This window comes from Micropterus salmoides, unplaced genomic scaffold (assembly GCF_014851395.1).
Source record: "Micropterus salmoides isolate LMB-PRFRI ecotype aquatic unplaced genomic scaffold, ASM1485139v1 Ms_hic_scaffold_5, whole genome shotgun sequence".
Classification (NCBI taxonomy): domain Eukaryota; kingdom Metazoa; phylum Chordata; class Actinopteri; order Centrarchiformes; family Centrarchidae; genus Micropterus; species Micropterus salmoides.
In genome coordinates, this window is record NW_024044237.1 from 16,647,130 (window position 1) to 16,719,218 (window position 72,089).

At 41.4% G+C, this 72,089-nt stretch overlaps 3 protein-coding genes across 4 annotated transcripts; 1 reads left to right on the forward strand and 2 right to left on the reverse strand.

Moving 5' to 3' along the window:
• Window positions 1-9,616: 9,616 nt before the first annotated feature.
• cnot6a (CCR4-NOT transcription complex, subunit 6a) lies at window positions 9,617-27,883 on the reverse strand. The gene is made up of 12 exons (XM_038699231.1): window positions 27,760-27,883; window positions 26,550-26,671; window positions 25,622-25,808; window positions 25,165-25,250; window positions 24,964-25,068; window positions 24,260-24,328; window positions 22,527-22,684; window positions 20,299-20,453; window positions 16,987-17,141; window positions 16,532-16,765; window positions 14,698-14,900; window positions 9,617-14,518 (listed from the first exon to the last, which is right to left on the reverse strand). The coding sequence occupies exons 2-12, from the start codon at window positions 26,659-26,661 to the stop codon at window positions 14,303-14,305; spliced, it is 1,680 nt and encodes a 559-aa protein (XP_038555159.1). The 5' UTR covers window positions 26,662-26,671; window positions 27,760-27,883; the 3' UTR covers window positions 9,617-14,302.
• A 314-nt stretch (window positions 27,884-28,197) lies between these two features.
• simc1 (SUMO interacting motifs containing 1) lies at window positions 28,198-39,707 on the reverse strand. 2 transcript variants are annotated; one of them, XM_038699232.1, is made up of 10 exons: window positions 39,191-39,706; window positions 36,399-37,745; window positions 36,037-36,284; window positions 35,822-35,891; window positions 35,286-35,446; window positions 34,683-34,775; window positions 34,451-34,582; window positions 30,311-30,467; window positions 29,156-29,240; window positions 28,198-28,536 (listed from the first exon to the last, which is right to left on the reverse strand). In XM_038699232.1, the coding sequence occupies exons 1-10, from the start codon at window positions 39,344-39,346 to the stop codon at window positions 28,325-28,327; spliced, it is 2,661 nt and encodes an 886-aa protein (XP_038555160.1). In that variant the 5' UTR covers window positions 39,347-39,706; the 3' UTR covers window positions 28,198-28,324. The 2 variants fall into 2 exon arrangements, 1 of the variants encoding a protein (XP_038555160.1); XR_005441905.1 differs by lacking the exon at window positions 30,311-30,467 and having other exon boundaries at window positions 28,400-28,536; window positions 39,191-39,707.
• Window positions 39,708-54,934: 15,227 nt separating this feature from the next.
• On the forward strand, window positions 54,935-56,891 carry adra2db (adrenergic, alpha-2D-, receptor b). The gene has a single exon (XM_038699234.1). The coding sequence runs from the start codon at window positions 55,365-55,367 to the stop codon at window positions 56,634-56,636; it is 1,272 nt and encodes a 423-aa protein (XP_038555162.1). The 5' UTR covers window positions 54,935-55,364; the 3' UTR covers window positions 56,637-56,891.
• Window positions 56,892-72,089: the final 15,198 nt, after the last annotated feature.

Genomic DNA, 72,089 nt, shown 5'->3' on the forward strand with positions numbered 1-72,089 from the left:
TGACATTCTGCCTACCATAGAATACGGAGGCATGGAGGGGGACCTGGTCGACTTCACCGTCACCATGGATAATGTACCGCTAGGTGTTCTGTCTGATGACGAGCTGTCTCTGGCCACTTTGCGGGGTTTCTCAGACGGAGACGCCAAAGCCGGTGGAGAAGAGGAAGTGGAGGAGAGCCAGGCCCTCTGAGTTGGGGACCTCCCAACCGAGGCCGATGGCTCTACCCCGGCCTTTATCGACCTGTGCCGCCGTGCAGCCGAGCGTCTTGGAGTGCCGTGGCCAGCCCCACCCCCTCGCCAGCAACAGACACGACTCGCTGGTAACTATTTTCTTCCCCAGCAGCCGGCAACGGTGAGACACAAATTGCCGGTCTTCCCGGACTTTACGCTGGAGCTGTCACGGTCCTGGGCAGCCCCTAAAGCCCCGCTCTCCCTGCCCTTTGCTCAGTTCCTAGATCTGGAGGGTATGGAGTCAGCCGGACTCACCAACATTCCACCGATGGATGAGACGCTGGGTCCAAGATCCAAGTGGTAAGCCAACACTCCCGAGTAAGCAGTGTAGGTTCTCCACCTCGCAGCTAGAAAAGGTATATTGCTCACAGGGCCTGGCTGCACGTGCTCTCAACACGGCATCCATGCTGCAGGCTTACCAGGCAGAGAAACGGCGTGACCTGCACGAGGCGCTAAGGAGGAACGAGAATGTGGTCGGGTTACTGGATGAAGTTCGCAGGACGGCTGATTTCAACCTCCGACTCTCCAGCACAACGGCTGTTGCGCTGGGCAAGGGCATGGCAGATGCAGTGGTTGCTCAGCGTCATCTGTGGCTAACGCTGACGGAGCTCCCTGAGACGCAGCGATCTGAATTCCTTCACCAGGCTGTCGAACCCTCCGGGCTGTTCGGACAGGCTCTGGAAAGGATTCAGACCCGCTGCGACCAGAGAAAGAAGCAGGAAGAGGCTCTACGGATGAGTATGCCGAGACGCGCTTATTCCCAGGTGAAGCCTCCCAGCGAACAGAGGCGCTTCCATCCCCAGCTGCACTCCCTTCCCCGACGCGCAGCCCAGAAGAGACCCTCCCGGCTGAGGCCGCGGCTCCACCCGAGCCCCGGTCCCAGCCGAAGCAGTCTACGTGGGCTAGACATCGTTTTGTCCCTAAACAGGCGGTGGCCCCGAAAGTGGCACAAGCGGTGAGAGGGAGAAGGCAGTCGTCCGCCTAGCTCTCCCGGCCATAGTGGGGGAGGCAGAGCCGGGGGCGCTCACTGTCTCCCCGCGTTTCACGGACTCTCGACCCACAGGGCTAAACCGAGAGATTCCTCAGTTCCAGTGTGCTCCAAGGTTAAAAAAGCCTCGACTAGGCACACAGTTGCACTCAAGCACTATAACTCAAGCCCCCAAACTCACACGAAGTTCTCATTCTGTTACTTGTGTCAAAGGTAAATGTGGTCCTTGTGCAGGTTCCCACAGAATAGTAACATGTTGTTTTGTACACAATGTTCAGAATACCTGTGTGTTAATAAAGGCGATAACCCCTCGCCCGCAGAAATGTATGGCCCTTCAGACAGGTCCTGGCAGTTGCCCCAGTTCCCCAGCAGGGGGCGTAGTCGTACCGCAAATGGTAATGCTGAACAAGCACACGACGCTCTAAGGGGGTTTTACAGCCGTTATTTCGTCATTCCAAAAAGGGATGGGGGCCTCCGTCCCATTCTGGACCTGAGGGTACTGAAAAAACACCTGAGGAAATTCAAGTTCAGAATGCTGACCTTGCGCCAGGTAATGCAATCAGTTCGACCTGGCGATTGGTGCACTACAGTGGATCTGAAAGATGCGTACTTTCACGTGGCCATGCTGCCGAAGCACAGACGGTTTCTACGCTTCGCTTACGAGGGGCACAGCTTACGAATACCAGGTGCTGCCGTTCGGGTTATCCCTCGCTCCCCGCACTTTCACCAAGTGTTTGGAGGCAGCTTTGGTTCCTCTCAGGGGTCAGGGGATCCGAATCCTCGACTACCCGGACGATCTGCTGATCCTGTCAGATTCAGCTCAGCAAGCCAGCATCCACACGTCCAGGCTGCTTTCTCACCTGGAGTCTCTAGGCTTCATAATAAATCGAGAAAAGAGCTCCCTAACCCCCAGTCTGAAAATCGGCTTCTTAGGACTGGAGCTAGATTCTGTGGAGAATCAAGCGCGGTTGTCGCCTTGGAGAATAGCAGTTTTCAATCGTTGTCTGGCGCACTTTCAGCTGCATCACATCGTCCGCCTCCGCCAGTGCCAGCAGTTGCTGGGTTTTATGGCATCCATGATTCCAGCGGTGCCCCTGGGCCTGCAGCTGATGAGGAGGTTTCAGTGGTGGGTGCATGCCAAGCAGGCACCCCTCCACCACCGGAAGGACAAGAGAGTGAGAGTCATGCAATCGTGCATGAGCGCTCTTCTCCCGTGGAGGGACTCCGCCAGGTTGAGCAGGGGAGCCCCTCTGGGCCGGATCCTTTCTCGCGTACAGGTAACCACGGACGCCTCCAGGTGGGGCTGGGGTGGCATTTGCAGGAACCTTCACATGAACGGGACCTGGACGGACAGGGAGAGGGCATGGCACATCAATGTGCTGGAACTGTTGGCGGTGTTTCTGTCATTGAGACACTTTTACTACATGGGTCGGCTGGCGGGACACCACGTTCTGGTACGCAGCGACAATACGTGCGTCGTCGCACACATCAACAGGCAAGGGGGGACACGCTCCCTTCCCCTGCTCTCTCTCTCCCACAGCCTGCTCTCGTGGAGCAGCACGCGTCTACTGTCTCTCAGAGCGACGCACATCCTCTCCAGGGGGTTTCCCCTGTCAAGAGAGTGGAGACTCCACCCGGATGTGGTGGAGCAGATCTGGGATCGGTTCAGCAGGGCCACCATAGATCTCTTCGCCTCCGAGGCAAACGCGCACTGTCCTATGTTCTTCTCGCTACGGGACGACAGCGTGCCCCTCGGGTTAGATGCACTAGCCCATCCGTGGCCGCGGTCCCTCCTTTACGTGTTTCCCCCAGTGGCCCTGATACAAACCACGCTGGAGCGCGTGCGTCTGGAGGGCTTGTCGATGATTCTGATCGCTCCCCGCTGGCCCAGGAAAGCGTGGTTCGCGGAAGTAGTGGCACTTTTGCGGGGGACACCCTGGTGCCTCCCTGTGCGCAGAGACCTGCTATCACAGGCTCAAGGGCAGTTATGGCACCCACACCCGGAAATCTGGGACCTATGGGCTTGGCCCCTGAAAGGGAGAGTCTGAGGGCCACGGGGCTACCCGAGAGTGTGATTGACACAATATAGAGTGCCAGAGCGGCATCCACGCAGGGTCTGTATGCCTTGAAGTGGCAGGTGTTTGAGGCTTGGTGCGAAGGTAAGAATGTCTCTCCAGTTCAGAGCTCTGTAGTGGATATTCTATCATTCCTTCAGGAATTGCTGGAAAGAGGCCTCTCCTTCTCTACTATAAAGGTCTACTTATCGGCTATCTCAGCATGCCATATGGGAATTCAGGAGAAATCCCCTGGTTCTCATCCTCTGGTGGTACGCTTCATGAAGGGAGTGTTTAGAAAGGGACCGATACGTAAAACCATGATCCCGCAGTGGGACCTCGCTCTGGTCTTAGACGCTCTATGCGAGGAGCCATTTGAGCCACTACAGTCTGTGGGCATCGATGTGCTCTTCTATAAGACTGCTTTCCTATTAGCACTCTGCTCAGCAAAGCGTATAGGAGATATTCATGCGCTTTCTGTCCATCCATCGTGTTTGCAGTTTGCTTTGGATGACTCTAAGGTGATATTGCATTCTAATCCCGCATACATTCCTAAGGTACCCGCCCTGTCATATAGGACGTAAAGTTGTGAACTGTCTTCCTTTTCGCCACCCCCGTTTGCTTCTGCCGAGCAACAGCGCTTGCACGGTTTGTGCCCGGTGCCCAACGAACCAGCTCTTTGTCTGCTTTGCCAACCCAGCTAAGGGAAAACCATTGTCTAAGCAGCGTCTTTCTCACTGGGTTGTGGAGGCAATCTCTCAGGCTTATGCACAGAAGGGTGCACAGATGCCCGGAGGGGTGCACGTGCATTCCACCAGGGGCATGGCTGCGTCTTGGGCCCTCTTCAAAGGGGTTCCAGTCGAGGATGTCTGCTCCGCCGCGAGTTGGGCTTCTCCACACTTTCATGAAGTTTTATTGTCTGGACGTGACAGCGCGGGATGTCACCCAGTCAGTGCTCTCAGCAGGGAAGTGATGTAATGACATCACAAGTCCGGCTGCCCCAGAGCCGGATCTACTTAATAAAGCTGCAGAGGGTGCCTCAGGGCGTGATGATATATCCCCATACTAATGTGTTATGTGCGACCGAAAGGGAACTGGAGGTTATGAATATAACCAATGTTCCCTGAGGGAGGGAAACGAGGTACAACACAGGTCAGCCCCTCGCCACCGGCTAACTCGGTGAAGTGCAGTTTAGATTGAGGAGATGACACTGTGCAGGGGCTTTTATAGCCCCAGGGGAAGGCGGGACTCCCCCTGCCTGCAACAGTCTCATTGGCCCTGACGGGCGTTTTGTTAAGGTTTCTTCAGGTTGGTCTCGCGAGGACGCAGTCCCCATACTAATGTGTTGTACCTCATTTCCCTCCCTCAGGGAACATTGGTTATATTCATAACCTCCAGTTTTAGGTCTTCGTTTTCATCGTTGTAGTCTGGACGGTAGGTGCAAACGTAGCAAAAATTCTCCGTTTTAATTCGAAAACGCAGTAGTGTGGATGGGCCTAAGTCAGCTATAAGAAAAGGATTGTTCCTTAGGCTACATACTGTACAGTATTTGTGGACAGTTACATCCTGAAGTTCATTATCAATGTCTACAATGAATGATCAATCAATAGTGATCAACTACAGATGGCTTGCCATTTTTCAGTTCACCCACAAAGACCTTTGGATGTAAAGGCAACTACTTTAGCATTAGTGAAGAAAAAAGACTCTCAATCATCTGATTTAACTGTGAAAAACCTTTTATTTAGGTACAACAAACTCAGAATAAAGCGAGCTGGGGCTGATAATGTGCAATCAAGTAATATAGATAATGTCACATATATGAAGGTGGATCAAACATAGCTAATCTTAAATGTTTATTGGGTACAGATTAATCTAGTATTTATTTCCATTCTTTACATACATTACACAAGACTAATAAGCATAGAGTAAAGAAATATTACATGTTCTCCACTTGTTATTCTGTAGTTACACAGTAATATTAGGGGTGTGGGCTGTATTAAAAGTATCCACTGTTCTCCCGTATGTGCTGTTCTCTTATTCTCATTTTGTATTTACACATAAACAAGAAGGCATGTAAGGAGAAATATAAAAAGGTATTTATATTGTTTTGGGTTATTTTCTGTGTTGTCTCCTTCTTCTTCCTTTTATCCTCCTCTGACAAATATGCAAGTGATGGCCACTTCATACTAGCACCTCTTTCTTCTGTGGTTTTTGATAATAAAAGAAAAAAAACAACAACACATAAAATAATTGTTACTGGTTAAATGCAGCAAAGTTAACTTTATATTGACTCCACTACTACACATAAAACATGCCTTAATAACGATCACATTTAACATAAGCATAAGATTCAGCTGTCAACATTTTCTTTATGTTCACAATTATTAGCTTAAGCCTATGACATTTGCATATGCATTTACAACTGCATAAATTAGCCTAGTGGCTAGCAGACTTTTCCTCTTCTAATAGCTTAACAAATAACATATTTATACTATGTCTTACTCGCCGCTGGTTAAGTCACTGCATCTCCCGGCACAACACCACGGTTGAATTTTCAGCCTGAGCGTATGTTTAATTGAAACAGCAGCTGATCGTAGTGAGTGCAACAAGCTGGTGGACTGCCCGAGTCGTTTTCAGGGGGCAGAAGCGTAGCTCTGCTGCTGGGCGCATGACGTAAACAAGTAAGTGCAAGCCCCACCAGAAGCCATTGAGATTGCATTGCAGTGCCTGCAGCTCGAAAAAAAAAACGCCTTTACATGAAAGTCTATGAGAGCAATCTGGGAAATTTTCTACCAGACTGAAATTGCCTCAAAAGGGCGGGACTTCATGCTACATGATTTGACACTGATTGGACAACAATATTCGGCAAACTGTCTGTCAAAAACAGTCACAGCTAACTAACAGTGTAGTAGAAAGTGTGAGAAAAATCCCCTGCTTTTCCCGGCTTGGTGGTGCGGTGCCCAATCACTCTAATGAACAAACCGCCCCTGGTCACTATCAATAAGCAGTTGTTGATTTATTTTACTTAATATTTGTTTTCTCCAGGCTGAGTGAACTTACATCAGTTAGTTTTAAATAAATCAGAAGAACAATTTGAACAAATTATTTAAGTTGAATGCAGTTGACTCACATTTTTAAGGCAGCAGGGAATATCATCTTTTTAAAGTTAAACTAGCTTACAATGTTTTACAGTGCACATCCTTCATCCAAAGCTGCTGGCCAGAGCACATAACTCTCAGGTCTCACCTTCCTCTCTCATGGGACAAAGCCACACCCTATGGTTTAACAAGAGTAATAAAACACACACACACACGCACTGACACAAGCATGTGCTGTTTTACAGGCAGACAAATGCTCAGGTGTCATTCGCTCCACAATAAAAGATATTGCCAAGCAATATTCAGTTTGGTTAAAGTTGCTCCAAATTGTTTCACTGTTTTCTGTCACTGTCATAGTTCACTGTTAAGGTCTGGACTTTTCTGAGGTGAAAAATTCTCAGGAAAGTTTAGGTTCAAGTGGAGGCCCGGCCTGCTGTGTTGGCTGTGTGTCTAGTCTGGCAGGTTCAGCACACACACAGCTCTATATTTCATGTGCTCATTTCTGGAGCTTAACAACTTGAATACATGACCATGGAACCCAAAGAAATATTCTGTGAGTGTCTTAGAGTTGGCTGAACATCACAGAGGCAACTGGCCTAGTAGTAATGCACAGACACACACACTCAGACCCACTAGTGGGAATTCCAGAGGAAAAGGATAAAAAAAGGATGATTGAGTTGGGGAGGAGGAATAAAGCAGGATATAGAGAAGGAAGAAAACAAGCAGGAGCAAGCGATGAGAGATAGAAGGAGTCCACATCTGCAAAGGACTTTACAGGCTTTGCTATCATGCTGCCACGTCAACACAAGAAAGATAGTCCACAAACAGCAAGGTGAAGTCAAGAGGAATCTGTCCCCCCCCCCTTTCTTTATCTCTGTACTGAACAACAAACTCCCTCATTCTCTCCAATGTCTGCTCACGCAGAAACACGCATATGGACAGACGTTCCTGGAAGAAGATTCTATTTAAAAACAAAAAATACTTCATGCCCATAAGAGGGAAAATTTGCACCTTGGACAGCCTTTGATATTCTCTTCCAACTTCCTAACTCTCATTTTAAACACATTAACTCTGCTGAATTATGGCAGCATGTTAAAAAGCCCCTGGTTGCCTTATGTGCACAATCAGGTAATTATATTTACTGTCACGGTCCATTTCAGGGTAATAATAGGAAGCCTTGTAGCTCTTTGCACGGAACGTCTGCTGTGTTATTCACTATGTATAGAGGTGTGTGTGTGCTAAAAACCGAATACAGATATATTGAAAATTATTTTGCTCTGCAGAACTTCGCATCACTTCATCATTATTTGTTGCCACCTCTCCTGTGGGCATCTGTTAAAGTTTGCCTCCACTTGTGCAGGAGTCTCTCAGGTTTTCTTCTGTGACCACTACATCATGTGCTGGTCCTTTATGGAGGAGAGGTGGTGGCTCACATCCCTGCAGGTCTGTTGACTGGTACTAATTTCCATGGACACAGCTGCAGCACTTCAGTGTGGAAGTGCACTATGTTCTGCAAAATGTACCGGCCCCAACAGTTTAAAGGAAATTTTAATTAGTTTGCACAGTCAACAACCAATAGGCCTCAGTGAATACCGTATTGATTAAAGACTAGTTGTGCAGCATTCCTACCAGAACTAACTGTTGTTTCATGGCAGGCCAAGCATGAGGAAGACAGACAAGTGTGAACTGATAAGGAAATCTTTCTACTTCTACTCAGATCTAGGGCTGCAAGTAATAATTGTCATTACTGATAAACCCTCATCATCCTACGGGTAAAATTTGATCTGTTGTCAGTGTTTTCTTGATGCTGTACAACAGCAGGATACAAACATTGAATAAACCTGTCGAATGGCAGGAGTATTTTAATCTACAAATTGTTTTGCCTATAAAAAAACGCACATCACAATTTCCCAGATCTCAACGGGACATTTTGAAATAGCTTATTTTGATCTGATCAACCATACAAAACTGACAGGTATTAGGCTACACAGGCCTATTACAATGAGATAACACAGAGAACAGTAGCACCTCCTTACATCCGAGAAGATGGAAATAAATAATAATTTTATGTTGGTCTGCGAAGTGAAGAATAGACTAATCACGACAGTTAAGAAGAAGCTCTGGAAAAGTGTCAACACTGCTCAGTCGGCACACAAACAACATACTGTTTATACACACATTAACTCCCCTGTAATCATTAACATCTCTAATTGCTATGTCAACAATATTTATTTCAACCACTCAAATGTTATATAGCGTGATTTCCTATACACTATACTGGCATTTGATAAAACCTTGGAGTATAATTATTGTGCTCCTGTTGTGTTTGAACTGAACTTTCCCACTCAACTTCCTATCTCACGCTGTTCCTGCTCTCTCCAAATTCCCTCTTATGAGCCATCGGTGACCCCTTCAGACCTGGCATTGTAACTCCTCCAGGAGATGATATTGACGGATCAGTTTTCAGAGCCTGTTCCGAGGTGATCCTCTGGCTCCACCATGTGTCCACAGATGATGATACACAAACTGTCGACCCCAGGCTATTTTAGGAATTAAATGTTAATGTTAAACTTTATTGATCCCCAATGGGAAATTCTCTTTTTATTTGCAGTCATGGAGGAAAATCAAAGGTCAAGCTCGGCTACAAAACAGCACCCATGGTGCTGATAATGCCTCAGTGTCTTACTGAAGGACACTTCAGGGGGTGCTGACAGAGGCTTCAACTAGGACAGCATCTCTAACCCACTTGTCTGTGTCTCAGAGTTGTGAGGGTGCAGGTTTTTATTTCAACCAAACACCCACTGAAATTCACACCATTTAATTAAACTGGTGCAGAATTTAGTTGAATGTAAGCCTGTATACTCCTGGGCCTCATAATCCAGCCTCCACCAGCTGTTTGACACACTTGCATCTCCAGCATCAAACACCACACAGTGCTCACATAGTTTGGAACGTTTGCCACTGTGTAAATGTGAGACGGAGGTCACTAATGGGTATGAGCTAGTTTTGTACATTTGAGATGGCTGATAAGGTCACCGGACTGAGCAAGAGGTGAAAATGAACACTAGAAATACAAACTACAGTCACTTAATGGATGGGTCTAACATGAAACAAGTCTGAGAGAGACTGGAAAGAATCTGAAAAAAAATGGGAGAAAAAACATGAAACAAAAGGAGGCAATTCAAGGAGAACAGATATAGAATTTATTTTCAATATCCATTGCAAAGAATAAGAGGTGACACAGCTTGAAACAGATAATATAGAATTTATTTTCAACCAGAAGTAGGAAAATACATAGGTAGGTGTAAAGGAAAAAAGCAGAACCTGTAGTCAAACGGAAAAAATAAAACAAAACTAGTCCAAAGAGAATCGAGAGGACGGCTAAGGGGTACAACAGAAAGCATTGTTTACCATTCAGTTTCTTTTTAAAACAGTATGTGTTGATTTGAAAACAGCTGCCTTGATTTCTCATCTGGGTTAATGGACATTCTACAACATTGTGCAAGTGTTTTGTCATTCTTTTTTTTGCTGGTATTTCATGAATGGTAAACAATAGTTGGTCCAGTGCATATACACAGTGACACAGATCAATATATGTACTTAGCTGACTACAGATAGACAATCCTGATCATTGAACAACTACCACTAGATCAGCAGGGAAAAGGAGATGAGCAAATATACAAGATGGATGAGAAAGGGGGGGCATCAAAAAAGGTGCTCAGGTAACAAAACAGTCTAGGAGGTTGACGATGGGTGTTCAAAAAGCAAAACAACAACCAGTTTGAAAGGCGAAATAGCTACATTTTCCAGGTAAAATATTTAAAAACCCATTCTGACCGTGTGTTGAACGTTTCTGGTTATTATTGCCAAGTTGGTTTTTTTTGGAAAAGGATGCATTTAAAATGAGATGATGGGTCGCAAAACCAAACTCCAACATGGGTGATAAGTACAAATATGGATGCAAGATGTTCATGTGATTCAAGGAAAAGGACAAAAAGTACCTTGCTTTCCTGAACAGCCCTACATTTCGTGAACACTATGATCTCAGAAAAAAATGTGACTGGTTGGTAAAAAAAACAAACAAAAAAAAAACGCGCTCTACAACACAGAACTGAACTACAAGCAGCTTTGGTGTGCACCATTACCATTAGATGTGCAGCCTGGGGAAAAAAAATAATCACTGTACGCCTAAAAAAGTCAACTATGAAACACAATGCAACAGTGGAAAGTACAAAGCCAACAATGTGATCACTCTCCGAAACTTATAGGGTGACATAACTCAGCTCAACGGTTCACCAGATATTCAGTCAGAAGCAGTAGTCTGTGGTTTTAAAAAGAGGGTGATGTAGAGGGCAGGGCAGGGGGAAGTCAACAACCAAAAAAGATTTAAGAGTCAAATCAGTGACTCAATGGTAGCTAACTAGTGTAACAGATTTACCCACTGTGACACACAAGAACAGAGTGAGATGGACTAGTTGTACTTAAAGTCATCACAGGACCAGTCTAGCGACCAGCGGCAGTTCATTAGCTTAGTCTTACAAACACGTTTTACACCAGTCAGAACGGTGTTCTCTAGTACTGAACTGCAGCCACTAGTAAGACAGCTCTGCTGCCCTAACCCTACAGGCACTAGCACTCTCCAGCTAGTGCCATGCAACATCCAAAATAAAGCTCAAAAGTAAAGAGAACAAATAAACTGAATATCCCTGTGGTGATTTTTTTGTTTTTACCGATACCAACAATACAGATACTTTTCTTCCGATATGCATGAAATCTGTCATTCTACGAGGCATCATCAGGAACATTCAACTCCTCTAATCAACTCAATCCAAACTATGTCTCGTCATGATTTCTACAAAGGATTTGGTTTGTGATTTGGGGGGGGGGGGGGGGGGGGGGGTTATCGAGTAAAAACAATGCAGCAAACATACCATCATAGAATTCATGATTTACACAACAACAACACAATTCAATATCTTTTTAGAAAGGAAACATGAGATACATCTTTTATTCACACTTTACAAAAAAGCTAGCCTTTAAATCTACTACAATACTAATGCCATTCAGGAAAAAAAATTTATCATACTGGACACAAACAAAAAGGTTAAAAAGCATGGGGAGGGAATCAATGGGACAAGAGACCTTGATCTGAGGAATATACTTCCTTTTTACTTGCTTCCCTCTTGCTTTAAAAATGTAATTTTAACATATACATTAAAATAATGGAGATCTTTATGTGCTAATATGATGAACAGGGTGTGAGGGGAGCTACGCCTGAATCTACTAAGTGCTCATCGTCCATTTTATCAGTGTAAAAGTGTGGCTGTTGAAATAAATCGTCTCACCACTGACAGATTTCACTTGTGTTTGTTTGGGATGCAACAAATTTGATTCATAGCAACGCGCTTGCCTTGCTTTCAGAGAAATAGCTGAGATCACAGCGCCTCAATCCCTTGTTCACCCAAAAGCAGAGCAAAGTGGGCCTTCCACCTTTTCCAAAACAGAGGTAGGGGGTCCACAGATGGCACTATAGCTGCAGTGACGAGGGTAAGAGAACTATACAAAGTGGTTGAGCAAAGGGGTTTAAAAGACACAGCTTGAGCAATATAGTGGGTTTGAGAGTGGGTTTGAGATTGGGTGGTTGAGGGTGGGGTATAAGATTATGGACAAGTTGAAGGAGATTTAAAATTCACGGCCGAGGATGGAACTATGGGCCAACTATTTTGGGGGTCTGGGCATGGAGCTGTGCTAAGGTACGAAGAGGGAGCAAAACAATCAGAAGTGAATTTCACAAAGAGAAGACATCCTACTCAAGTTCCTTAAGGAGAGGAAAGAGGGTCAGAGGAGAAAGCATACCTGATTACTAGAGAGCTCAATGATAAGGAAGAATATACACATCATCATAACATTGTCACAGCTCATAAAAAGGAAACATTAACAAAAAAAAAAAAACAATAAAAAGGACATAAAATCTTCACAAATGTCTCAAACAGTATTTAAAAATAAAAGGAGAAAAGGTTGTTCAGGCGTTCGTCAAATGTAAATAGTGCAAGACAACGACAACTGCTACAGTGAGGCACGATGTTTTGTTGAACATGTGGGATTTATAGAGGTTGTATCAGTCACACATCACTAGTGGGAGTGTGTGCGAAATATATAGATGAACAGATGTGTAGCCACAGGTGGGCTGTGACTCATCCTTGCGTGTCCTTTTGTCTGAACTGATGGCAGCAGAGTGGATAGATGGCTTTCTTAATGGGCAAGAAGCAACAGGCAGAGTTTCCTCAGTGTCTATTTACAAATTGCAGCAATATGCCGGCAAATCAGAGGGGGGTGGTGGGGAGAAAAAAAAATACTGATAGATTAATTAGTTAATCTCTAGGGAGTGCAATAGTGACAGCGAACACCTTGAACAACCTCTTCTTACGTCTTTTGTACAAGCTGGTAATATCAATTCATCTTAACATTAACTGGATAAAAATTTAGCCATAGTTTACAATACAATCTTTTTTTTCAAATCTGATCATAATTTACTCTTAGTACAAAAAACGCCAGAAAACAGGTCTTTTGTGGTTCATATACAATCATGTAAAGACTGAGTCTAGATTTCTATTCTGTACAAACACTTGTGAAAAAACCCCACTGCTTTTGTGTATGGAATTTATGGCTGGGGAAAGTCACTACTGGCCTCGGAGACGGTGCTACAGATCTGCCTGTATATTACCTGTGTTGTGTGTGTATGCGTGAGTGTGTGTAAGCTTGCATGTGTGGAGTCAGATAGCAACTCCAGACAGTGAGAGGACTGCTGGTTTTACTCCTGCGTATTAGCCATTGCTCGCTCTCTCTGCCTAAAAGCAATCAAGACAAATAAAAAAAGATTTGTGAACGCCCCTCACCGTTTTGCCCATCAGCCTAAATCCCTTGCCCCTGGACCAAAAATTGTGGTACATGGGCCACATGAGCTCCTAAGCACAGGACTAGCCTAACAACTATATAAGCTGGGGTGAACAGTCTGCAAACACGATGGTAGCTGCTCTCAGTTTCTCACCTTATCCTTTCTTCACAAATTAACACTACGTACATTGCCCATGTGACATCAGGCAAATGTTGTTTGCGGACGTCTGGTTCTTGAGGCATCTGTGGGTTTTGGTAGCTAATGCGCCAGGGCCAGAGGTGTAGACTACCTTGTAGCACCACGGGAGGCCGTGACCACATAAAAGGCCTGAGCACCACAGAAGGACAGCAGGAAATCCTGTCTCATACCAGCTGCACTACATCCCATTCCAGAGACGCTTAACTACCAGCTAAAAGCTGCACTAACTCCACAAACGTGTGTATCCAAGAAAGACTGAGAAAGTACGCTGGCTGCCCAGAGTACAGGGGAAAACGAGCACAAGCCAATGATGGAGGTCTGAGACTGACAAGTCTGCTGTCTTTGCTGGTTTCAAATTTATACAGGACAGACAGACAGGCAGACCATCAGCTATGGAGCTTTTCTGGTGAATGTCACCCCCTCAGCCACTTTGGCGTTTTCCCTTGCTCTTAAACCAAACAGTGCCCCAGGTGACGAATCTGAATGAGCTACCATCCCTTCTAGTTTCAGAGACAGAAGCAAAGTGGGTGGGTGGGTGGATTTGAGGAGGAAAGGGAGTCCAAAACACAAAATATGATACACCAACAGGACTGAATCGAGCAGTTAAAAAAAGAACAAAAAATAAAAACGGAGAAAGAAAAAAGAAAAATATAGAATATCTATAACATTATACGAAATCCCTGTCGGCCAGACCTCACTGTACGAATATTTTACAGGTTGTGTTTTTTTGTCTTCCTCCTCCGGGGTGGTGGAGGGAAGAGCTGGTAGTGGGAGGGAGGAGGGTTGGAAAGGGAGCGGCTGTGGTTGCAGCTCTCTCTGGTGGTGTGGCAAGGACTCACTACCTGCGTGTAGGCAGATGGAGCCCATTGACCTGGGGGGGCATGTTGGGCAGGAGCAGCTCCAGCTGGGCAAAGAGGGAGAAGTGGTCGGAGGGGATGTGGGGATGTGGGCAGCCGCTGACATTGTTCTCTACGAGCCAGTGTGGGTCCAGTGGGCCCAAGATACCCAACACGTTCAGGTGAGGCTTGGAGTAGAAAATATAGTCAATGACACCCTGAGGAGAGAAGGGGGGGGGGGTGCCGTCAACAAAAATATATTAACATTAATTCCACTTTGGACATGTTTATGAGTAAGTTTGTAAGTCTGGACAAGTCAAAAGGTGAATCTCTGTACTTGTACAAGCATCATCATCAACTACAAACATAAATATACATGTGTGCCATCAGTAATCACCTTGAAGTCGTAGGTGTAGTTGGTGTAAGGCATCAGGCCGTTCTCGTAGGCGCTCTTCAGCTTGAAGCCGTGGGTGATCCTGCCATTGGACGTGCTGTTCTTGCCATTGCAGTTGAATTTGGTCAGGCTGTCGCTATAACGAAGCTCTTTGAAGTCCTTGTGGGTGCAGTCAACTCCACCAGAACTAAGATACTCCACCACGCCTGAACAGAAGGGAGAGATGAGAAGTTGTCTACATCAGAATCAAGAAAAGTCAAGTGGCACTTTAACGTCCCAACAGGCCGAGCCCAATCTGTTCCTACAGTTACCATCCATACCGCCAAATGGAATTTCTAAAAGGCACAAATTTTGAATGTTGTAGGTTACCAGTAATATTAGCTGTAAAACTAGTTTTTCAAATCATATCTACATCTAGTTCCATGCAGGTGAGGTATTTCTATTCAACTACAGATTGATTTCACTACCAGGTCATGTTTGATTACTGCTGAATTTATATTTTGATATAGATTTTAATGTATGCACGAAGGTCTAGATACAGTATTTCAGGAATGGCTTCATCCCATGCTGAAAGTTGCAAAAACATTACAACTGCAACTAATGATTGCTTACATTATCAATTCTCTGCAGATAATTCTCTCCATTACCTGATTTGGTAAAATGTGAGAAAATTGTGCAAGTTGTCCACCACAATTGCTCTTTTTATTCGACCAACACACAATTTAATTTACTATCATAGAAGACTTTTCTAATATTCACATTGGAAACACATTTCACCTTTTGTTGCATAAAGAAAAAGACTTAAAATTAAATCAATTTAAAATGGTTGCCCGTTAACAAATTAGGAAGTAATTTGGATTTGTTTATTCCTTTTTTTAATGTAATTGCAGCTATGAAAGACATACACCTGCTTGTTCAGCATCCAAAGTTTAGTTTTGCTAAAAGAGCAGCATGACACATTGTTATGGTGCTTTCAGACCAAAAGCGAAGTGAATGTGCGGTGAGTTTACATACAAAGTCAATGCAAAGTCGCGTAGAGCTGCGATTTCCTGTCGGGCAGCACGAAGGGGGCGGGGCTGGCGAAGCGAAGCGTGTGAGTTGAATATTTTCAACTCAAGGGAGTAATTCGCATGACGCTGAGTCGCGATAGCCTATCAATGTTGAGATTGTCCGTACGTTGCCGACAGCTTCAGAGCGTTGTGTGAAGAGGGCTAGGCAGAGCGGGCAATTGAAAATCTGCTGGCCGGCTGAGCACTGCTAAACTTGGGCTAGAGGAGCAGGGAGCAGCGCTCCAGCTTTCGGACAAATAAACACCTGTGGTCGTACTGGACTTTGCTTGCAACTACGCCGTTTGCTTGCAGGAGGAGCTTGGAGTAAAGTAATTTTATTAAATTAGATTTTTACTTTAGTTTTTATGATTACAACATTGATTTACGTTCACTCAAGCTTCTCAGCAGATAGATTCCATGCACATCTGGTTCCAGTGCTCTCTCTCTCTCTCTGAATTCATATGTATGTTATTTCGGCATCAGTTTGATCCGTTTATTGCTATTTAATCACAGCAAAATGTTTACTTTGGGTTCATACAGCTGTAGTAATGGCAAGTTGTGTTTATTAACGATATCGCGTTAAAATCGCTTTCTCGCGTTGTGTTGCGAGGCGAAAATTTGCGTTTGGTCTGAATGCCGCATTAGGAGATACTGGGAACCAAACCAACAAAAATTTTCAACAACTACCTGTCGCTGCAGTTGTACTATTGTTGTATCAATACATGTACACTTTTTATACCAACTCTGTGGTAATACACAGCACAGCTCTATCTGCCTTGCTTACATACCAGAGTCAGGCAAGGAGTTGAGGTCAGCGCACAGCACCAGCGGAATGGCATTGGTCTCACCAGAGACAGAGGACAACTTGAGGCTGCGTGTGGCTTTATCCACTATGTTCTTCACCTCTGACAGGAACATCATGGTCTGGACCAGCTTCACATCAGAGTACTCTGGGTCCCAGTGCATATGAGCATTTGCTACCAGGAGCAGCTGCTTCTCCATGCCATGGAGTGACTTCCCAGCTGAAAGGAGGGGAAAAGGTAAGCAGGCAAAAGTGATACAGATAGTTACTTATGCATCACCGACAACTACTGTAACTAAAGCTTTTCAGTGAGTTTCAGACATAAGTCAACACAGGATAAGCAGGACTAGCTCTGGTCTTAAAGAAAAACACATGCAGTAAGTCTAGCGAAGCCAAGTACCCAAATAAGAAGTCCTAAAGCTCAATAGGGCGTCTACTCACAGGAGACCTCCATCATCTCTTTGCGGACCTCAAGCAGTACAGCTACCCCGATGTTGTCCTTGGTCATCACCCTGTTCAGCATTGCCTCTGAGCCCTCGGAGTTAGCCATGGCCAGCTGGTTAAACTCCACTGTGTGCTTCTGCACTGCGCTGAACCTGGAGATAAACAGGATACCACTCAATGCCTCTAAATATCAGAGCAAAGGGGACACTGAACAACATAATTGAATTGCCAATACAGGGAACAAATTACACTTCTTCCTCCTTGCCCCTAATTTGGGCAACTCTTTCATAATATTAATGACATAGCTGTAAATAAGTGTATAGATTCAAATTCAGTTATGAATTCTTATTGAAAGTCTTACATTTACTGTTTTTATGGACTGAGTAGAAATTTGGCTTGTAGTCAAAATAATGGTCTGCTTCAGCAAAACAGAGCTCAGTACTGCCAGCTGCTGTATGTATGAAGCTTTAGCCTTCCATGATTTTTCAATTAAAAGTCAAAAACATGCTCTTGTATTAACACAGGACAGAAACAGTCCCATGAATGCCATGAGATTGCATTTGCTTTAATTTCATCAATACTTAAAGCTTCGGCCTCAGGCAAATACTATGTTACCCAACACTCCAGACAGTTTGTCATAATTAAATGATATCATTTACTGTCTCATATAAAGACCCCCCCCCCAGGACTCTTGAGGAAATTCATGCCAACATCACACAGCTCCCTGTGGAGCCATAAAAGGCTTTGTATAACTTATTTCAGATATCCAATAGTCCTCGCCGAGTTTGGTTGGTTTCCGGTTTTGCCAGTCAGCTCAGGTGTATTAGCTTAAACCAGTTTGATTATATGCAAACTACATCTGTCATTATGAGATGTTCTGGCCAAAAAATTAAAATAAAAAAAAATAGGCAAGCAGCAGCTCTCAGGAACATCAACCCTTTAATTACATTCTACAGCTGGGCTCAAGACATGTAACAGCCACCTCACTAATGGTTCAAACTATAAATCTGCACAGAAATGACAATTACTAACACAAGCCACCATGTTCTGAACAGACTACAAACAAAAAGTAATGTTTGCATTTTGAAACAAAACGGCAAACTTAAACAACTCAGTCCAGCACAAGTACCCATCACAGCTGAACAGATGATGGTTCGGAGTAAAGCGGTGTCCTTATGGTAAGCTAACTAGTGAAATGAAAAGTTGATAAGCAATGTCCCTATCATTTTTCCCTTTTCAACATAACTCTAATATAACCCTGTCCCTGACAGCTGCCACGTCACTCATGCTTATCACATCTGTTCGCTATGTTAGCAGGGTAGCCAGCCAACTATACTTTGTCAGTACAGTCAGTAACAGAGTGAATATGCCACTTTTGCGGGTCTAAGCTCAACCCAGCTAAATGTGTTAAGATTCTTCATTACAGCAGCTATTTTTCTGCTATACATTTAATCTTACAGTAGTTTTGATCAAGCACTCCAGTTAAGCAACTCTCACTAAATCTCAGTTGTTTACACACTGTTCAGTTTTGATAGCTACTGTTAATTAGCTTAGCAGCTAGCGATGGCTTCTCATTCTCCCTCTCCTGATCTCTTGCTCTGTGTGTCAAATGTTTAGCCACTCCTCTGCTTTCTTTAGTGAGAATAGTACGTATGTAGTAAGTGTAGTTTGTCACACTGCTGACGAGGCTTTGAGAATTGGAAACTCTGCTCTGCACCATGGAAACAATCATTAGCTGCTGTAGTTAGCCATCCCGTAATAGCTGGACCGACCAGAGGTAGCTCCTGTTAGCCGTCCCAATGCAGCGCCTAAGCATTTGGGAAGCCAGGGAGGCTGGGTGATTGTCCGAAGGAAGCATAGCCCTTGGCCCATGGTTCATCACCAACCTGTTCACATTTCTAACATGTTATTGTGACCACATTCAAATGTATTTCTGGGCCAGAGTGGGCGACCCTGAACCCTATCGTACAGTATGTGCTATGGTATAAACAGTACCCGAATTTAGACTGGATGGTAAGCATTGATAGCAATCTTCAAAACATACCACTGGTCTATATTTTGTTTTCAGCTACAAATGAACTAGGAACAGTTTCTAAAACCGTATTCAAGCATGAAAGCAGGGGAAACATTTAGATAATGGGGAGCTTGACACAAATGCTTTAGAAATATGAGTACAATCAATGTTATCACTGTCAGATGGCTACAGTAAAAACCTTACATTGGGTTGGGCCGATAAGACAATGCAATCGTCCATCGGCGATGGCTGACATACATCACAATGTTGAGCTGGCATCGTGACTGTAAAAACCCGCCCAGCACTTTTTTTTTGTATGTTTTATAAAGTCGACTAAAATACTAAGAACTCGTCTTTTCCTGTATATTTCCACCTGTGATCAGTCATCATGGCAGCAACTAAACAACTAAAACAAACATCAGCATCCTGTGAGTTCACTGTTGCTTTACCTGGTCCGTGCCTAAAATATCCACCGCGACTTGTAATGTAAGTTAATAGTCTACCATTTTTTTTTTTTTTTTTTTTTTTTAAACTTAGTGAAGTCTGTGCGAGAACACATGCACATAAGACGACTGCTGCCCCCAGCGCGCCCGTGCACCCGATGACATCGTCCATCCCAATATTTCATTGTAGACATCATCCGATGGAAATTTTGTAGACATTGCCCAACCCTACCTTACATGGCTTCTTATTTGCAGGGTTATCAAACTGGTTAGGTGGGTGAGCAGTGGTAGCTCCACCCAGCCGATACTCCACACAAACACAAAACAACCATCAACATACCGCAATACATAAAAATATCATAGGTTACAGTATTACAGAATTGACCTGGAGTGAAAGGCTTACAAAGGAATCATTTCTTTGTCACAATTATTGCACCTGTTTAATGGGGGAAATGGCTTAGTGATTAACTGTAATTGAACACCATAAAAGCTGTTTTAAACCACTCAAGCATCAATATTGCCTGAGGTGCTATCCTACAGAGAAAAGGGTATTGAAGTTATTAACTGGATACCCAGTGGAATGAAAACCCCTCCGTCTCTATCCATCCATCTCTGATGAAATGAAAATTCACCAGTTCATAACTTATTTTAGAAAACATTGTTCATTTATTTAGAAACTATTGTGGTTCAGACTGTCTTAGAGCTACAAGCCAGTGATTCTAGCTTTTATACAAAATATCTTAAAATGCATGTTTAACTCCAACAAAGATAAAACAAATAACAGTCCTACTAAGGCTTGTCAACAAGAGATACAGGCTACAGGACGATAACTACAAAATTGTAGGTACATACTTTTCCGTCTTGTAGAAAATTGCACATCCATCCACGTGTTTACGGTCCGACTCCGACATGGTCCTGGCTCGTGATTTTGGACTGAAGAACCCCTCGTAACCCTGCTCTTTCAGCTCAGGCAAGAAGAAACTGTAGTACTGCTCTGTCTCAACTTCCTGTAATCAAAAAAAACAAACAAAAAACAAACAAAAAAAACCCACGTCAGGGTGGACAACAGGAAAGGCCGACAGTCACGCAAGTATAACAAACACTCCTTCCAAAAAGAACAAAAACTGTCATTCTAGATATTAACATTTTAATACAATTAAAACTAAAGGCAACTAAACACAATTTTAAGAAATTAAAAATCATCACAGCTGAAAAATAGTGCAGGAAGGAAAAGCAGATCTAGTGTCAGCAAACACAGCAAATGTTGTCAAATATTTCTTAATTTATAAATTCAAAGAAGCATCTGAGTGCAAAATAGAGGTGGTATCCTGCTCATTTTCAGGTTCAAAATCTTATTTAGGGGTTGTACCAGAACAGGTTTACATGGCTTAATTTTCAAAAACCACCATATTTTTCCTCATACTGCACATTGCTGCAGCTCCTCTTTTCACCCTGTATGTTGTACGCTCCGCTCTTGCGCTACAGAGTGATACATCTTACTTGTACAAAATCTTTGTTGGGAGTTGCACATGCGCAGTTCCCAGATAAGGACTACTAGCCAATCAGAAGCAGAGAAGGGCGGGTCGTAAGAAACAAGGTAGTGTGATCCAAATCAAAGCCGCTTCAGACTGCGACCGTAACCTAGCAGATGGTATAAGTTACTCACAAGTCCACAACATCATTGTTCCACATCTTACCATCAGGACTAAACGTTGAACTGTTGCCGGTGTTCTGACGATCTATGCTGCCTTGTCGAAAAATGCTACCAAAGCGCAAATCGATAGACTCGACTCTACTCAGCCCTGCTCCGTTTTCCATTGCAGATAGTACCCAGAGATAGTACGTAGCTTCTCATCATAGCGACGCCACACACAACTGCTGCGACGTAATGTTCCATGCGACACACACGCGATCCACACAGCTTTCTGTTTTTTAAGTTAAAACGTTTCAACATTCCTCAGAATGTAAAGACAGATAAGCGGAATGAAAACCTTCCAGCCGTGTTTTCCTCTGCCGTTGTTGTTGCAGCGGTCTGTGCGACGGCGGGAGCAGAGGGCTCTGTGAGCGGGAGGCTGGCCGGCCTCACACGCTTCTTCCGCGGGTTGGCACAGGCTTCCCCCGCAGCCACTTGCGGAGCTCCTCAACTCCAAAAATATTCAAGCACATTTTTGTTCCTCCATCACTTCTTGTAAAACACACCTCAAAACTATTCAGAAGTGGATTTAGTGATGAAATTACATACGGAAACTGTAAAATATAAAGCTTTCTGTTGCTGGCCTCTTTCTGGCACACGCAATGACGATGCAGTGAATAGTGAATATTCTCTCTGACCAATCAGCAGTCTGACGTGTTTTCACGTTACATTTTAGTATCCCTCAGCTCGCTTGGAACCTCGACGGAGGTGAGGTAAGATAAGAAAAAAAGTACCTGGAAGCAGGTACAACATTTCCACAATGGAAACCCAAACAAAGACGAGTCGAGCCAAAGGGCCTCCGCTCAGACTAGCTTGGTTTGAGGGCGTGCCTGACCCTGCAAGCTGCTTGGCAAGCTTTATGACGCGTTTTCATTGTGACGTCACAAGTAAAGGAAGTGAAGGGCTGGACTACAAACGAGCTGTTTTCAAGCGGTTCAGAGCAGAGCTTTCTGTGGGAGATGGGAACTCCCTTTGGGCTGGACTTTGGGCTTTTTCACTTTGCAAACCTGTTACATGCACAAAAAAGATATACAGCTCAATAAAGGAGGGGGGAAAAAGGCCAAAAAGCATAATACCAACTCTAAGATTTTCTAAGAGCAAGACATTAATTCTGCTATTTGTGATATGGACACATGTAACAAGAAAGTAAGATTTAACACTGTGTCGACACTCAAAATAGCGCATCACAAAGGGAGCATTTATTGTAGGGGTTTTGGATTGCATTTTACAGGTGTTGCTTTTATTGTGTCGACTTTAAAGGACGTCCCGCTACCACCACCCTGCCTAAGTTTTTAAAAAAGAAATCTTGTTGGGTCTTTGCTGATGTACAAAATAAATGTTAATGTCTGTAAAAACCTTAATGCATGCTTTGACATCCATCTCTCACCTGCAAACTGATGATGTCTGCATTGCAGCCCAGGATCTCCTGAATGATGGATTTCTTCCTATACTCCCAGTTTAGAGCCCAAGATGGGCAGTAGCCATATAGCTGTCGTGTGGCGTACTTATCACACAGCACATTGTAGCACATCACAGAGAACAGTGCTGAGGGGAGACAGACAAAAGGCCATATTTTAGAAATGCTACGGAAGCTTATGATTTTTATTCCCTAAAAAGGTGGGGTAGGGACATTGCCACATTTGTTATACAACAAGCCCGATTACCAAAAAACATCTGTACCATTTTTCCTGTCTATACATGGAAGAAAAAAATAAAAAAAAATTAAAATGCAGTATTCTGTAAACAGGGAAAACTCTATCCCACTTCGTATTGCGTTTCCTAAAAGCAGAATTTGGCATACACATTAGAGCTGCAATGACTATTTGATTAGTTGTCAACTATTAAATGAATTGCCAACTATTTTGAAATTTGTTTGAGTTCTACAAAAATTCCTTATAGAAGCACAATGTGACTTACACAGCAGTGGTGTAATCATCTACAATTGTTAACAGCACTGAACATTGAGTCAGTCAAAACAACAGTCACGGACGCCCTGAACAGAGTCAACCAACACAAGTAAAAGCTCAACCCAAAGGACACACTGGAATACTGTATCAACTGCAAAAGTGTGAATATACTATATTGCAAGTGTCACAAGCATTGCTTTTAGGTTAAAGGGTAATTTTGGCATTGTTAAACCTGGGCCCTATTCCTATTTTCTCATATTTTGGGGTGAAATGACTAGTAGGTAGGGCTGGACGATTTGTCCAAAAATGTTATCACGATAAAAAGTTTCAGATCTTTCAATATCAATAATTATCACGATAAGTATCAAATCGTTAATTCTTTTGAGTTTAAAGGCTGTTTTTTACTCTTGAGTGAAAGTGCAAGAAACCTGATGGTTAACTGTGGTTTAAACTCTTCTGTGATTCTCTATGATCAACACTTGAGGCCAAACAGTGGATCACTTCACAATTCTGAGGCAGAACATTCAAAACAATTATGATAAAATCTTTGTCAACAAATATGCATGACTAAAAGCTTTTTCATTCAACAAAATGAACATTGTAAAAAAATTAAGTCCCAATTAATGTATGATTCAGTTGAATAAAATCAAACATTTATTGAACATTGTTATTGAAATAAATTATATCACGATAATTGTTACTGTTTTATTGTCCAGCCCTACTAGTAAGTACAAACAGTTTTGTAATCCGTGCAGTAGATGGCAGCCGTGAATGTATTCCTTTGGGTCAATTGCACCTGTCCACAAAAAGTGGCCGGTCAGTGGCAAAAACAGGTACTATTTGTGGATGTGAGTTTGACCAGCACCAAAGAAACAGGTTGCAGTCACTGCAGCAACTTTGTGACTGTCGGCTGAAGCCATCTGCTACATGGATTTCAAAACTTTTTGTACACAATAGTCATTTCAGTTCAAAAATGTGAAAATAGGGTCCAGGTTTAAAAACACCGAAAAAATCCTTTAAGCCCAGCAGTACTTTTCATACAAAACCGAATTTGGATCCTTTTCTATTAATTTTTCAACAGATTAATGTGACTTATTTTTTTTTTATGGATACAAGCTACATCCATATTTATGGAACAGCTGTGTATTACAGAGAAAACTGATAAGAGTATGTATATCTGTTCAAAGTTATGTTTCGTGTATGTTGTACTTGCCAGAGGGTCGCGTTCTGTCTAGTTCCTGGAGAGAGATCCATGACCGAGCTGGGGGTTGCTCTGTTGGCACTGAGCACAGGGAAAACATCGTTCAATATAGGAGACGACATGAACACAGATGTCGCACAATGTCTTCAACAAAGTTAAGGGCACATAACCTGTTGGCCTCACATCCTACATCTTTATATACTGATGAACAGAGGTCTTCACAGATTCATAAATGCAAAACCGATTCCATTTGTCATCCATCACTGTCACAGCAAGTGGTCTTGTAAGCTGAAGTAATGAGTTTTTTAGCCATGTGGAAAAACAGAAAACCTGGGTGTATTTTACCAACTTTCTTGGTAAGGAGGATGGATGATATGCATCACAGCCAGGCACAGGAGAGAAGGCTATGAATATTAAAATTAGGTAAGACACAAAGTTTTGTTTTAAAAACTTGTATAATAGGTTAACTTGTTAATAGCAATCAAAGCTGGGAAATAGGTGCAAATTAGGTCTGTGTCTCCCAGCCGGTTTCGGGTCTGACGTTTCTTAGCTCTGCAGGTCCCAGCTTTCAAACAATAGATGGGTCCAGTTTAGTTCTGGGTAATACAGGACCCATGAAGACCTCTACTCATGAACCTATCTGTTGGGGACAAAGAAACAGCTGGCAATATGCAATTCCTCTTCCAGTCTCAAGACTGCCAGAGGGTGGGACTCACTGCGCTTGATAGCCCCGGCCAGATTGTCTAACAAGTAGTTGAGCAGTCTCCGCGTGCCGTCGGGTTCCTGGTAGAGGCTCATAATTTCTTGTGCAAGTGGGTTTCCTGGTGAAGGAAAAGCAACACGGGCTGAATCATCGCTAAAAGATCAATGGGATTTCAAGGCTACAATGGCTACAAAACCACTGACAAGCCACTCACCTTTCAACCCCAGTGTTTGTAACTGAAACAGTTTCCCCAATTCAAATGGCAGAACCCGCAACTGGTTGTTATTTAAAAGCAGTTCCCTGTGGAGGACATGGGGGAATTTGATTATTAGAAACCAGCCCTCCTGAGAAACAACCATCTGTATTAACTTTTAAAAACATTTACTACATTTCTGCCATCAAGACTTACAACATACCTAACTTTAGACTGATTGTTAATGTGGACTTTTTACATGAAATTTTAAACATTCCAATATATTGAAACAATAGAAACCCAGATAAAACTGGCAGACATCTATTGAATCAACAATTAACAGAAAAACTCACATTGCCATTATGAGTGTGGGGCACTGTGTGGGTGCCAAAATTAATTTTAAGACCAACCCTGTGACAGCTACTACTTTCCATAGTTGGCAAACAAAGGGGTAAATATGTAGCCTGAAATCACTTACCTGAGAGACACCATGTTGCCGAGCTCTGCCGGCAGGCTCCTGATCTTATTGGATGAGAGATCCAGATACACCAGGTTGTGTAGTTTGGCAATGTCTGGCGGGATGCGTGACAATGAGTTGTCACTGACGTGCAGGGCAGTGAGGTGGGTGAGAGACCACAGGGCTGTGCTGAGACTCCTTACTCGGCCTGAAGTGAAGGTAGGAAAAGGTCACACACATGAGAATTAAGTCCCAGTATCCCACTATTATGCCCCTCGCACTATAGGGGAAAAACCTTGGAACAACTTTCCCCATTTGTGTGTGAATAGGTCAACGTCTGTTAAGTGTTTTCACACTGAGAAGATGTTGCTTAATCATAATTGTAGGGCTGCACTGTTTTCCCAGAACACCAAATAAAATCATGTTAAGGCTGGAGATACACCATGGTGGGTGTAATCAACTGTGACCCATTTTAAACCTTGCAAAACCCAGTTTGGGACTAGAGCTGAATTGATTAATCAAACCACAGAAAATTAACTTGCAAAACATTTGATAATGAATGTCAATAAATTTTGAAGAAAAATTTGGACAAGAATTACTGGTCCAAGCTTCTCCTCTGGCTGACTGTCTTAGTTTTCTATGAGACCATCATCATCTTGGGCTCTGTGAAACTGATGGACATTTAACACTATTTTCTGACATTTTAATAGGCCAATAGGTTAATTGAGAAAATAATTGGTAGATTAATTGATGATGAAAATAATCTTTAGCTGCCGCCCTTCATGGGACTGACATGTGCAGAGCTAGGGGTGGAACCTGGTCTATTTTATCAGTGAAGATCCAATATTCACCTGCGTCCAACAGTGTGACATGAAAGGTAGATATACAAAGAAAGATTTCACATTATATACGAAATCTACTAAACTAGGAACTCACTGAAAACACTCACCACTGATTTCCAGCTCAGCCCAGTATGACTTCTTCCCGTTGGCTGCTTCCTCGCTAGACATAATTGTGTACATCCGCCTGGGATCCGGCGGGTCATATTTTTCCTTGGGCATTCCTATAACACTACAAAAGATCATTTTAAACGTCATTTATAAACAGAGTAAAAGAGCTCACAATGTAAATCAATTCGGTATTTTGGCCCAAATCTAAAGATGGAATACTATAAATTAGGATAGACCCAATGTATCTAGCTTAGCAGGTGACTTTGTATTTGCATTTATTGCTACCACATGTTGGCCCATGCTGGAAAAAGATATTGAATGCAACCCTTACCAAACATAAAGAGCACGTTTTTGATCAATATATAGTTCAATTAACACGTTGCTATCCGACGTCTATCTTGAAATAACGTGAAGTATCATTTAAACAGCTTCATATGAAGTCTGATTTAATTTGAGTTAAATAATCAACACTTTAAATCGGTAACGTAGGGTACTGTCTGTCATGCTAAACTTAGCAAACTAGCCTGTTAACTGTGTAAAGCTCTAATTAGTAAATTAGTTAGAAATTGCATTTTAAAATTTAGTTAAATTAGCTAACGCCGGGTAAAGATTAGCAGATTATTCTTCTCGTTTTCGCTAGCTGATTAGCCTAGCTTAACCTAAATAGGTAGCTATAAAACTATACATAACAAACGCTAAATCGCTAACGTTAGCTCGCTTGCTAACTATCAATTCGAAAACGGACACGAGAAGTTTGCGAAATTTAGCAACTGACAGATTTTAACGCCCTGCCCAAGTGGGCTAGAAAAAAGATGCAAAATGCCATTAAATGGTACTGTATAATTGTTGTTTACATAATAGCAGAGCACTGACTTGCGCATTAACACTAGGCCACGGAACACTGCATTAGTTAGCTGCCGCTAGCTAGCCCCCAGTAGCAAGAATCACTATCACTAAGATAAACAGTGAGCAAACGAGCTCACAGAGCTACACAATGCTGGATTTGCAAGCAATTGCGAGCTATTTAGCTTAGCCTGGGTTAGCTTGCTAGCTCAAAGCTAACATCCCAATTATTCGAAGCTGACCGACTTCCTATTCATATTAGTCCTACGTCGGGAAAAATGGCCACAGCGTTTTTAACATCTAAATAAGATCACGGTGAAACATGTCAAAATAGTTCAGGTCTAAAAGAAAGGATAAAATTTTTACCTGCAAGACCATACCAAATCGCGAGGACGACTGCGTGTTCTCTTTTGTTTTCTAGCCACTTCTCACCAGTTTCCGCTGCTGTATCATGGCGACTGTAAGGATTTTTTTTCCTCTGCCGATAACAGCGCTTCATCCTATTGGTCAGCGTGCAGACGGTCCAACCAGCTGTTGAGCCAGAGTAAATAAAGCCTTTAAGTGATGAGTGATGGGCCATGAGATGGATGGATATTGGATAGGACGCCACATTCAATTTACTGTGGCTTATTTAGAAACTATGCATAGTTAGCATAATTTCCAATCTCATCATTAGCGGTGTAGTCAAAGTAATGATGTAATGGTTGCATCTGTATGGATATCCAAGGAAGATTATGCTTAATGACAAATTGATATGCCTTTACTGGCTAAAAGACAATATAATTAAGAGAAACCAGATGTAAATACATTTTTACTTCACAAGACCCAGCCTTTATTTAAAATACAAAAAGTCAACTCAAGCTGAAATATAAATATTAACATTAAATTAATACAATGCATTATAAGAAAAAAGTTTGGCTATTTTTTTTATTCAACACTGACAGACATCTAGCAGGTGATCCTGTAGATAAGTGAGGGACTCTTCCACATGGAGAGGCAAGGCTTGGCCAAGGTCAGCCTGCGCTCTGGACAGGAAGGCCTCCACAGCTTCGCGAACGGAGGCCTTGGATAACATATCATCCGGCTTGTAGACCAAGGTGCCAACTCTACCTCTTTGTTCAGTGACTGAGCTGCACAGATAACCTGGGTTTAACAGATGACAGATGTTAGGGGTAAATCAAAGTGGGCTTGGGTGAGTCAAGTAAATTAATTTTATTTATTGATGAAATGTTTTAATATTCAGGGATATGGTACATTGGGTATGAAAGGATTCATATCTCATATATGTCTTAGAGGCAGGAGATATACTATCTATTAAAATTTTAATACAGGTGTTTGAGTAAAAAAAAAAAAAAATCAACACATAAAAAGAAAGTACAGGAATGTAAAAAATGCATTACGTTCACAGCACACACAGTGTGAACATCCACAATAGTTCCCAGATATGAACCAAAGACAGAAATGTGGAAGAATTAATGATGGAAGATGGAGAATAATGGTACAAGTCACTTCTACTTTTGCCCTCTTTTCTGTCTCTGCTGCACAAAAAAATATTCCATCACCTCACTAACCATATTTTTGGTTTGTTGAATATCAAGAAAGCTAATAATGTTGTGTATAATGAGCATTTGGTTCATCATTCTGAGACAAACTCCCATTGTGACAACCGAAATTGATGTTCTGTTAATTTCTACAGCCTTTATAGTCAGCCATTTTATGATTATGGCTGGAAATACTGTACTGGTGTTTACCACTGTCTCACCTTTCATTGCTTTGTTGTAGCTGAGCAGCAACATCCAGAGGAGATGGACCAACTCTTCCCATCTCAGCCATCTTTCAGTACCATCCTGGAGAAAAAAAGTCATGGATTAGTCGCATTGAACTGTTGCTTGTTGTGGCTAACTTTGATGTGTTAGATTCCCAAAAAGAAATCAATCCTGTCAAGTCAAGGCAATTTTACTCATATAGCCAACATCACAAATCACAATTTGGTGTACCTTAAATGATTAAAAAAATAAATATATAAAAAATGAGGTAGTCACTGTCTGTACACTTTAATTCCACACTCTTTTTCTGAAAAATCTATCAACACAAATATGTCATACACTGATTAGCCATAACATTTTCACCACTGACAGGTGAAATGAACACTGATTATGTCTTTACCATGGCACCAGTCAGTGGTTGAGATATATTAGGCAGCAAGTGAACATTTTGTTTGCATAGTTGATGTGCTAGAAGCAGGAAAAATGGGCAAGTGTAAGGATTTGAGTGACTCTGACAAGGGCCAAATCGTGATGGCTACATTACTGGGTCAGAGCATCTCCTAATCTGCAGCTCTTAGTAGTTAAAGGAAGGTGTGGTGAACAGGCGACAGGGTCACGGGTAGCAAAGGCTCCTTGATGCACATGATGTACAAAGGCTGGTCCATGTGGTCCAATCCATTGCTGAAAAAGTTTATGCTGGTTCTGATAGAAAGGTGTCAGGAACCACTGTGCATAACAGTTTACTGCATATGGGGCTGCGCTGCCATACACAAGTCAGGGTGCCCATGCTGACCCCTGTCCACTGCCAAAAGATGATGCGCCCTGCCACAAAGCAAAATGGTTCTGGAATAGTTTGAGGAACACAACGAGTTCAAGGTGTTGACTTGGCCTCCAAAGTCCTCAGATCTCAATCCAAGCGAGCATCTGTGGGATGTGCTAGACAGCACACCTTCAGAGGTCTAGCGGTGTCCATGCCTCGACGGGTCAGGGCTCTTTTGGAGGCAAAAGGGGGAACTACACAATGCTAGGCAGGTGGTCATAATGTTATGGCTGATCGGTGTACATGCCATTACAGATTTGTCAGTACCACTACATCTGTAAAGAGGAAAGGTTGGCCGATAAGGAAAACAAGATACAAGAGTGATATTCACCGTAGGGTCTAGTGCCAGAGTGCAGTTCTTCAGAAAGTGAAGCAGAAGACGGAGCGACATGGGCAGAGAGATTTTCAGTGGGCATGCGTAGTCTAACAGATGTTCTAACAGCTTACATCTCAGCAGCTTGCTCTGTAGGCTCTCCAGCAACAACATCCTGGTTTTCAGAGACAGATTAGTCAACAATAGCTTGAAAAACTGAGTGATGCATTTGAAAACTATAAAATAAAGAAATACTTTTACATATAAACAGTGCAAATTAAAAATCCATTTCAAAAATCCTCTGTTTAAGAAATTAATACAACTCTAAAATTTTAAATAACTTAAATAACTAAAATTCATTTGTCTGCCTGATTTAATGTGTTCAATTTCTGTTTCTTCCACATTTTAATTTTAAGACACTTGGACATTTACATTTAGTCACTCGGCAAATGCTTTTATCCAAAGCGTCTTCCATATGATTTAAAGATAAAATTTCAAGAGGTTCACATAAAAACAGGAGAAACTAATTTCTCATTAGTGAATGCAATTTAAAAAAGTGTATTAAAGAGGTCATATTATGCTTTTTGGCTTTTTCCCCTCTATTTATATATCTTTCTTGTGCATGAAATAGGTTGCAAAGTGAAAAAGTCCTCCCCAAAGGAAGTTCCCATCTCCCACAGAAAGCTCTGCTCTGACCTGCCCGAAAACAGCTCGTTTGTAGTCCAGTCTTTTCCCTTTGATCCCTGTGACGACACAGCAAAATGCATGTCATAACGTTCGCCAAGCGGCTAGGTCCAACACGTCCAAAAACACGGGTGGAAAAACACACTGAGCTGCAGCACACAGTGACAAGACGTCCACCTGCTGCCTCTCCTCTCCTGGAGAACTATCTTACTTATGTTTGCTGTCTCACAGAGCTATGGCTAAGTTGGTTTTTAAATGTCCACCCTGATAGGGTGGAACATAACAGGGTGGGCATTTTAAAAATCTATTACAAAATGTCAGGAAATGCATATAAATGCTGATTAAATTGTCATTTAAACTGTTTATGTAATTTACCAATATATATAAAAGGTAACACTTTTAATATATATATTTCTCTCTCTCTCTCTCTATATCTCATGTATATATCTATAACGTTGTTCTTCCATTCCATATTTATTATATTTCTACATTTATTTATGTTGACTGTATGATTGTCTACGTGTAGCACCTTATCACCACAGCAAAGTCCTCGTATGTGTAAAACACTTGGCAATAAAGCTCATTCTGATTCTGATAATCTGTTCTTTAACAGATTTGACTCAATGGCTCCAGCCCATCCCCCCACTAACTCAGCTGCTGTCTGCCCTCTAACTCCAAACCCACTACTCCCACCTCCTGCTCACTGTCCCCCACCCTCCTGTGAAAAGCCTACTTCTCCCTCCTCTGGCCCCGACTGGCAGTTGAGGACACCATCATCTTCCTGCTCAACTGCATCTATGTCCAACTGGACAAGCCGGGTCATGTTTTTTGACTTCTCCAGTGCTTTCGACACCATCCGGTCGGCCCTGCTGGGAGAGTAGCTGACAGCGATGCAGGTGGATGCCCCTCTTGTGTCCTGGATTGTTGACTACCTGACTGGCAGACCACAGTATGTTCGCCTACAACTGTGTGTCAGACAGCATGGTCAGTAACACTGGGGCCCCGCAAGGGAAGGTTCTCTCTCCCTTTCTCTTTACCATCTTCACCACAGACTTCAACTACCAAACAGAGTCCTGCCATCTTCAGAAGTTTTCTCTGCTGTGGTTGGATGTATCAGCAAGGGTGACAAGGCTGAGTCCAGGACTGTGGTGGGGGACTTTGTCACATGGTGGGAGCAGAACCACCTACAGCTCAACATGAAAAAGACTAAGAAGCTGGTTGTGGATCTAAGGAGAGCAAAGGCACCAGTGACCCCTGTTTCCATCCAATGTGGACATTGTGGAGGATTACAAATACCTGGAGTGCACATTGACAATAAACTGGACTGGGCCAAGAACACTCAAGCCCTTTACAGGAAGGGCTAAAGCCGTCTCTATTTTCTGAGGAAGCTGAGGTCCTTCAACATTTGCAGGACGATGCTGAGGATGTTTTATGAGTCTGTGGTGCCCAGTGCTATCCTGTCTGCTGTTGCATGATGGGGCAGCAGGTTGAGGGTAATGGACGCTAACAGACTCAACAAACCGATACGCAAGGCCAGTAACGTTATGGGGGTGGAGCTGGACTCTGTCGGTGGTGTCAGAGAGGAGGATGCTGTCCAAACTACACGTCATCTTGGACAATGTCTCCCACCCAACTCCACGACGTGCTGCTCAAACACAGGAGCACTTTCAGTGCAAGACTTATGCGGCATTCAGACCAAACGTGAATTTAATCCACGCAACACTCTCCTCAAGGCGGTTTTATCGCTGGACAACTGCTGAGTGTTCACACACACACACACACACACACACACACACACACACGCGAATAAACCAGGAATACACACAACTCACCATTACTACAGCTGTATGAACCCAAAGTAAACAATTTGCTGTAAAATGGGTCAAACTGATGCTGAAATAACTACAATATGATGTAGATTTGTTAAACATATGAATTCATGCTTTGTCAGGTCTGTCAGCAAGACAGAAGGACAACAACTTCTAAAATGTTTGTTTTCTGAATGGAGTTCGGATCGATCAGGGCTATGCTATGCTATCTTGGCCACAATAAAGTACAACGATAGCTGGAATAAATACAGTGGGACCAAAAAGTATTTAGTCAGCCACTGATTGTGCAAGTTCTTCTACTTAGAAAGATGAGAGAGGTCTGTAATTTTCATCATAGGTACACTTCAACTATGAGAGACAAAATGAGAAAAAAAATCCAGGAAATAACATTGTAGGATTTTTAAAGAATTTAAAGCGAGGATAAATCAACATTGTAATCCCCAAAACTAAGGTAAAAAGCTAATTTAATAAAAGCAGTTTACTCTGAGCTCCTCCCGCAAGCAAACAGCGTAGTTGTCAGAGCATAATCCAGTCCAACTACGGGTGTTTTTTTCCCAAAAGCAGGAGCGCTGCTCCCTGCTCCTCTCTCCCAAGTTTAGCAGCTCTCAGCTGGCCCGCTCTGCCTGGCCTTCTCCACACAATGCTCTGAATCCGTCGCTGACGTACGGACAATCTCAACGTTGATAGGCTATCGCGACTCAGCGTCACACGAATTTCTCGCTTGAGTTGAAAATATTCAACTCACACGAATTCCTTTGTGTTGCCTTCGCGTCGCCCGAAAGGAAATCGCGGTTCTATGCATCTTTGCATTGACTTTGTATGTAAACTCACCGCCCCGAACGCTCGCTTCGCGTTTGGTCTGAAAGCACCATTAGGGTTACAAAATGCACCACAGAGCGGCACAGGAAGTAATTTCTGACTGTGGCCATCAAACTTTTAACTCCTCCCTCTAAGTGTCTGACAAATGGGCATTCAGTCAGTTATTCAACTGGACATTATATGTTTATGTGCAGTATTATCTGTCAATAATTAATGTGCGATACTATGCTGCAATTCTGCTGCTATTTATTCACCGTACTGTTCTCCATTGCAATTCTTTAATAAAGTAAATATTGTAAAAGATTTTCTGTGTTTTTAACATTTCCATTGGAACGTTCACAGTAACATATTCCTCCTTGACAGCAGACTTTTTTCTCAGAGTTCTTAGGAGGAGCCATCACGACTATCAGATCACAACTATCATATAATTAGCTGCAGCAATGTGCAGTATGACAAAAAATATGGTGTTTTTTGAAACCGAAACCATGTAAACCTTTTCCAGTACAACCACTAAATAAGATTTTGAACTTGATGAGCATTATATGACCTCTTTAATCATTTAAAGAAACTAATAACATTGATTTCTTCAATTTTTCATTATATTTTACAAACATTTTATGTATCATTTAAAGGCAAATTATTTTACTTAATAAATTGTTCACTGAATGTACCAATGAACTAATTAACTATTTCAAACAATACATATTCCAGTGGCACAAAGACTGTGTGTTATTAAAGAAAATAATTTCTACCTATCGCATGTCAACTTTCCCTAAATGGTAAATACAATCTTGCCTCCTTCACTTGTCTCATCTCTCCTCCTCACCTGTGTGCTCGTAGAGGTATATTGCCGATGAGCATATGGAAGAGCTCCTGGGACAGCTTAGCAGAGCTTAGAGCTGGAGAACGGTCCACCTCCAGAGCCAAGGACAGCATCCTCTGGAAGATGGACACCATTCTGTACGGCATAAAGGGACAAATGAAAATACAGCATAGAAGCAGCCTGTTGTTCCCTTCTGCTCATGTTAACCACTATATTTTCTTTCTTTGTAATTCACCTGATTTGTTCATCTCTCTCTCTGGCTGCTTCTCCACTCTCTTCATGCTCTGATGATTTCATAATGGCAGAAAAGAGCCATTTGATGACATCTCTGGAAAGACAAAAAAGACAAACAATAACAAAAAACAGCCAATAGCACTACTTGAGCAAAATATAAACAGAAACTTGTACTACTTGTTATCCATGTAATATAATGTGACCACCTTGGCACCCTGGAGGGATTGGTAATATGTCATTGTAGATGTTATGATGGTAGCACAATGTGGAGTTTACATTTTTATGTGCCTTTGCGTTTCATTTACATGTAAGAGGTGAGTGTTTTTTAGCAGACATCATTTTTGCAGATTCCCTTAACCAAACATGCTCTGAAGTAGGTTAGTTCTGCAACATACAGCATACTCAGAAGTGTTTCTAATATTTTGTCCACCACAAAACAGCACAACAAAAATACAACTTCCAAACTGTTTTAACTAAAAGCTTAATTTAAAAAGTGCATATTATCATGGAGATGTACAATGAAACTAAAACGCCTGGGTCCAAAATTAGCTGACTAACCCTCTAATCTTGCTTTACAATACAAGCCCCTGTTGACCAAACTCACCTGACACGAGGGAACTGCTGATCACATGACAATGTTGCCTTGGCGATGGAGAGATGGAGGGCAGAGATCGAACGTTTGGCCTGGAAATCATCCTCCAAAGTCTGCACAACGTACTCCAGGAGCATGCGCACAACCTCACAGCGATGTCTCTTTGTATGGTCCTAAGGAAAAAATATGAAAATATGTCTGCATATTAAGCCAGAGAGATATAAACAACCATCCAAATATTTTTCTCCAATGAGGAAAAAAACAATACAACAATATTTTGGGGATGACTTTTTGTGCTTTCAACATACTGACACACGAGAAAAGGTGAGGTCAGATAAAACCGTTCATTAAACTGAGAAAAGTGCACCACCCACTCTAAGCGCAATTCAGCCTCTGAGCGCAATTCAGCCTCTGAGACCAAACCATTTAACAACCTTTCAGATATTTGAAAATATTACAACCAAAATCTCATTCAACAACAGATGGTACCGCACATTGATACACTGCCCAGCTTCACTGTTCACACATTTTGCTTCCTAGAATAGTACCTGATTGGTAATGACTGAGGTCAACAACTCCCAGTCCCATGGAACTGCACTTTTATCAGCCATGTGGTGTCTGCAATCAGAAAGCAGCTTTAATCTCTGAATTTAAAGATGGAAAGGGGTGAGACTAACTGGAAGAAACGACATAAAGGACAAATTAAGAATTTAAATAGGAAAAGCAACAAATTATACAACTGTTATTCCTGTAGTTCCCTCACCTCTGTGTCCTCATCAGCAGATTAAAGGCCTGCACACACAGGTGATAAGGACACTGTGGGTCAAGCAGAATGCCACGCAGCAGGTGGAAGGTGATATCTCTGGGGGGATAGTAACCAGGCTGTAGTAGGTCAGTCAAGAGCTGCAACGTGCCCTCTGGGTAGTTCTCATCGATGGTACTGTAAACCAGGCTCAGGCTCTGACGACATAGCACCTCAGGAGTTCCAAAACCTTCATCTTCCGCATCAATCTGAAAAAAGAAAAGAAATGCTGTACATTCAGCCTAGCACAAAATCGTGTTGTGTAATGATTTAATGAGAGCTACAGAAAAACAAACAAATAAACATCTAGAGAAATGTCTCACCAGGGCTTGAGCAGGTCCAGACATTACTTTCCTGAGTATAACGGGGCACACAAAACCCCTGTCCTCTGTACTGGCTGCCCTGAAGTCCATGTCAAATCTGCTTTCTTCATTCACTAGTTCTCCATCACTCCCCTCTTGCCAAAGAAAAGACACTGGACTGTCAATTCCCAGATCCCCTCTATATGTCCCGGATCTGTCATCCAAGTCCTCAGTTTCAGACACTGACGATGCAGGTTCACTAGGGATGCTACAACGCAAGAGGTCGGGGCTGTTTGAGGCCTCGTCATTCCTAACCTCCTCCGAATGCCATTCAGACGTATTCTCAGTTAGTGTATGTTCAGAGGTGGGTTCTGGGTCAACTTGGCTCATGAGGTTAGGAGATAGGGGGCTTGTGTTGGACAGAGTGTCGAGGACATAAGGCTCAGAATTGTTCAGTCCGATTGAAGGAGGGTGGGCAAATGAGTGATCAGAGTGATGGCTTTGTCTAGAATGTGCTTTATCCAATTCCATTTGTTCCAGGTTGGAGCAGAGGACTTTTCCTTGTATGGAACCACACGCTTTATCTTGAGAAGTTGGAGATGGGATGAGCATAGATGGGCAAAAGTCATCCCTCTCGTCTTCAGGAGCGCTGTGCTCCTTTGAAGCTGCAACAGAGTTTCCTGTATTCGAGCGGGGAGAGTCAGCTGGGCTCTGCCGACGCCGAGATGTTTTAGCATTTAACAGTGTGCTCGTAAATTCATTATTGTTCTCTTGTTGTCCCTGACTGATAAGAGTTTCTACCACCTTAGGAGGAGACTCATCTAGTGTAGGCTCCATGTGAGGACCACTGGTTGTCCTTAAATTACTAATGCATTCTGGTGAGTCATTGTTATTGTCTAGTTGCCTTAGGTGCAGTGACATTTGGTTATAATCTTCGGTTAAATGGACAGAACAACTTGACATTTGCAGTTCTGTGACATGTGTTTCAAGAAAAGGCAATCGTCTTAATTTTACAGCTGGTGCGAAATGATGTGCTCTGTCTGTCTGCTTTTGGTGTTGGGTTTGAGAATCCAAACATCTCTGATTTGGCTTTAGGTCACCACAGTCCCGCTGTAGTGCAAATACAGTTGGGTCTCCTGAGGAGCTTTCCTGCAATTTAAAATCATGTTTGTTTGAAGTTTGATTTTTATTTGTAGTTTCTTTTTTCACTTGACAGTCATCCGGTGGAAAATGATCTGTCTCCTGTTCTGTCCCATTTGCTATGTCGCTCTCAGTCAAGTCTACCACTGGTAGTACAGTAGAATTTCCTCTCTTACGCATCTTCAGCTCCGGAAGGGTCCACTTTGGATCTGTGAGGTCAATAAAACGCTAGAAAAAGGGACAAAAAAACAGAAATTTAAATCAATAAATGCTGTGGTTGAATATTTCTAGACAAGAATAATATGGCTTCTGATTCGCTCAAAACAAGGTGGGAAACTTAGTCCAAAACATATGTCAGTAGAACACATTTCTCCTTGTCAACTGAAAGGATTATAATTTTTTTTTTCTGTTTAAGACCGTAAGTCATTGTAACCACGTATGTTTAAATGGCCCATGGCACGTGAAAGCCATGTTTTTGACGAAAGTTACTTTCATAGCTCTTTGTGATACTTTTATAGGTAACCATAAAATACCTGAAAGCCTTTTTTTTTGTCTTGGCCAATAAGGTAAAAGTATATGAGGTTGTCAAGCTTGTGTCAAATGTCTATATTGTTAATAGCGCCAATATATTTTTATGCTAAAACCCAACACTTAAGGGTAGGACAATATGACAATATACTGTACCCTGAAAAGTTGTCAACTGTCAGAGGTTTTGCCATACCATTAAATATGGAGGTAGCTCTCCCTTTTAAATCCCTGGGTGTATTAGGCCATTGTTGACAATGTTGCAGATCAATGAGCAGGACTGCTTTAGGGCAACATTTGATTTTTTAAATATGATTTTTATATCAGTGTTACATCTCAATTAGTTAGTAATCTGATTTGCTGAATTAATTTAACAGTAAACAACATTTTAACACATTTCTGTTATTTATTTTATCAGTGACTAATGTTAACTCCTAAATACATTTCCAGAAAATATTTCTAAATCACAATACATATAAGGTTATCAGTATCGCCATATAAAGTGCACAATAAAGATACAGTATCGCAATTTAAATGGTAAACCACATAAAATGTTAATACTATTCAGAGATAGCAAAATGTATCCTTATTGAAGTTAACTTACCAACTACTGGTGGGCAGCACTGTAAGCAAATGTTAACCGTGAATAAAGTATGATAATATCAAAGAATTATTAAGTTACATTCTAGATCTATAATAACTAATGGACACATTATCTGACACATATTTATGATAGCCAAGGGCACATTTCTTAGCTAGTAAGTTATAACGTTAGACAATAACAACATGCGAAGGTTGTGCTTTGGTAACATGACAATAACATCATAGGTTTTGCTATAACGTTATTTATGACAGAGAAAAGTATTCCTGTTTGCTGTGTTTTAAATTAATGTGATAACGTTAACCGTTAACTGTTCTCCTTAACGTTAACCTTGACCAGCCAGAATATAACTTATCAATATTTCAAGTTTAACGTTACTTACGACTGAGCGCGGCGCCAGTGAGCAGACTCTAACGTTACCTGTGGTACAAACGTGTGAACGTGAAGTGTTTTCTGTTCGTGTTCCCCGGTGTAAGTTAACAACAAAGTTGTAGGTTAGCTCACAGGTTAGTAACAGTAACGTTATCGGCTATGTTTGTTAGCTTACCTTTGGGACATTGACGTTCACGGCGTCAACGTCTACTCTCACCGCTGTGAGGGGCAGTGGATCACCTTTGGTCATAAGGTTACAGTAGGAGCCGACGATTTCCACATCGGAGTCGTCTTTGTCACTGTCGGAGCTGAGGCAGATCACATCATCCATTTCTACTCCCTCATTCAACCTCAAACGAGACAGAAACTAAACTACAGAATCACCTTAAGCAGGCCCATGATAGTCGCCACAGTCCCAAAGAAAGAAGAGCTAACGTTAATGTGAAACTTCCCATCATGTTTTGTAGAAACCACAAGCTAGTAAGTTAACTACTCCAGTTAAGCTACTCTATTCTTGAACTTCTGCCATGGCCTTGTTAAGATCGCCAGCTACATGAACCTGATGCTGCCGGTGGTTTTGACGCTGAAAGTGAGTTAGCTAGTTTAAATCCAATGACATGACGTCCGTCTGGTTGATTCAACTTCATAACTGGCACATCTGAATTGTATAATTTCCTGATTTTTGTTGTCGTTTCTCTTCTGTAGTTTGGGCGATAACAACCAACTATACATTTGCAAATATCGCCACCTGCTGTACTGGAGTGTGAGGGCTCAATCTGCCTTCAATTCCACCATAGACTAGTATGATTTTTACTATTAAAACCTATCCTCTCTCTGAAACAAGTAAGAGCACTAACCAAATGTTTTTGCCACCTTTTACTCATTTTATTCCCTCCAAATCACGCATCACATATGCATGCACAGTGTATTTTATTCAAACTCCAATTAAGTCCCTCCACATCACTTCTTTGTAGATTCATTAAACCTGTCACATCTGCCTTCCTTGTTACTATTGTACCCTTACATTTGTTCCTGTTTCATTGTGTTATGAATGGATGAATGATTTCATTTTACCATCAAGCTTCAGGGGCTAAACAAAAATACCACAACATATAATTTTGTAAACAACAGAAACACCTTAAATTGAATTGGATAATCTTCCAAAAATGGTATTTAAATAAAACACAATAAAATATATTTCCTATGGAGCAGTACATTTTAAGGCTACTGGATCCATTTAATAGATCCATTATGACTAGTCAAAATGTCAAATGCTGCTGTGAAAAAAGCCTATTGATACATTTGGTCAAAGTTATTGATAAAAGTTGATGGTTAATGGACTGTGCCTTTCTAGTCTTCCAGCCACTGAATGCACTTTACACTACATGTCGCATTCATCCGATGACGGAGCAGATCCGAAAGAAACTAAACATTGCCCAAGGACAGTTTGTCATGCGGTCAGTGTGAAGCCGGGATCAAACCTCAAACTTCCAATTATAGGGTGATCTAATTAGTAGGCGATTGCTCTACCCCTAAGCACCGTATTTAAGAATTTCAGTCAAACAAAAAGCAGTCATGATGACTAAATAAACATGGGAGACTAAAGGAGTTACATTAACAGTGAAACCTGTAACTGGCTTAAAGTGAATAAAAACAGCTTTGTTTTTTGCTAGAGCAAATGTCAGATGTGTTTCATATGTGCCATAGACTTAATTTGCTATAATAAATAAATAATAAATAAGTAAACGTCAATCTTCCTATCTACAGAGTGTTTTGTAGTCTCACACATCGCCACTGGAGTGCACTCATGTTGTGCAAAATATTTTGAAATGTGTCAAATATTGCCATGTACACAGACAGTTAGCAATCAAACATCGCTGTATTCATTATGGAGATGATCTGACTTAAGATCAGATGATTTTATATTTGGTCTTTTTCACCTTTTTGTACTAACTGTGCACATGCAGCCAAATGTATTTTCCCTCTTTTTTCACGTTTGCAAAAGGGCTGTATGTTATGCCTCTGTGATGATAAGAAGTGAAATATGTCATCCAGACATAAACTGCAGCCCTAGTGTTTATTTACTCTGTGTTCCTCTTACTTCTCTGGTCCCTGGGGATGCATTTCTTATACTCTGTGGACATGCTGGACATGAAAAACTGAAGGACAAAAACCCCCTCAAACAAAAACCTAGGAAACCGATGTAAAGCACTTCTGTATTTGTAAGCATTAAACCCCACTTTCCTCAAACAAAAATGAGTATAGTGATAGTAAAAGGTACCTTGACAATAGAGAAGAAAATCTCAATAAACATTCTGCATGTACATTGTTTGAACCTAATGTATTTCTACGTTTTTAAAATGTCAAATGACATTTGACATTTTTTGATGATCAGTTGTGGGGTGTTTTTCACTAAGAGTGGTGAAATATTACCACATACCATACAGAAAAAACTGTAAACCAAATGTCTCATGACATTTCACAAAAACAAATATTTTAAATCAATGGTTGTGTGGTGTTTGGAGTTTTATACTAAGAGTTGTGAAATTTTACCACATACTTGTGAGTAAAATAGTACCAAAGCGATCAACAAAAACTGAATAGGCCTAGACGAGAGCTTTGAGGTTTTTTGTGGTGCATGCCATCAGTAAAAGCTGCTTCCTATTGAGGGGGAACTGTAACACATATACACATACTGGTGTGTTGAGTTGATAATAGCAATGTAACTGTGACAATCACATTGTTTAAGCTGTAGAAAATGTGCACACTGAACTTACAGCAGCTTCATCAGGTAATTTTGTAAAGCACAAGATCTCTGCAAAAAAAGGGTAATCTTTTTGTACATGCATGTGTTGTAGACAGGAGATATCCCAGGTAAAGAAAAAACATTACTCTGTAACTTGTGCTTGTTTTTCAAAGAAACGTAAATTTTTATTCTGCATTCACTTGTAATTGGATGAAAGGAGCCATTAACTTCAGATGCCTCCAGCCGTTAGAAGGCAGGATGAGTCATCATAAACAGACAGACACAAACTCCTGACACCTAATCAGCAATGTGAAAACTTTATTAGGATGGCTATGGGGTGAAAGAAATAATAATGTGTGTGTGTGTGTGTGTGTGTGTGTGTGTGTGTGTGTGTGTGTGTTCGCACCAGTGTCTTTTGTGCCTTGGAGACCATCTTTTTGTATTCCAGAATGTCATCATGCTGTCAATTCTGGAGCACACATTTTGCTTCAGTTTTAAAATGGGTCATAATGTCCGACACACAACAGTGCCGAATCATTATTGTCAGTCAGTCCATTTTATTGCGCTCAGTTCTTTATTATTATTATTCCACAACATCAAACCTAATTCAACTGCAAAAGGGGGTCCAAGTTTAATTAGACAGAGAGGGAGCACTACGGAGATGTTTGAAATCCCAGATGAACTTCCACAAACTCTTCTGCCCATACATGGACACAGATCAAGGATATACTTTATCAGCAACACAGCTTGCGATTTCCTGTTGTAAGAGGTGAACAAAAGCATGTCTGCACTCATTAGTAGTTACTTGCATTGGGAACCAGTGATGTCTGATAGGAGGCCAGCTGGCTTTAGTTGGACAGTTTTGAGGAGATCTGTGAATAGCATTGGACTGAAAATAGAAAACTGTGCATGCATTTCTTTTCAAAGCAGGCTGTGAAATAAAAAATCATCATCAGGAATTCAACTGACCAACCAAATAGCAGCATACTGTTTGACTAGTGCTACAGTCTGTGTGTATTATACATGCACAGCTAGATCTACCTTCTCTGAACACACTTTATGGGAAATAAAAACCAAAATGTAAAAATAACAATTTGTAGTTTTACAGGAGGTTATGTGCAGGAGTTTCAGCAGTGACTTTGTGGTGTCTCCCATGGATGCTGGTTACTCTGACCAGTGCAGGAATAGTCCCTCACATAACCACCCAGAATTGTCGGTTTTACTCTTTGGGTTTTATATGGATGGATAAGATATATTGTGCTAAGTATCAAGCTATAGATGTGCTGGTTTCTGGATTTTGGTATATTTGGACTGAGACAGGCTTGCTGTTTCCAGTCTTTGTGCTAAGCTAAGCTAAATTTCACCACTCTCAGTATAACACAATAGATCATAAAAAAGGACCTTTTTTTCACTACTATAAGTACATCTGACATTGAATTAGTACAACAAAAACATGTAAAAAGACATGCTTCTAAATACATTATGTTCATACAAAGAAGATGCAGAATGTTTGTTGAGATTTTCTTCTCTATTGTTAAAATACCTTTTCACTAGCAAGGACCACACTGTCAACTGATACGTTTAAATGATTTATTAATGGACAAGACAAGAAGTGCTAGCTTGTGCTTGCTAGATGCTGTATCCGAGGCATTGTGGAGAAGCTACGATAGGGAAGATCTGCCATAGCACCCAGGCACGACTGACCCCCTCACGACCCTAAGGGCAAGAGGAAGAGAGAGAAGATGAGATGGAGAAGGGAGGGGGGGAATGCAGAATTAGAGAGCGAAGAAGAGGATGTGGGTTAGCTGGGCATTTATTGAAACGTCAGGAATGACGTGATTGACCTAAGGTCCTGCTCCTGAAACTCTGCTAATTAGCTCCACTTACTATCACTATGTTCATTGATCCTAATTGATCGCCACTGAAACATTTGCTCAATACACATGTATGTACTGTTGTTTAATTTGCCTGATATATTCGGGTTCAAAACTTCTGAATCATCACCCATAAGGCGTGAGATTTTCACTGTATGTCACCTCAGTGGGATTCAAACCTACAACCTTGGTGCAAGTAGCTTAGTGATCTACGTCACAAACATAGCCACAAAGGACCACGTTAATTATTACAGTATGCACTATACAATACTGTACAAAACACCACATGATTACCATCCATAATTACATTGCTAATTTCACGTGGTGGTAAACTCAGTCGGTAACCATATACTGTAAAAGGGGGTGTGAACAATAGTAATTGCTTTCCTGTGTAATCTGTCTTGTACAATATACTATAGCAGCATATCTAAGGTGAAACACATATCTTGCATTGTTTGTTAGTGGATTCACTGATAGATAAAATGACTAAACTGAAAAGATATCATTATGTTGTGTTTTGGTGATTAAACCATTTGTTCTCATGACATTTCACGAGAATCTTATATTTTGAATCAATGGTTGTGTGGTTTGAATGAAAGACTGGTTGTGTTACAAGTGTGATGAGCTTAGAGTTGTGAACTTTTAGCACATACTTGCAATAATAGTTCCAAAGCGATTAAAAAAAACAACCTGTGATAGCCTATTATAAAGTTGTACTAGATTTTTCACGAACACGTGTTCCTCAATTTCAATCCAGTCTATCTGAAAATAATAGTATTCCTTATAGCGCACTAATAATACGAAAGAAACCACATCATTTTATTTTCCAATTTCCCGTTGCTCTGGAGTGTCTCATCAGAGATTCTCACATGATATGGAGGCACACAAGGACACTTACCTGAGACAGACAGCAAAGCATGCTGGGAGCAGTTATTATCAAGTGAATACATTATAACCCCAAAAATTTTGAAAAGAAGTCTTATCTTAAAGTTCCAGACATTTTTAAAGAACAGGAAACCGTGAATGACTTGAGTTTATGCCTCAGAGCATAAAACTTACTTTGCACATAGAGGAGCATGTATATACTTGATTTCACAGAAGAATGCGAAAAAAATGTGATAAACAATTGGAGTGTAAAAGGTCTCCCGGGCACATAGGGTACAGAAATATCATTGTTCAACTACATGCCTGAGTAGGAAAGGTAGATAACAGCAATTGAATCATCAGTCAGTACGATGACAAGTAGTCTCAGTCTCAGACAGAAGATAAACCAAGCAGAGAGGAGGACCAAGTGAGACAGCTGTGCGTACTATGGAGCTGACATCTCTTCCTGTCCCAGCCAGACAGTTTAGGCCTTTGACACTGATAGAGGAGTTAGCCAACACTCTCTGCTGCAGTAGTTCAGAGATCTGCTGTCTTATCACATTTAGCAGAGAATTAATAATATTTAAATAAAGAAGTGCAGAGCAAATATCTGTTGGGAGAAATCTACACTTTGAAAAAACCCTTTCTTAATTTTTTGTGTGTAATCAACATCATTAATACCCCAAGACAGTCGGTTTGCATAACTCATCAAAGGGCTATTAATAAATACCAAATATTGTAGGAACTGCATAATCTTGGCACAGAGTGACAGTAGTTTAACAAGGTTGGATTAATGTTAAAAATGTATGTCTGAATATATTCAAAATATAATGGAAGTTAAAAATCACACCACAAAACCAAATAGCGATGTCATGGTTGTGGTTTTCAGTCTTGTTATTTCCTGTTTTAGTTATTTTTTTCCTTATACTGTGTTTTCATTTTGTATTCTTGATCTTGCCTTGGTTCTGGCTGTTTTCTGTTACCTTGTTATATCCATCCTTGTGTATTGTTGCATGCTTTACTTCCGGTTTTACTTTGATAACATCCGTCTGTGTGTTCTTTGTTGAGCTTTATTTCCTGTCTTTGTCTTCCCTGATTACCCTGATTACACTCCTCCTGCTCGTTTGCCCCTGTATTTAATGTGCTCAGTTCTGTTCAGTCATTGTCTTGTCCTCATCATGTGTTGAGTGTTCTGCCTGCTTTTGGTCTGTTTGGACTTCCCTGCTGTTTGGATTACTCTAAATTGTTGTTACGTTTGATGGACTGCAACCTTTGTTTGGACTTTTGCCTGCCATGCTGAATTGTAGTGGGGTATAAGTATCAAATATTCTCCTCACCTCTTATGTGCAAGATGCAAAATCCATAAATTTTTCCATCTGATGTGATGGTACTGTCATCATAATATAAAGTTTTCACTCAGTGCAAGCACCATATAGGTACAAGTGAATGTAAATGCTCCGTATTTGTATAGCGCCTTTCTAGTCTTTTGACCACTCAAAGCGCTTTTACACTACATCTGCATTCACCAGTCATACACATTCATACACTGAGCCTAAGTGCTCAAATGGAAACTAACATTCACACACATTCATACACTGGCGGAACAGCCGCCAGGGGCAATTCGGGGTTCAATATCTTGCCCAAGGACACTTTGACGTGCAACCAGGGGGAGCCATCCCCAACCAGCCAACCTTCAGATTAACGGCCAACCCGCTCCACCTCCTGAGCCACAGCCGAAATGTGATGTGTTGCAACAACGTGATAGAATGCCATGCAATCCTACAATTTCTGGTTCATTTTAAAGTGTGTTACGGACCAGCTGACACGAAAACAGAAAATCAGACATGATATCCGGATGTATAGGGAAAACTTTGAAGGCGCTGGTAATATCTGTTTAGCCAACCAGGTGCGGTGAATCGGAAAGACTGGTGTGAGCACAACAGGAGTAGGGAAGAAGTAGAGTGTGCTGCTAACAAACAGCAATAGTGCCCTGGTTGAACTGCTTGAGGCAACGTGATACTAAATCGGTACCAAAGAACCACCGGGCTTAAGGAGCTACCAAAGGAATGTGCTATGACTGGACAGAGGAAATTCAAAGACCAGTGATCGGTCGACAAACAATTCGCTGTCTGAGGGACTGAGAGCCAGCTCGCGGTCCATGGTAAGGTAAGCAACTGTTTATGAGAAAACTCAAATACGTATGTGAGTCTTGCACTAACAAATAATTTTGAGAACTGAGACAAATGGGAGAGAAAGAAGTTTAGACATGCTTATGTGACAGAGAGAGAGGTGAGAGATGACAATATGACCATTGACAGGTGAAGTGAATAACACTGATTATCTTGTTACCATGGCACCTGTCAGTGGGTGGGATTTACTGTATTAGGCAGCAAGTGAACATTGTGCCTTCAAAGTTGAGGTGTTAGAAGCAGGAAAAACGGGCAAGTGTAAGGATTTAAGCGACTTTGACAAGGGCCAAATTGTGATGGCGGGACAACTGGGTAGATCATCTCCAAAACTGCAGCTCTTGTGGGGTGTCCCCCTCCCCTCCTATCAAAAGTGGTCCAAGAAAAGAAACGCGGAGAACCGGCGACAGGGTCATGTTCAGCCAAGGCTCATTGATGCACGTGATGCACAAATGGTGGCCCATGTGGTCCGATCCAACAGATGAGCTACTTTAGGTCAAATTGCTGAAAAGTTAATGCTGGTTCTGACAGACAGGTTTCAGAACACATTGCATCACAGTTTGTTGCATATTGGGCTGTGTAGCTGCAGACCAGTCAGGTTACCTATGTTGACCCCTGGGCCCTGCCGATAGCAATGGGCACGTGAGCATCAGAACTGGACCACAGAGCAATGGAGAAGGCGGCCTGGTCTGATGATTCACATTTTCTTTTATATCACATGGATGGCCAGGTGGGAAGACATGGCACTAGGATGCACTATGGGAACAAGACAAGCAGGGGGAGGCAGTGTGATGCTTTCTGCAATGTTCTGCCGGAAAACATTGGCTCTTCCATTCATGTGGATGTTACATTGACACGTACCACCTACCTAAGCATTGTTGCAGACCATGTACACCCTATCATTGAAACAGTATTCATTGTTGGCAGGGGCCTCTTTTAGCAAGATAATCCGCCCTGCCACAAAGCATAAATGGTTCAGGAATGGTTTGAGGAACACAACCACCATGCAAATTCTACTTCTTCTAAAGGATCTACTTCTAATGTCTTGGTGCCAGATTGAGGTCTGCATCATCTGTGCAGATGATGCTGGATCATCAGCCAATTCAAGCACAGTCGATCCACAGTAGAGGATTGGAGCCCAAAAATACACCGGAGTCAGTCAGAGTTTGGTTCTGCTAAGAGTCAGTTATTCTTTTGCAAGATGTGATAATAAGGTTGCACCAAACTTGCTAAAAAGCGCAGAACTAAAACTTTAAGTGGAGTGGTCAGTTTTGCCTGAGCCCAGACTGGCTGGCTCCACAGACAGATGTGGAGCATTCTCAGGGCCTGCCGCCCTCTACCACAGAAACTCAAGGCATGTTCTTGTACAGAAAAGATTATATGAATATACTGATTACATAGCATGCAAACATACAGTATGTAAAAGAATGGACTGGACATTAAATAACATTCAATATTGAACAACAAACATAAAGCAACATTCTTCTAATTCTAACTACATGTGTATAATTACATATTGGGATATTATTTGTGGCAAAAACTACACCGAAATTTATATCTACACTACAGACACAGGGAGAACATGCAAATTCCACACAGAAAGGCTGGGGCAACCGGGGCTTGAATCCGTGACCTTCTTGCTGTGAGGCGACAGTGCTAACCACTGCACACTGTGCCGCCCCAAAACCATGTTATATGTGCAAATGAACAATTTAACATATGCAATGCACATGTCTACATATTTCACATGTTTTCACATGTGCAAAAATCACGTGTGAACATGTTATCACATGTTGATCACATATGACATTCATGGAAGTTTTTCTGTGTGATAATGACATGTTGGCCACGGTGGCAGATGTTTTTGGAAATGGATGCTGGGTGTGTAGTGTGTTTCTGTGGATTTATGTGATTATGGAAAAAGGGACATGAGCACTAGAACTCCAGGGGCATTGCCATATAGCAGCATGGCAAGCAAAAGGGCTTATCATCCCAAAAAAACCCCACATGGTCAAGGCAGAGTTCCTCTCATGGAAATGTGACATGAAAACAGGAGAGAGCAAGAGAGACAGGTAGAGAAAAACAGAGGGGTGAAGTGAAACAGCGACTTATAGAACCAACAGGTGTCAGCTGTCACCACTAGAACATGAAAAAGACAGCAAGAGAAAGAGGCCTGACAAAGTTGACAGGGATGGGTAACACAAGAATGCCATCTGAAAAAAGTATTCACCAACCACCTCCTTACATTTCTGTTTTGTTGTCCACATCCATGTCATGCTGTTAAGCTGTTTAGACCATGCCCGCCACACATCCTGCTTCACGCTGCCATCAATTCAACTTTTTAAAAATCTGGCGTGAGCAGGATAGTACCCCTCACAAGGTTCATTTGACTGGCAGAGCGTGCCAGGCCCAGAGACAGAGGAGGCTGATGGTGGTCCAGATCCCGATGACTCACTCTGCAATCTGTGACCCCAGAGGCTGATGGGTGTCACAACAGGGTCCTTCATTGGGCATCTATATAGCTATGAACTACTAAATGCTATGTTGGAAGACTGGACAATTATTTTGGCATCCACCATTTTGCACCTGACGAATGAATAATAATAATAATGACTGAAGAAAAGTGTGCCATGTTCGATTTTTAAGATGCCTCATTCTGCTACAGTGCCTCTCAGAGATGGAGCTTCATCATGTTCTCTTGTAGTTGTTCTAATAAAGCGCAGTCTAGCAATGCCAAGTAAAAAAAATAACTCAAAGCACAGATTTCTTTAGAGCACAGAATTTCATGGATGTTTGATGCGCGTAAGTAACAATTTCAGTTCAACTGGATGCCTTTGTTATACTACAAATCGGATGGTTATCAGAAGCCTCAGATTAATATTGGTCAAAGATTCTATTAAAACAAAGTTTACATATTATGTATTGAATAACAGCTTGTCTTTGCTTGAGATTTTATTTAGAATCTGGTTTTTAACTACTAGGGAAAAAGTACTAGTGAATCAATCATGATAAAAAGTAAACATGAAAATAACATAAATTATCCCATTTTCCTTTCTCCAGTTTTTTTATTCCCATAAATAATGTGCAATATCTGAGAGAGCAGGATTGTGTGCCAACAAAAATATTCACGGTTAATAAACGGAGATGTTTTCTGTGATAATAAAAAGGCATAATTGTACTGCAGGCTGATGCACAGATAACAGGGAATGAGGCCAAAGTATAATTCAAAATGAATGCTCTAATGAGCACTTACCCTGCTGGCAGTATGCAGGACGCATACCTTGAATACTAACAGTTCACTTTCAAGAGCTAGCATCTGTACACAGCAGAGTAAGAGAAGTGGCAAACTGTGGAGAGATTAGGAGTTAATAAGAATTGTTTCGAGGTAGATAACTTCATTTTCACAGCTGACACCTGAGGACAGGGACCATGGCCTAATTCAAAGTTACCTAATGTGGCGTTTGAGAACTTTCTCACAGAGTCACAGTGTGAAGACTAGAATTTTATTACATTAGCCTACTAAGAGGCTCCAGCTGTATGAGTCTGTGAGGCTGTACTTGAGTTAAACGGTAACAGCATGCTAACATGCTCACAGTGTCAACATGCTGATGTTTAGAGGGCATAATGTTTACTATGCTTTATTTACCAGGTTAGCATGCCAACATTTGCAAATTAACACTAAAAACAAAATACACCTCAAGTTTATAGGAATGTCATGCTTTGGTCATAGTTGTTGGGATATTTCAGTCTGTAAATGGATCCACAGACCGGCATTGTCATCCCTACATGATGCTAGTAAAAATATGTGTTTTGGTGGTCTCTCTGCTCTCTATTGAGCCAGATCACAAACAACACTTTTGAATGTCCGATTTGACTGATACAATGTTGTCTTTAAAATGCATTCGTATCAAGTGGTGTGCCATGCCTTTAAGTCAAATGACATTTTTCTAATTTAGTGCTGGCAGAACATGTGACCAAATTCCTGGCGAAATTACAAAATACAGATTTGATTGTCTTTTGTGTGCCTCACCTTCAGACTCATGGATCTAACAATAGCAATGTTTTTCATCTGTTTTTCATTGAACGAACAATTGTGCTTTCTTATGTGTAACTGGCAACACCACCTTCATTCTAGGTGAAATGTATAAAATGTGTAAAATATAAAATGAATGAAATCACATCAGGGCATTCATGATCTATCTAATCTCGGCACAATCTATGTCATCTGATAGTTCACGTTTAATTATTACAATGACCAAATAATGTCTTGTGAGTCATCAGTGAGTTCTGAGTCATTGCTCCACTCCAATAAGTGAATTTTGAAGTTCTGCGAGCAACACATATTTGATGGAAAGTCTTTGCCCTACCTTGCAGCATAGTGTATTGATCCCACTACTTAAGATAAATGAAGGCTTGATTTGCCATTTCACTCACATCTTACCACTTGCTCCTCATCCATTTATTGCAAATTTATGCCACGACTACCAGCTGACAATGCAGTTAACCAAATTACACCCAAAACACCAGCCACTTTTAAACAGCTACAAATGTATTCACTTCGTTAAAATTAGACAGAGGATCTAATTCACTGAAGTGTTTTTGCAAGAGCCCTATTTCCCAGGGTCTTGGAAGTGAATTTTAAAAGTGTCTTCCTCTGCTGAATGTGTACACAGCCATTACAGCTCTTTATCAAAAATTAAGGCCTTTATACCTCATTCCAATTCAGAGAGCAGCTGATGAAACAAGTTGATCACTTCCACTAACATATTCAAGGCCATTTTAATGATCTACAGAAATGACGTCATGCCTGCTTAAGTATTTAAATTTCAATAAGTGGTGACACGTTTATTGCCCTTTGAGACTCAACAACTTCTCTGTTCAAAAAAAAAACATCCAAAACTTCAGCTTAAATCTCCTATAATTTGAGGGGAAACTTCTATCACGGAATCTGCCCGCATATGTGACCTTCAAGGCTTCATTTATCTAGTGCAGTTTTGTCCAAAGCTGTGGAAATATCTGAGGGAAATCTTGTTTGTTTGGGACACAACAAAGGTCACCGGTGATGTATTTATCCAGACCAGCCATGCCTACTGACAGCAATAGCAACACTAGAAGAAGGTGGGAGCTGTGGAAAGATGTGAGATCTGATGAAAAAAGAACATGTGAATCACAGTGTGGCTGTGACACACACTCAGTCCTCTCCCACTCCCTAGTGCAGTCCTGCACATCTCCTACAAGTATACACATCAACAAGAGCAAGTGATCCTATAACACAAGCAAATAATTACGCATAAATGCAGTATTTAAGTAATCATATGGAGTTCTGGTTGAATTTTTGAATTCCCTGAAGAAAATGTTTAATATAACAAATCACCTGCAACCTGAGATGAGGTTTTCACACACCACCTCAGGCCATTTATTCCTGGAACATTACATAACGCAGCAGTGGGTTCTGCTCACAACCGGCCTCAACAGACTCCTTCGAAGAAAACATTAAGGTAAGAGGATTGAGGCAGCGAGACAAACACAGCTTTGTATGTGGCTGCCCTGTCAGGGATATTTTCTTTTTATCTCCACAGGCTTGTGTGGCCAAGAAACTGTGTTATCAGCATCATCATATGTCAAAATACGATATTTCTGCAACGTCTCTACCCATAAAGGCTAATCTGAAGTAGCAACCAGTCTTAGTAAGCCTCCGCCTCCTGCAACGCTGGACACATATGATATGGAAGTAAGTGAGAAAAAGTGTATGTGGAGCTTATAATAAGCGCGCTGAGCACACACAGAGCAAGCGTATTGGTAATCACTGCAAAGCTAATGAATAATTTCTGGGGACAACAATTATCACTAAAATAACTCAAAACATTACCTGCTGGCAGTGGGACAAATTGTCAAATCACTGTGCATAACTAATGATTGATGAGCTGATGAGATTAAAGCCATTTGGGTGACTTATCAAATGTTTGTGCGGCTCCCAACTCTTCTGAGAGCTTCTAATATTTTAAAATGTGACTCTGGCATCTGCGTCACAGAGGGGTCGCATGTAACGTGCTGAATAGCTGATTAGTTTTGCCTGTTCAATTATGTTTTTTTTTTATCTCAATTGGAAACTTTAATTGTTTGATTTGATACTAGATTTGATTTGTGTACATTCTTACTTGGAAAAACCTTTAGCCTCACAGAGGCAGGGACCTCAGGGGGGGGCATATATGTGTGTGCATCATAACAGGAAGCTGGATCCAAAGTGACAGGATGCTGGGTATTGTTGTAATACTTAGAATAGAAAGTAGAGGAGACTTGAAGGAACATGTCTAATTATTTTTCATATTTAGTTTTCCAGTGATAATATCAAAATGGTTTTTTCTCCTTTTTTTCTTTATTTTCTTGGGATATACATGTGCACCACATTTGTCCATATGCATTTTTGTGATGTGTATGAGTCAGTTGTGCATTACTTTATAATACAAAGCATATTGAAAGTTCATACAGCAACTTTCAAGAGATATTTAGCAAAACGCATTATGTAACTGTAAATTCTGTAGCAATCAAATTGTGGATTTGAGAAAACAAGAGTATTGTAGAGACAGTTTTGTTCTTTCTCCCTCTCTCTCTTTGAACAATTGCCTGCAACCTTCTGTGTAGAAAGTAAAGCCAGTGCACTAACAAGACAAAAAAAAAATGTTGGTGCTTTGACTGGATTTTGTCAACACCTGCAAGCAGAAATATTCAGAACTGTTGCATAATTTCTGTTTTTGCTATGATAAAGGTTACAGGCGCAGAAAGCATTGTAAGATCTTACAAAAGGCCTACTTTCTGGATATGTACTTTTACCATATGTTTATATCACTTTTTTGGCATCTCTCCTCCAAATCCATACATTTGTTAATATTCTTTTAATGTTAAGACAAATAGCAATAAAACAGAAGAAATGTATAAAGTTTCATCTTCCATCAAAGGATTGCATAACAAGACTAGCTCATTAATTACCCTCAGGGTATATAGTCAGACACAACAAAACTCTGTTTTTCTGCTTGTATAAAGAGCATGTTCATGTTGGAGGATGCTGGTTTCTGAGGTCATTGTTTTTTGTAATGTTTTTATGCTACAGGTAGACCCTTATGGGAATGGCTACAGACCACTGATATATGGTGACAGTCACCCTTTAGATGATGTTCAGTGTTTTCTATGTTGATCCTGGGGAGTGAGATCATAGCAAGAGAGAGAGCGAGGGATCAGAGAAAGAAGCGAGATTGGCTGTCTGAATCCTCCTCCACGTCCTCCTCCAAATCTACTTCTGTGTTTCGTCTCACTGCAGCCACTAAAGGACGTTTTTGCTGAGCTTCCAGACAACTCACTTTCAAGGATGAATACAGATCCACATGCACACACATACACACACATGCGCGCGCTAACATTAATGTTCACCGCATCCATCGAACAGCTTTAACTGGACGGCAAATCCCATACTGACAGGCTTCCAGCAGATGCTATTTACTTTACAAATAGATTTTTAAATCCAAAATTAGTGAAGTGCATCTGGTGAGCAGAGGTACAGTCTGCTCAGCAGCAATTTTATTTCATAGTTCTATTTAACAATGACCCCTGACTGGCCTTGTGTGCGTGTGTGTCTGGCTATACCACTGTCTGCCTTACATGTTACAGAAGAAGAACTCTAGAGCAAAGAGAGGCAAGCTTCTCAGCAACAGGTATTGTGGTCACTTCCATGTTTTAGCACAAAGAATTCCAAATCATTGTATGAATAATGGAAAACAATGACAGTTCATACAAACAAGCAAATCCCTCCATCAGAGAGGTGGGCAATGAAAAATGTGCAGCTAAAAGCCTTTTACTATGAACACATAAGGCCTCCTAATTGGTAGCCCCACAGGGCTGATAAAGTTCAGAGAAACCTCCCACCATGCTGTATTACCTCCATATCCATTGGTGATTATTGATGGCTATGTCACCCTAAAGATCCCAGTCATAGTGCTACCAGTGCCATGAAAACATTTTACAATAATCATTTTTTCACTCCTTGCATGCTGAACATGTAATGCTGAGAAACATTAAACTAACCTTAATCCGTTAAACGGAAAGAAAGAAAACAACAATGTGTGAGTATCAAACACAACAATACCAAGGGCTGGCCTGAAGAGAAACACTTCAATTTGCAAAGAAATCCAATTGTCTAAACAACTCTCTCTTTCTCTCTCTCTCTCTCTACTTTAGGTTTTGAGATGGGCTGGTCCTCGGAGTGATGTCACCTCACTCCTGTATGGGCATTTATTCCACCAGAAGTGTGCATTTCCCGTGTATCTCCAAAGCGATGCTGTTCACCAAAGCGCAACTGCAGTACGCACGGCGATGTGACAGCCGAGGAGGGACTTCACTCATGGTGCCTTGGATTGTGAACGCTGTTCTTCGCACTGCTGTTACATTTTCAGAACACCGTGTGCCCGTCGGGACTATTTGGAGGAACTGTGATGAAGGGTTTGCTACTTGAGGAGATGTACTTGTGCAGGTGCTGTGCCTCGTGCGGGTTGCACTCTCTTTGTACTGACCCGGAGCGTTACGCGCAACGTAGTTAGTGGAAGGCAGGTCCGCGCACCCAGTCTTAGCTGTTTTGGAGAGGAAAAGGGCGCAAACAAACATGATACGAAAGGACAAATTGAAGGCAGAATGGATTTAACCCGGTTAAATCTGTTGGTGGAAAACGTCTCCAATGATGAGAACACCACGGACGCACCGCTTGCCTTGCCTCACACGGAGGCATCCACTGCGCTCATCATCGTGGTAGTTACTGTGATCATTTTGGTGACCATTGTCGGTAACGTTTTGGTGATTGTAGCGGTGCTGACCAGCCGGGCTCTCCGTGCGCCCCAAAACCTTTTCCTGGTCTCTCTGGCATCCGCGGACATCCTGGTGGCCACGCTGGTCATCCCCTTCTCCCTCGCCAATGAGGTCATGGGCTACTGGTACTTTGGAAGTACTTGGTGCGCCTTCTACCTGGCTCTGGACGTGTTGTTCTGCACCTCATCCATCGTGCACCTGTGCGCCATCAGCCTAGACCGCTACTGGTCAGTGACAAAGGCGGTCAGCTACAACCTGAAGCGGACACCTAAGCGCATCAAGTCCATGATTGCTGTAGTGTGGATCATATCTGCGGTCATCTCCTTCCCTCCTCTTCTCATGACCAAACATGATGAACGGGAGTGCCTGCTGAACGATGAGACCTGGTACATCCTCTCCTCCTGCCTGGTGTCCTTCTTCGCTCCGGGTCTCATCATGATTCTGGTTTACTGTAAGATCTATAAGGTGGCCAAGCAGCGCTCATCCACTGTCTTCGTGGCCAAGAACGGCCTGGAAAGGCAGCCCTCTCAGTCCGAAACCTGTTTCGTTAGGAAGGACCGGTTCGAGATGGAGAGCCCCAGTAGCCAGAGCTCCGGAAGCCACCAGCAGAAGCAAGGGGAGCTGGACGACATCGACTTGGAGGAGAGCTGCTGTCCGTCGGATACTAAACCCCGCAATCATCGCTTCACCAAACGGAGGAAGGTGGAGGGGTCAGAGTGCTGCCCGCCTCAGAACTGCCGTCTCTCGTGGGCTTCGGCTCGGGCGTTACAGCTCTACCCAGAGCAGAAGATCCCAGCCTCGCGCCAACAGCTGGCCGCGGCCAACAAGACCAAAGTGGCCCAGATGCGGGAGAAACGCTTCACCTTCGTGTTGGCAGTAGTGATGGGGGTGTTTGTGCTTTGCTGGTTCCCATTCTTTTTTACTTACAGCCTGCATGCTATCTGCAGAGAGAGATGCTACATCCCTGGCGCACTTTTCAACCTTTTCTTTTGGATTGGCTACTGCAACAGTTCTGTGAACCCCATAATATACACTATTTTTAACAGGGACTTCAGGAAAGCCTTTAAGAAAATCGTATGCAGAACTTCCAAACGCACATAAATACAAAAAAAAAATGGTTCTTGGGACAAATCTGTATGCCTCTCTCACTCAACAGTGCTGGGAAGGGATTGTATTATTAGGACTCATTCTTCTTGGCTGACTTGTTTTTCCCCCAAATAATTTTAATGTAAATACTATTGTATTGAAAGAGAAAAAGATCCAGTGCTGTGTACATATTTAGAACTCTGAATAAAATGTAAAGTGGAGCAAAAACAAAAGAGACAGACTTTTAGTGCTTCACTGTTGCAAACTTGATGCAATCATCCCACATGGTCAGTTATTTAATCATTAGATGCATTTATGCCACTTGAGCAAAGCTGTAATATATAGGTCATTGTATAATAAGTCCTGAAAACCTGCACCTTTGAAAAAAGCATCCCTGTTTTGGATCAGTCTTTTATGCTGCAGCAAGGAAGGAGTTGAATACAGCTGGATTCTGCTGGAAGCTGGTTCACAGGGAGTGTTTTGTGTTGAGATATATAGAAGATTAATTTCCACCACCTATAATATGTGAGCATGGGCATAAGTAGGAATTTTTTTTCCTGTGAGTATGTATCATGAAAGTAAACCTAAAGAAGCAATTATTTAAATAGGTTTTATCATCAAGTGTAGAAAGTTGGTTGAACTGTTTGACATTAATACAGATAGTTAAGATACATCCGTTCATTTTTGCTTCCTGCGGCAAGGCTCTCAGCCATTTCGTATTAGCCCCCAAAGTTACGTAAGAATCTAATCTCACACACACAAACACCATCACACCACCTCACACCAGAACAATGGCCAAGCTGAGACATGCTTGTGCAAGGCTATTGGATAAATCTCCTCTCAATACCTCACAATACCTCAGTATTTTTTTCAGTAAATATTTAAACCTTGTGAGATCACAGTTCTGCTATACCACCTGATTTCAGTGTCATGGAATGGGTTTATGGGACATAGATCACATCTAGGTTACATTGTTCAACAAACTTTTGTTGTGCTGTAAAACATTTTTTTAAAATTCTCTTACAGATAAAATGCTACTGTCAAGGTGAGATAAAGAAAGACATTCCTGAACATGCCGGAGGAAGGATGCTCACATGTGACACAACCATAACATCTCTGGATTCAGTCGTTGCAGGTAGAGCTGCTCAAATCTCCTTGGTTCCCCAAGAGAGCTTAATATCTACAAGCCAAGCCTCAGGCTGTAATCCCCTGCTTTATAAATCTGCATTATCATAGAAAAGGTCCTATGAATTGTGAAATGATCATCCTTTAAGTTTCCACTTCTTAAAAAACTGCACAGCACTGTTTTCCATACAGCCTCAAACTGCAGTCGGTTCGTAATGCATTTGGGATATAAAGTGTATGTGAAAGGTTGAATATGATGAAGCTTAAGGCCTGAGCATCTCTGGGAAAAACTCTGGTTAGTGAGAAGAAGGCTGACCAACTCTATATCAGCCTACTGTCTGCATGGGGGTCCTGGGGATAAATACACTATTTATATCCTCTTAGGAATGTCTTCAAAGCACTCCTACAGCTCACTGGCGCCTCGCCAAAGATAATCACGCTGTTTGAGGGGTGTCATGCTTAAATTTTTTTTTTTTTAAAGTTCAATGAAGTGGTTTTTGTGAAGTGTGCCCATATTCATGAGGGCGTTGTTAAAATATCATCTAGGGAAGCAAGAATGAAGGTGGTTGCATATTTCCTTGTCTCTTGACGTGCAGCACCATTTTATTCATGAACAGAATTAGACAGTCTGAGAGAAGTGAGGAAGGAAAGTTTATCTCAAAGGGATTCACAAACTCTTGAAACAAATGAAATGTCTGGGTAGAGTCACACTCGCAAGAGACGGTAAAATTAGCTTTGCATCTTTCATCTTCATGTTGAAGAAGTGCTAGGGTCAAATTGATATTAGATTGGGCACATGTAATGTTTTGGGATGCTATAAGCACGTTACATGTAACTTAATTTCTCCAGAGAGCACAGCCATCTCCCATGATGCCTGTTGCATTATCCTAGGAGGAAATATTTAGATGAACACTCGTATGTAATTTTCTTCCTGATAGTTTACTGATTAGCATCCGACAAGACACGCAACTCCCTTATTAAATCTCACTTTCCAATTCAATTATCTTTCTAATCAACTGCTCCATTGCAGTGAGAATGGAGTACAATGCTTTTAATTAGCTGTAGTGTTTTGTGTTACTTTCAGTAATGTGTAGTCAGTAATGTGTAGTCTCTCTAGGCATGCCTTCTTACACACTAGCATTTTTACATCTTTTGTTCCAAAGTCCAAATTGAGAGACCTACAGCAGCATGGCATTCTATATTGTCCTCATTTTCACCTTCACGCAAGGCTAAGCACATATCCCTCACAATCGCTCCCTATTCATGAGATAAATTATCTTCTAATTGCATTTTTATTGAAGACAAAATTAGTGTTGATTTCCAGGCCTCTCAGGTCTGCATTTCCATCCTGGGCGCCTTTCATTTCTCCCAGACTGTAAACAGAACTGGACATTAGTTCAGGAAGAGAAGCAGAGCTGCAGCGACCCCCAACCTTCCAAAGACTCTTCTAAAGGCTTATTGAGCGGACCAACTGGACAGATTCATGGACAGAACATTTCGTGGGGATGGTGAAGGGAAAGCTTTTTTCGGGCCTATTTACAGAGGAGGAAGAGTGAAGGGTCAGAGCCGGGTGCCAGGGTTGTTTACGGTCAGCAGTGTGGGCAGGACAATTTGCAGTCACAATAGTCGCAGGAGATGTGGTTATAAATGTTTCAAGATGGGTGCAGTGCAGGAAAATAAAAGGAGCATCTAAAGACAAGAGAGAGAACAAAGTAGAGAGCAGTTGCTTGTTGTCCTCTGCTACATTATCCTGTTTGTCAGACACAATGTGGCGTCTGCAGGTAATTGCTTTTTTCAATTGTCTCTTAACAAGATAAGGATTGGAGGCGAACAAGGCCAAAACTCGCGTCAATCCCAGGAAGCTGTGTATCTGGAGAAGAGGAACCAGTCTGTCATTAGTGTAAATCAGCTGGTGTCATGTCAAAGCGAGGGTGGGACTAAGCTTACTGTCTCCAGCCCATTCTAATACATCACCCTGTTTTACACAAACAGCCAGTGTGTGACTTGAGGTGTCAAAGGAGGTCAGAAAACTGCAGTGCCGCCTTAAAGATGACTGGCCCCTGTGTTTGTGTCTGCGCATGCAAACATATCTATACATATCCTCCATGCTTCTTGATAGACCAAGCAATTATACTCACTAACAGAGTCACCAGCACATTAGAAATGTCAAGATCTATTTTTAAAACAATAATTTCTATCAATATTTACTGGATGCTTGGCTGCAGAAGTTGTCATGGAGCAGGCAGGCTATAATGCCAAATAGAAATTTCTGCTTGCAAGTAAAGGTAAGGTGATATTCTATATTTTCCTTAATGTCAACAAATCTCATTAAAAGGTCGAAACCAACAATGCAGCTGAAAGAACACAATTTACTCCTGTTTGAGTAACATTTGTGAAAAACTACAATGCCCAGCTGTTACAGAGAATTAGCCCTTTAAGAGAGTGAAACTATAAATTTGTGACCTGTTTTTAAAGACCTATGCCTTCAGTAGGAACAAACATGTTTAGGAGTGAGAGCCACCGACAGGCAAGGTATTAAGAGATGGACTGATACAATGTCGGTCTCAGTGGTGTTGCCAAAAATTAAGATGTTTTAAACTGCTTTAATAAAATAAAAAAGTCTAGAAAGGTGACTGAACCAACATCTCTTGTTTGAGTTGAATATATAGATTATGCTTAGCGGCTATAACACTTTCAAAGGAAAGTCTGCTTTCCTCTCTCCTATTCTTGTAACTGAAAAAAACAACTCAGGAGTATTATTAATGATTTGTAGTGTGTTGGAAAACTCTGGTGCAAGTACAATTCCTAATTTATGAATTTATCTCCTCCCTTGTTCTGCCTTGTTGTTTGATATCATGCATTAGGTACACAAATAGTTATGACAGTACAGGGTAGTTATTCAAAGAGAGAGCTGAATAAACAGAGTGCATTTGTCCATCTGTTTATCAATCATTTATTTTCATTCCTAAATTTGTACTGTCTATTTTTTTTAAAGAAGTATTTGTATGCAAAGATATTTCCCTCCAGTGTCTTTCCACTTTATATTCAGATCTTTGCAGTTTCAAATTATTCACCATTCATCCACTTACAGAAATGAGCATACTGTATCCATCCCATCACACTCTATTTCAAATGAACATGCTTTCTCAGCAGTCTGTGTGAGATTAAATATTTTGTTTCTAGCGAGCATTCACAGGCACAATCTCTGATGGAAGGGGCTATTACTGGTACGCTCTAGAGGTCCCCTGTATTCCTGTGTTGCAGCAGATTACTGGGATGATACTATGCCCTGCTGGACCATGGTGCATCTCTCTTCCTATGATCATCAGTGAAAACCCACTCTTCCATATGTACGACCATTTCACACATTGAGGCACAGTAGCCACACCATTAAACGGACACCTATGACCTGTGATATTATGAAAACTCTGATATCTAAAAACAGGGATGGCCTGGTCTTACCATCTTGCAAATACGTCACTGCTGCACAAAAGGGGCACAGAAAATTCACAATCACCTTTGAAAAAACACCTGCCCTGTTGGAATAAAAATAATTGAGTCTCAGTCGCCCTCAGTCAGGCCTTAAAAAAGATTATTGCTCTTAAATTCTCACTAAATGTTTCTAACTGTCAATGTTACGGTGTTTTACAAAAATAAAAAGGCACGGAGAAACATAAATGACAGCTTTGGCGATTTTTTAAGTCAAAGACTTAACTGCAGTGTTTAAAACTAATAATAAATAAAAGAACTCTAATACTGACACCTGCAGCAACAGTAATAGTAAGTGTGCAGCCATGCCAACTAATGCTGGGAGCCAAGGGAGATTGAATCTTAGAAATGATGATAATGAGGGTAACTATAAGGGGTTTTACCATCATAGAGACACAGAGTATAGTTTTCTCTGGAGAAATAAGCTCATAGTTTTATTTTACAACCAACAGCAACCCTTCAACCCATACTGTGCCCCAGTTTCAATGATCTGCAGAGGGTGGGTGGAAATGCTGAGGGTGTAATTAAAGGATCGCCATGCTTGTCTTTGCCTGGGGCCTCCAAGTAACTGAGTGCACCCATTGGTGGGACACAGGCAGAGACTGTGATACTTCACAGTAGGAGGTGCTTTACTCATGCAGACTTGGAGTTGTACTCATCGTGAATTTTGGATTCAGTTCAAGAATGCATACTGAATAGGACCTGCACTGAGTGGTGCATAAGAGGTGACAGCAGGGATGGGAATTCGGGCTCTTTTAAGTTGATCATTTGGTTCAGCTCAGCAATAGGAGCCGGGTCTTTTGGCTCCCAAATGGCTCTTCATTTAGGACCACTTCTACTGGTCACTACCTGAATTACTTATTGTTGCAAGAACTAAAAATATAAGATTCTTCAATATATACATAAGTCTCACCATGCTTGGCTCTTAACATTATTGGCACATTTCTGTATTATAAGAAATACTTTATAGGATCATCCTATAAATCCATCTTACAAAATTAATTTTAAAAAAAGAAAGGAAAATCCAACCTGTATTTACTGCAAAGAATAGACTTCATATTTGAAACTGCCTCATCACGGTTTTACAACACTGCAACCTCTGATACTATTATATATGATGTTGAATAAGGGGGATAATATAAAATGAGACCATTCAAGACTACTTAAAGCAAAATCAGATGTTGTTTTTTAAATGCACAACTTGCAAGATCTGTCATAAATGTTCAATTTTGATGTGCATGTCCTTGCCTTACAATCAGCTAGGAACTGCTGAACCATTGGTACAGCTGTGAGATTCTCCTAATGCTAGAGAAGATGGGATTTTATTTTTCTTTTTTAAGCTTCATTAAGAAGAGGATAACATGCTTTTACTCCTGACCCTAAAAGTAGGATCAAACTCACATTACTCTGAGAATGTGACCAATTTTGTACTGTGTATATATTTAGGGACTTAAATGTGAGAATCTAGCAGGGATATTAGTAAAACTGTTTTACAAGTCTTAGTAAAAAAGCTCTGATAAACCCACTGTGCACTACATACATAGATTCCTACGAATCTGCTAGATGTCTGAAGACGCAAATGTTTGCTAAGACATTCACCATAACAACTTTATATAGATGGAGTTTTTTTTGGTCTGTGTCCACCACCATCTGCTCTCAATAAATATTTTCTTTTTAATAAATTCTCCACTGAAACTAAAAACCGTGAAATGATAAATCATCACTTTTCTAGTGGATAGGGAAGAGCCATCTGTTGGGACAGGAAGTGGAGGAAGATGTGGGAAGGGTTTCCTCAGCCCTGACCTCTGTCTGAGCGACCCTGAGCTGAAGTGGGGACTGACACTCAGTCCAGAAGACAATCACCCAGCAGAGATTTGACTATTATGTATCTGCTTCATACATTGTTTATTGGTTATGCGCTATTTTAACCATGCTAATTGACGCAAAATTGTGGAACAATTGAGTGTTGCCCCCATCCACCACTCCCTGAGGGGCCAGAAGTAATTCGGATCACCCAAACAAAGCCATTATCCAGAGATGTGAAGTTCTCACAGGCCTCCAACCTGCCCACAACCAGCCAAGCTCAGGAGGAAGAGTCATTTTGTTTTCCATCCTGACTTCCCTTTTATCTCATTCCCTGACTCCAAACTATTTTAGACCCCACAGTTAGGCCTTGCGGTCAGTGCTCCCAAGCACCAAAGGAGCTGTAGTTTCAAATTGGAGCTACACAGACAGTGTAGTGAAATTCAGCAATCCCAAGGACAACAGGAAGTGATAAATCAAAGAGAGGGGCTGATTGAAGGCGATTGCTGACAGCTGTGCGAGATAGTAGCCACATACGTAAAGGAGATTGTCAAAATCCCACTGTGACATCAACATGAAGCGGAAAAATAAAGGAGTAATGAAACGTTAGCTAATGACACCCTTAGGAAATTGACTAATGTCCCGCAGAGAGAACAACCCAAACTAGTCCAAACAAGGGAAATGTTTATTTTCATGACCTTTGAGCCCTTTCTACTGCATCTATTCGCCTCTTTGTTTATCCCTCTGTTCCTCTTTATAAAATAAAGTTTGGGTTTGTTATGTTTTTTTGTTGTTGCCAGATTTACATTCCAGCAGCATTTTCCTGTACTTTGTTTTCAGGGTCATAAGTATCCTCTCAAGCTTCACCTCAACAATAATATCAAAAATTCACATTAACAACACAAATATTCAAAGAATGAGCTCAACTTTCATCATCAAAAGAGCAACTCTGTTATTAATGGTAATATTTCTGGCAAAAGGCCCAGTCCATGCCAAGTTAATACAATTTAGCAGTAATACAAGGAATACTTTCATATGGAATAACTAGCCATTTATAGAATTTAACCTCTGACCCAGACTGCACACTAATCAGCCTGTATATTAAAAGATTTATCACCTTGCACTTGGCAAGCTCTCTGAGAGGAAATTCATCTTCAGCTGAAATAACCACCGTTTCAGTTGAAGTAGTAATCCATTAGCTGATTGATATCTGGTATTTGGGCGTTAAAAAGGGAATCCCCAGATGTTCGGCTGCTTATTAATTGACGTAAGGAAATATAGAGGTATTTAGAGAGGCTCTTTTCAAGTGTTGCTTGCGAAAGACTCTGGGTGACCAAGTATCATATAGTTTTATGATTATCTGTCTCTGGAGTTTGGTTTGCACAGCACATCAGTCTTTCTGATTCAGAAGAGATATAGGAAGCTAGTGGAGGAAGGAACTGTTAAAGGTGGGGTACTTTATATCAATCATGTATTATGCGCCCTTTTCCTGCAAGTACTGCCTGAATGCAAAAGGAAGAAAAATAAAAGAAGTTTTAATCACACACAAATTTACACCTCACCTCTTTTCATTATGTGGTGACCTTGGTATTATAATGTTCTGCTTGACTTTTTTTTTTTTTTATCAAAATTGTCTCATCCGCATAGTCTTTGAATAATGCAGCTTTTGTTCAGTTATTTTTCTCAAAGGACCTTTGTAGGTCGAATACAAGTTCTGCTTTCAGTATCTCAGCACATTTAACTTATTCCAGACCTCAGCCTTTTGGCGGTGACAGCCATGTCCACTCTGTCACAACAATAATAACATGAATAGAGATATGTTATTGTAGCATTTCAGCATGGGCACTTCAATGAAAGCATGTCCAAAAAGATATGGTATAAAGGCAAGTGAAAGGCCCAAAATTGGACACTATATTACCATTTTACTGCTATAGTTGTCATTTGACAGGAAGTGAAAATCACCTAGGTTTAACAAATCAGTTCTTTCAGCACAAAAGAAGGCAGGCAAGACTGTAATGAGATGCAGTGGAGACACACATGTTTTCTTTTTGTTTGAAGATTATTTTTAAATATTTATTTCGGAAATAAAATAAATCTTAATCTATAAACCTGTTTGTTGCAAATACCAAATTGATGGTCGTCATATTTCCTGAGAGTATTTGTTGAACTATAAGATCCTATGTGTCCTCCACTTCTGAGTTACCAGCCTAGAAATCTAGACTTCAGAGGGACTAGCTTCTAAATTGGGACACAGCTTGTGATCAGTCGTACTCGCCATCAGTGATCAGTCGTACTCGCCATCTGTTTCACTCGCCACATTTTCAGACTCCGACATGCTTCACCTTCCCACTAGATGCCATCATCAAGTTTTCCTGCTCCTGCTGATCACCTGTCTGCACAGCTGCACCTCATTATCTTGTTAGCCTTTCAGTACATATGGTCGACAGTTCATCGCTGTTGTTTGTCACATAGGCCTTTTTCACAGCAGAGATTTTGACAGTATGACAGTGAATCAACACGCACAATACCAGATGAATGAAATTCAGCAAATGTCAATTTTATTATTTATATCTGTGCTTTTCTGACTAAACATTAGTAGCACACATTGTATAGTATTATCTAAGTTTTGCTGGCATGTTTTATTCTGCTGTTTTCCTGGAATGTCAGTCTGAATAGTGAAAAGTGTCTTTTAAGCAACCATGTCATGTCTGAGGATTCAGAGTTTAGGTCCTGACCTAAGTGGTTACAAGTTCCTGACAGGTTCTCAGTTTTTGTTGAACTCTGAAGATTTTATTTCACCTCACCATGTTTCATCTGCTGGAACATCAAAACTTGAATGCTCAATAACCTCAAAGTGCACGCGGCTCAGAACATTTTCACTCCGAGGTCACAGTATCCTCACAGTATGGTATCTGAAAACGATCCTATCTTTTAGGCAAAGTTTATGTCATAAAAGATGTCCACAGCAAAGGCCCACAGGAGCTTGAGCTGCTGAACATTTGGTAGCCAATGGGCTCATGAGTGCTATTCTAGATCAATACTGGTGCATTGCTAATGAGCATGAAGCTTATGTCAGAGGGCATGAGTGAACACCCTGCAGGCCAATTAGACTCATGGGCTGTGAAAGATTTTTTAAAATCCCGAATGGGAGTCTCTCAACCCCTCATGTGCCCCAGTCCACACACACACACACACACACACACACACACACACACACACACACACACTTACTCCACAACACTGCCTACATTACCATTTGAACAGGGAAAAACTTATATGTGGAACATCTGTCAGCATGCATGTGTCTGACCACATGGTTATGTATGTTATGTATGTGTGTTCATCTGTGTCACGTGCACTTGCATAAGACTTGAGCCAGTTCAACTCCCCAATGGCTCTGATTGGTCCCTGAGCAACTTTTATTCTCCCCTTATCCATATACATGAGGAGGCAGGAGGTTAAGGTGGAGCTTGAGCTTTGTTTCTTTGTGCTAAAGTTAGAAAGGATAAGCTATAAGAGACAGTCCCATGACCTACACATGTGTCATGAACCATGTGTGTGCTTGCATCTTTATGTGCACTGGCTTTGTGTGTGTGGGTGTTCGTGCAAGTTTTTTTAATGAACATTGTGGTTGGTACTTCAGTTCTTAACATGTGGGCTGGTGTTTGTGTTGCCTCCCAACGGAATAGAAGCAGTCCTTCTCAATAATTATGACAAACTACCTGTAAACATAGCTTTAGGACAAAGCTATACATCATTACTGTGAACCTATAGATAACACATACACATGCACAGGGAGAATATTGTTCACAGTATGCAGATCATAGTATAGAGGCAAGTTACCATGAGGGAATTTCTCTGATCTCCTTCTATGTACAACTTTCAGTGTGTAAAGCCCAAGGAGATCTGCTCTGATGCTAAAATTTGAACGCCACTGCTTTGAATGTGCCTGCAAGTCTTTAAAGCAACACATTGAGTAAAAACTGGCAGCAGTGAGAAACACATATCACAGAATCACATGAGGCACAAATCATGTTTACGAATCTTGAAATGACACCAGACACAAACTATATTCAATATTGTCCAAATGGGAGAGCGGTATTAAAGGGATTTGGAATATTCAACTGATTTAGATGTCACAAAGATTATCCTATACAATCAAATTCACCACTTTATCAGTCTCACATTAACTTTTAACAAAAACAAGCGATACAGTGGCTTGTATCTTAGGTTAACTTAAAATGTCCTTACAAACTAAATTAGTAACTCCATTTAGTACATCAATTTACTGCATAACTTCAGTGTATAGTTTTTAGTGCATAGTTCTCAGTGCATAAATCAGTCTATTTTCATTCAACTTACACTGTATATTTCCAGCTAAACTGAGGCACTCGCTCTCTCGCCTGTCATTCACTGGTCTGGTACTAAAATCAGACGTTGAGCACCCCCATTTAGCCAAAATGGCATGATCCTTGTTTCGCTGTGATGCTTCGACTCAGTTGAATCAGGCTATATATATAAGATGAATTTACAATGCTCTCAGAAAGTATTAGCTCTGCGGTCATCTAACGAATCACTCTGAACAGCTGATCACCATCTGTAAACATCGGACCATAGAATCACCATCGACAAAATATGTTACATTTTGTACCTGTATAAACTTGTGTTAGTACACAGTATTTCATCATTTTGTACAGAAGTAACATCTTAAACATATATACCAATTTTGGAAGCTGAAAACACCCATGAGGCATGGTTGAGTAGATCAAAATGGGAGGTAGTGTTGAGACGTTTCGTTCATTTGACCTAATCTTATGACTCTGGTCTCTAGGTTTGAGTCGTTCATTTGTCACGTGACACCTCCTACTGTGGAGCAGGAATGAGCTATTCTTTCACCACTCATATGGGTCCTCCTTAAAATCTTTCTTTGATTTGGCTGCCTGAGTTACTGCCAGCACCGGAGAATGAGACCCAAGTCAGTTGTCAGGTAGCAGTCACTGGACTGACATTATATATCTATTTAGTTAATTATATGACATTTAATAAAGCATAACATTTTTACAGCGCAGTGATGTGCTATACAGGGCTGCCAACTTTTCAATTTAGTTTGGAGTGAGATTAGGTATTGGAGGTCGGTTAATTTTAGGCCTTCTGTGTCATATCCCACCGCAGGGGTCGGGGTCATAACTCTTTAATCCTGAGTAATTTTGTTTTAAAAGTTCAACAGCCACACGTATGTGTAGATGAAAAGCCAAGTCAATAATCATGGCCAGATCAGTGTGATCAAGATACTTGCCAACCTCCAGACAATGACAGCCTTAATGTTGACCAAACATAACCATGTACTGGGGAGTCTTCCCCCTCAGAATCTATGTGTCAAACCAGAGACTGTATTTCTTTTAATTCTAGAGAATGTATGGAATATTAAAGTTCATAATAAGCAAGAGCGTAAGTTTTCCTTTAGCAACGGATGAGCCAATTAATTAGGTGGGGGTTCTCCCCCAGCAACTTCTTAGCAATAAACACTTAATTTCCTGCATTCTGGTGAAATTTTCTGCACCAATTCCTGCCTTTTCTGGATCAATTTATGGTGGAAATGTTTTTAGGCTATGTCAACAAAACTCAGGCAGCAGGTGACTATTTAAAATATAAAATATACCAGAATATAATTCAGTAGGTGTATAGCTTTCAAGCATTCTGTATTTCTTTTTGTTTCATGATTTAGTGTTATCTCCTCTTTGTGTCTTTGTTTGGGGAAGTTTCTCTTTAAATGTGGCACCTTTTCACCTCAAGGATAAATTAATTCACTTTAATTCAGTTAGAAACTCCTGGACTGAATGTTCAAAACTTTTTGCATCTATCCCGCATAATTGTGTAATATGACATCTCCAGAAAGATTTTTTAAGAGAATAACGTCATCATTCAATCAGAATTCACAATACTTTTCAATATCTCCCTATCTCCCTATAATCTGCTGTTCATTTCTTGCTCTGCTGATATTACAGAATCCCAGACAGACAGACACAAAATCCGTTTGGGACTATATAAACCTGTGCAAAACTAAACTAACTGAAAAACTTCACCAAAACTCCACACGTTAACTGCAGCAGCTCTGTGCAGCTCACTTTAAAGGCTGTGCTTCAGATTATACATTTCTAAATTACAAAACCATACCAGCTACGTACTGCCTCTCACTGCTGCACAAGAGCGAGTATGATCGCGCCGACCTGACGCTATCAGTTAGGCCATAGGCTACATTCATTTTCCAATGCGTGATAAAATTGATGTATGGCGCGAGGGCATGTGAAAAGTGTAAATTGCGTACCGTAACTTTAGGCAAGTATTGTGGAACTTTTAAGAAGAATCCAGCTCATCAGTGTGTTTCTGAATTGTATCTCAGTACAAACAATATGTTTCACAGATGAAATATCTGACCTCTAACTTTCACACTTCCATGAAGCTCAACTATACTTTTTAAAAAAGCTTCACAACTAGGGGTGTGATGATACACTTAGCTCACGAGACAAGATGATACATAATGTTGGCTTCACAAGAATGAGATAAGACAATATTTCAACACTATTTTTAAGAAATCTTCAATGACAAAATATATGACTGGAAAATTTGACTGAAACATTGTAATAAATGTTACATATAGTTAGTTTCGTTTCTGTCACTCTCCCGCTGGTTATTGTTTTTACTGGGTATGAAAAATGCTGCCACAAAACTATTTAAAAGTGACGTTGCCATCTTCTTTACTAATTTCACTCCATCATGCTGATATTGTTTCACCTGGATGAGAAATATCATCACGTTTTTGGCATGAGATTGCTTCACACCCCTGATCACAACAGTGCCAAAGTATGTCACACCCTCCTGTTTTTTCAAAATCTCACTAGTGGAGTCTAGGATATCATGTTGAGTTTAAAAATGTGACCTTTAGTTAATGTGCCCTCATTAGGCTGATACATTTTAATTTGCGAAGGAAGCTGAATGTGTGTATCAAGGTTTCTGGTGGTGGTGTGCTGTTTGTCAAACATCCGTTGGGAATTCTGACCTTTGATTAAAATGCACCCACTGAGTCAGTGAGTTTTTTTTCTTCTTCTCTTTTTGTAGATTGTAGCTTCCTAAGTTACGTTAACCCTGTTGATGTCAATCCATCAAATAGTTGTCAACGTATTTCAGTAAAAAACAAAAATATCAACCTATCAATCACTAAATTCAGTAGTCTTCATCTCCTGGAGACCAAGAATGTCTGCTTAAAAACTTCACGGCCATCCATCCATCAGTTAAGATATTTCAGTCTGGACCGAATTGGTGGCTCAACAGACTATTGCTAGAAAAATAATAGGTGTCCTAACATGTGGACACTGTTCACTGGTTAAAAAACGGTAGACAGACTTCTGTGTGTGAAATAATGTATCCTGAGTCTATGGGTCTAAGGATATGCTTCTGTGTTTACATTCACTATGACTACCTACAGCACACTGTACCTTTACTAATCCTGTACTTTGCTGATGTAGGTGAAGATTCACATCACACTGGCGTATTACAGTGATGGGTCCCTGTGCGCCACCTATGAATAATTCAGTACTTGTGTGGCTTATACTACAATGCCTGACAATGACAGCAGTGTAGAGATTCAGAGCATTTTATCCCCAGTGCCTGGATTCAACTCAAAATCCTCTGACCGCTGCTGTTACTGCTTGAGGAGCTCACCCAGATTTTATTTGGTTTTCCTGCAGATGTAGATGATGCAAAATATTGAAGAACGAGGTGGGGGAAACAAATACTTGGAGCCCTTTCATTGTTTGACATAAACCCATCAAAAAGCATTTCTCAACTGAAAGTCAAAAACGACCTGTGACTTGGTTGTGGTCTTCACATAGAGTATTGTGATGCATACAGAGAGAGAGAGTGGTTTAGTCAGACATAACAGAGAAAGAAACGCAGGTGAAGTCAATGCTAAAATAACTCAGGACCATCATGCACAGAGGTTGTCCAAAAATGTCATCTCGATGCCTCTCGACTGTAAAAAACAAACTGGGTGAGAAATGTGGTGTCCGAACAATAATGCTGCGATGATGTGTTGAGAAGAAACCCGCTAGACACTGTTTTTGATCATAAAAGTTTATTAAATCAAGGAGTTAAGCATCAATTACAAGCTCTGCAGTAGCTTGGAGAGTGACCCAGCCCGATGGCCACTCTGTCTCTCTGTACATCAAACATAGCTTATATAGGATATGTTTAGGTATCTGTTAGGTACCATAGCAGGGTTTGAGTCTGCAAAATAAAAGGTCAAACCCATAGAAGGGTACAGTACTATTCTGAGGTAACAAAACAAGGGGTTGGAGGTCAAATTCTATACAAGGGTTCAGTCCCTACATAACCACCAATCACTGCTCTCCCCGTAGAAGGTCACTGACCCTCTGTCCCGCTGCTACAGTGCTATTTTGAACTGTTATGAGTCAAATGCACAAATATTGGATACCACAGAAACACTGAAGAAAGTAAATGAATAATTGTGAAATGTCTTATTCTCCGTCAACAAGTCAAGCTTTCATTAAAACCCAACACTAGAACACCTGATTTCACTGATTAGCACAATGACAAGTGAGCGGAAGGAGCCTAATTGATGGACTGCTGTAGCATTTGGTTGGAAGGAAACCATGTGTTTGGTCTGAGTAACGCACTCAACCCACAATAAAGATTTTAAGCTGGAAGAAGTACTGCCTGGACCCTCTGCAGTTTGCGTACCAGACTGATATCAGTGTGGACGACGCCATCATCTACCTGCTTCACAGAGCTTACACCCACCTGGAGAAGCCACACAGCACTGTGAGGATCATGTTATTCGACTTCTCCAGTGCTATTGACACCATCCTGCCTCTCTGGCTGGCTGAGAAGCTCTTCGTGATGTAGGTAGATCAGGACCTGGTGGCCTGGATCACTGACTACCTCAATGATAGGCCGCAGTATGGCTGCATGGCTGCCAGTCAGACGTTGTGTTGAGCAACACTAGCACACCCCAAGGAACTGTACTGTCACCGT

Bases quoted from the DNA above. Each gene is read 5' to 3' on its own strand.
- cnot6a (XM_038699231.1), bottom strand. From the start codon at position 26,661: ATGCCCAAGGAAAAATATGACCCGCCGGATCCCAGGCGGATGTACACA. The intron at 22,685-24,259 runs GCAAGTACAACA...GTCTCCCCTCAG, and splicing joins AGACAGAACGCGACCCTCTG to CACTGTTCTCTGTGATGTGC. The intron at 20,454-22,526 runs GTGAGAGATGGA...TTTTGATTACAG, and splicing joins CAGACATCATCAGTTTGCAG to GAAGTTGAGACAGAGCAGTA.
- simc1 (XM_038699232.1), bottom strand. From the start codon at position 39,346: ATGGATGATGTGATCTGCCTCAGCTCCGACAGTGACAAAGACGACTCC. The intron at 34,776-35,285 runs GTGAGTTTGGTC...TTGTCTTTCCAG, and splicing joins CAGCAGTTCCCTCGTGTCAG to AGATGTCATCAAATGGCTCT. The intron at 28,537-29,155 runs GTGAGACAGTGG...TGTTAAACCCAG, and splicing joins CTACAACAAAGCAATGAAAG to GTTATCTGTGCAGCTCAGTC.
- adra2db (XM_038699234.1), top strand. From the start codon at position 55,365: ATGGATTTAACCCGGTTAAATCTGTTGGTGGAAAACGTCTCCAATGAT.